Source organism: Chionomys nivalis, chromosome 2 (genome assembly GCF_950005125.1).
Source record: "Chionomys nivalis chromosome 2, mChiNiv1.1, whole genome shotgun sequence".
In the NCBI taxonomy this organism is placed as follows: Eukaryota; Metazoa; Chordata; class Mammalia; order Rodentia; family Cricetidae; genus Chionomys; species Chionomys nivalis.
The window spans coordinates 74,442,988-74,511,801 of NC_080087.1; the positions used below are offsets into that span (position 1 = coordinate 74,442,988).

Genomic DNA, 68,814 nt, shown 5'->3' on the forward strand with positions numbered 1-68,814 from the left:
AGCCTTTCTATGCCTTAATTTTAGAGCAGGGTCTCTTTCTGAACTTGGAGCTTATCAATTTGGTTAGACTGGTGGAGCAGCAAGCCCTAGATCCTCCTGACCCCACACTCAGCACTGTGGTTCCAGATGTGTAATCACACTGCCACACCTGGCTTTTACATGGGGGCTAGGCATTGAAGTCAGGTCCTCATGCTTGATAAATTAAATCTAGTAGTGAGGCAGTGACAAAGATGTCAGTAAATGGCCCAACAATAACCAAACCAAATCAACTGGTGCTTGTAGCATACCTTGTTAGAGTATGAAGCAGCCATCAGCACTGCTACGCAGAGTTCTGCCTTAGCCTTACTTAAGTAGAGCAGAGCTTAGTTAGAGGGAACACTTGGAATCTTGCCAAGTCTTTTTTCAGACCATGTACTCACCCACTGTAAGTGCATGGCCTTCTAGATTCCCAGGATTATGTAGAGCTGCCTCAGGAGTGAACGTGACTAAGTCCATGTTTATACTAGTTCCCACCCTCATGTGGTGTGATTCTGTGGTTCCTGGCTAAAATGTGTGATGTTTTCACCATTATTACTATTTATTTTATGTAAGTATTTTGCTTTCATATATGTATGTCTGGGCATGCCTGGTGCCCATGAAGGTCACAAGAGGGCATCAGATCTCCTGAAACTAGAGTTGTGGATGGTTGTGATCTATCATGTGGGTGCTGAGAATCAAACCCAGTTCCTCTGGAACAGTGGTTCTTAACCTTTGGGGGTGAAATATCAGATATTTACATTGCAATTATTGTGTTTGTTTTGTTTGTTTTGGACAGGTTCTCTCTACATAGCCTGGGTTGTTCAGGAACTCACTAGACCAGGCTGGTCTAGAACTCACAGAGATCTGCCTTACATCACATTTTTTTTTTTTTTGGTTTTTCAAGACAGGGTTTCTCAGTAGCTATGGAGTCAGTCCTGGAACTTGCTCTGTAGGCCAGGCTGGTCTCAAACCTGCAGAGATCCTCCTGCCTCTGCCTCCGGAGTACTGAAACTAAAGGTGTGTACCACCATTGCACATTACAGTTTATAACAGTAGCCAATTTACAGTTATGAAGTGGCAACAAAATAATTTTATGGTTGGAGGGGTCATTACAACATGAGGAATTCTATTAAAGGATCACAGCATTTGGAAGGTTGAGAACCAGTGATCTGGAAGAACAGCCAATGCTCTAAACTGCTGAGCCATCTCCAGCCCTGGTTGTTGCCCATTTGTTTGTCTGTTTTTGAGAGAGGGTCTCACTGTCACCCTGGCTGGCTTGGAACTTGCTAGGTAGAGCAGGCCTCAAATTCATAGAGCTCTGCCTGCCTCCACCTTGTGAGTGCTAAGATTAAAGGCGTGCATCAGAACACAGCACTCCACTCATTGCCTCTTTACTACTGTCCCAATGTCCATTCACATCTGGGAGACCCTTGGTAGCTTCCAGGTTTGACCTTTGTAATTAGAAGTGCCATGAGCATGTGCATGCATGTTTGTGTGTGCTGATGACTTTGAGCTACATAGACTAGTTCCTGGGGGAGCAGTTGCTGGGTGGTATGATATGATTATGTTCAACTCTGTGAGAAACCCAAGGGTGAAAGCTTCTCAGTTCTTACCTTGTGGGGCACCATCACCCCAGCTTTCTCACTGGCTTTACCAAGTCAGTTCTTTGCTGCAGGCTTCAGCAGCTGCTCTCTCAAAACCAATTTTCACCCTGAGGAGTTTCCAAATTAGGCAAAAGAAGATCAAGACTTTTGCCATGGACTTTCAGGAGCCGTTACACGTCAGATGGGAGGCTGTGGTTCTTTAAGAACAAATTCTACTCTTTTCCTTCCAGCACCAGGAACCCACACCAGATACACAACCACCTCTTCAAGAACATTGCTGAGCCAGGGAGTGGGATGGGCTAGGGTAAGTTAGAGTATCTCAAGAACTCTGCTCCATCCAGTGGGTCACATTTTCCTTCAGAGGCCTACTAGGGGCTGCAAAACTTTCACCGTTACTGAAAGTTTTGATAAAGTTATTTTTTGTTAGTATTTCTGTGATGGGATTGATGGGATGGATGGGAAGTATTTGAATTACTAATTTAATATTTTCCTTCTTTCCCCTTTCTTTTCTGTACCTGTCCTCTTCTTACCTTACCTTCCCCTCCCCATTCTTTCCTCTCTCTATCCTTCTTTTCATTTCCCCCTGTTCTCTTTTCTTCTCCACTCACTTGTGTTTCCTAGGCCAGTCTTGAACTCCTGGATTCAAGGGCTCTTCCCATTCAGTCTCTGGAGTGCTAGGAATATAGGTGGGCACCATGGCACATTCCCTAACTTTTTTTTTTTCTGGTTTTTTCGAGACAGGGTTTCTCTGTAGCTTTGGAGCCTGTCCTGGAACTAGCTCTTGTAGACCAGGCTGGTCTCAAACTCCCAGAGATCCGCCTGCCTCTGCTTCCCGAGTGCTGGGATTAAAGGTGTGTGCCACCACCGCCCGGCAATTCCCTAACTTTTTATTTGCTAGGATCATTTATGTGTTTTCTTCTTTTTGAGTGAGTTTTAGTAGTTTGTCTATTTTGAAGAATTTGCTCATTGAACTTTTTGTGTTTGAGCTGAATGACTTGGGTCATGGGTGTGTCTTGTAGCTGATCTACCGTGTGGACACACTGTCTAAACACAGTTTTTCATAATATTTATGATCCTTTTTATTTTATCACTACCAGTGGTTAGTGATACCTCCTCTCTTATTCCTTTTATAGAGAGTAGGACGAGAGGATGGCTAAGACTGTGTCTCAGCCTCAAACTGTCTATGTAGCCAAGAATGTCTTGCCTCTATCTCACAAGTGCTGGGATTACAGGCATGCCCAGTTTATGTGATGCTGGGGATGGAACCTCTAGAACTTTGTGCTAGACAAGCATTCTGCTAAGTGAGCCACATTCCCAGCCTAACTTCAACATTTAATCTATATTAAATCTATACTGAAACTCATTCTTTGTACCAGACTTTGCCAGTCTACGTTGTTTTACATAGATATCATGTCTCTATTTGGCCAGTGGTATTTCATGTGTCTCTTGGCCACATAGAACAAATGAACAAGCAGTCCCAAGCTTAAACCCAGGCATGAATTTTTCAATGTTCTGACTTGTGCCTACACATCTAGCTTTGCATTTTCTTGTTTCTAATACTTGGGGTTTCCTTACTTGCCTTTTCTGCCTGGACACACATGAAAGTCTATCTGCTCTCTCCTGTGCTTATAACAGGAGGGAAAGGACTCTACAGTCCACCATGTGCTGTTCTGTCCAGTTGACAGATAAGGAAATGGGGCTCATAGGACCTGCCCAAGGTCAGGTGGGCACGAATGGCCAAGAACAAACCCCTTTGAGCTGCTCCATTTCCAAGTCTACACTCTGCCTACCATATCTACCATCTCTTAATTCTGACTCCTCCTTGTTTATTTTTCAGAAGCTAGCTGCCAGCAAGTGCTCTCTCCTTTCTGACTCTGGACACGCCCTTGCTTGTCTGGAGACTGGCTCTGGCCAGGACCTGGCTGTGGAAAACTATGGAGCAATATAACCTTGGGGAAGAGGGAGCCCTTCCATCAGAAGGGCACCTCTCTTCCTTCTCCGAGAGTCAAGGGCTCAACTGCAGTGACACACTCAATCGGGACCTGGGCCCCAGCACACGGGACCTGCTCTATGCTGGCCTAAGTGCTTTGGATCTTGATCCCAGTCTCTCCACATCAGATATGCCCAGCGAGGTGTTGGAGGACAATCTGGACACCTTATCTCTGTATTCAGGGAAGGACAGCGACTCTGTGAAACTGTTGGAAGAATATGCAGACTCTGAATCCCAGACCTCCTTACAAGGTGAGGCTCTTCATGGACAGAGCACCCATAGTTTCTGCAGCCATCCAGGGATCGAATCTGCAGGCATTAGCTAGGAAAATTCTCCTCCTTAACTGGGAATGGTGGTACATGCTCATAATCTCAACATGTAGAAGACAAATGTAGGAGAAACACTACAAATTTAAGGCCAGCCAGAGCTACATAGTAAGACACAGTCTCCAAAAACAGACATACTAAACAAAAGGGAAGGAAGGAAAGAAAGAAAAACAAAACAAAATCCCTGCTTCTTTGGGAGCCTTTTTGCCTACTTTGGAATTGTTCCCAACTTCTGAAGGAAAGGGAACCCTAACCCTAGGGACCAAGATTGAGAAGTGGGTGTGTAGGCAAACCATCAGCTTTGTAGGAGACCTTCCTATCATTGCTGTACCCTTCATTCTTGCAGAATGAGCTAGGATCCTATCCATTAAGTTCTGTGCTTGTCTAACTTTTCCATGCCTCATCTACTCATCTGTAAAGTAAGGGGGGACCCCAATCCTCTCATGCCCCCTGCCCCAAAACAACTGTGGTGAGAAGTGAAAAAGACTGCAAAAGTCTTCCATAGACCATAATGTACCAGACAGGTATTAGGAGCTTGATTTCTTTTTTTTGAGACAGGATTTCTCTGTGTATCTCTAGCTGTCCTGGAACTCACTCTGTAGATCAGGCTGGCCTCCAACTCATAGAGATCCACCTGCCTCCATCTCCCTGAGTGCTGGGATTAAAGGCATGCACCTTTACCACCCGACTTTGCTTTGTCTTTTTAAAAGAGGTCTTGCCATCTTTTCAGAACACCAAGGCTCCAGCAGACCTCTTGCCTCAGTCTGTCCAGGAGCCAAGACTATATACTTTATAGGATGTGCCACCATTCCCAGCTAACTGTTCAACCAATACTGAATGTGTCAGTAATACTTCATCTCAAAAGTATTCAGTTCCAAGCTTTTGGATTCAGTTCCAAACTTTTCTCTTAGCCGGGCGATGGTGGCGCACGCCTTTAATCCCAGCACTCGGGAGGCAGAGGCAGGTGGATCTCTGTGAGTTCGAGCCCAACCTGGTCTACAAGAGCTAGTTCCAGAACAGGCTCCAAAGCTACAGAGAAACCCTGTCTCGAAAAACCAAAAAACAAAAACAAAAACAAAAACAAAAACAAACTTTTCTCTTCAACCATGGAAGAACAAGGGGAGAATTAGTGAAATAATTGAAATCTTGGGTAAGTCTCAGTTTGGTTTGCTGTTGTCCTCCTGTAGAAGTGAATTCTTTGTTTGGTTTGGTTTGGACCCTCTTTATTGGTTCCTGGCAAGTTGCTTCAATGGGTTAACAGGGCTAGAGTTCCTGGGAGTTTATAGTCACACCTTTCACAGGGAAATCCACATGCAAATGCCAGTCTACACAGCTAGTAATCTGGTGGAACTGTGTCTGAGGAAGTGCTAAAAAATTTGCTACCATGAAAGATTCTGAAAGTCCCACTCCACAAAAAAAAATGACCAAGCAGTGTCAGGCCCAAGTCTGTGTTGGAATGATGGCATAGCAGGACTTAGAATCATGAGTGTTCACATGGGGAGATTTCTGCGGCGCTAACCAGGCCCAGGGTTGTGGTGTAGCACTCATCTTTGGACACACAATACTGAAAAACACTAGTGGTGGGGATGTGAACCCTAATTGTCATCAGTTATTCTTAGAGTTCTGCTTAATTTAGCCTTCCTTAATATTCAACTGTTATTCTGCCCCCCTCATATATTAAATGTCAATTCCATGCTTTTGAGATTAAATTTAGGTCCACATAAGTGAATATGTTTGTGCCATTTTCCTCATTTTTTTTTGAGATGGGTATCTCACTATGCTGTTGATCAACTAACTTCCTGGGCTCCAGCAGTTTTCTTGCCTTGGCCTCCTGAGTACTTGGGACTGCAGGCATATACTGCATGCCCAAATTTCATGTTTTTTTGAGACAGATTCTCACTGTGTTGTCCAGGATGTCCTCAGACTCTGAGTAATCCTCCTGTCTCAGCATTTCTCAAGTGCTGATGACTACTGGCATGAGCCACAACTCCTGTTTATATTAATTTTTTAAATTAGAGAAGTAAAATGTTCTAGGGTGGTCGCACTCCTTTAATCCCAGCACTTGGGAGGTAGAGGCAGGTGGATCTCTGAGTTTGAGGTCAGCCTGACCTATAGATGAGTTCCAGGACAACCAGGGCTACACAGAGAAACCCTGTCTCAAAAACTAACCAACCAGCCAAATGAATAAATAATAAATAAATATGTCTATTATAGAAAATATAGTTATAAGCAAGAGAAAAACACCTTTCAGTCATATACTGCACATGTAAATATTTAGTTTGCATTGGTTTTTTTGTTTTGTTGTGTGTGTGTGTGTGCAGGGGTGGGGTACTATCCACTGTGTCTTCCACACTGGCTTGAATTCAGCAGTTCTCCTGCTTTAGCTGGAACTACAGGTATGCACCAATAGGTCTAGCTCATAAGTCTTCAAATGCATGGGTGAAATTGCCCAGGTATATGTTGTTTCATAGAGTTAATTCATGTGAAAGGCCCCGTATCCAGTAATATACACATCCACTTAAATAATGTGATGGTGTTTGATGGTTTAAAAGCTTGGTGTATTTGAAGCCAGGTAGTGGTGGTGCACACCTTTAATCCCAACACTCAGGAGACAGAGACAAGTGGATCTCTGTGAGTTCAAGGCTAGCCTGGTCTACAGAGTTCCAGGACAATCAGGGCTATACAGAGAGAGAGAGACCCTGTCTCAACCACCCTCCAAAAAATTTGATGTATTTGGATTCCTATGTAAGATTGAATTGATCGTTATTGTCATAGGTGTTCTAGTGTGTTGTCAGATCACAGTCATGTTGGACTATTAAAGTGTTTCTGTGAACAGCTTTAAAAATATTTTATTTATGTGTATGTGTTAATGTATTCCACATGTATGTAGGTACCTGTGGAAGACAGAGCTGTAGTTAGAAGCAGTAGTGAATTGCCTGCCTTGGGTGCTGGAATCTGGAATCCGTCTGGTCCTTTGCAAGAGCAGCCAAAACTCTTTCTCTCCAGCGCTTGTGAACAACTTTACATACTGAATCTTCTTTTGAGTTAGTTCGCTGAACATTCTGCTCACAACTTTCAGCTTCATGACATTGCTTTCTAGAAAGCTCAAGTGACTGTTTAGGCCATGACTTTACCTGGTTTGGTGTCCTTAGCAGCTTTGTTTTGCTGTAGTTTGTCTTCTAGTTTTACAGTTGCTTTAATGTGTACTTAAAGCACCCCAGCAAGGCTAAGAACTGTATCCTGACGGAGCCTGGTTTTCTTATTTATACTTTGAGTTGTTCAGTTTCTCACCACAGTGATTTTTTTTCTTCCTTCAGTCTTGTCCCAAATCTCTCTCTGCCCTCCTGAAACAGGATAAAGGCAAGCTGCTCTTTCTTCATGCGCTGGTCTTTCCAGTACTTGATTATACCTCCCTTTCCCACCTGAATGTCCCCAGTTCCTTCAGCTGCTCCTCATGAGACGAATTCATAAAAATACCAGCTTTCATTTTACCAAGAGATACAGAAAATATGGGTAATTCAGACACATACAAGGAGGGGCTAAAACAAGTCCATCTCTCTGCCAATAAACTCCACTCTGCCTGTTTCTACTTAAATTAACTTTTTTTTTTTTTTTGGTTTTTTGGTTTCTTTGGTTTTTTTGGTTTTTTGAGACAGGGTTTCTCTGTGTTGCTTTGGAGCCTGTCCTGGAACTCACTCAGGCTGGCCTCGAACTCACAGAGATCCACCTGCCTCTGCCTCCAAGTGCTGGGATTAAAGGCATGCACTGCCACCTCCCGGCTTAAATTTACTTTTTTGTTTTCACACCTGGGGTCATTCTGTTTTCAAATAGTTTGCTTTCTTTCTTTCTTTCTTTCTTTCTTTCTTTCTTTCTTTCTTTCTTTCTTTCTAGTAGTATGATTGGACATACTTCCATGTTCTTGGATATTTCTACAACTTTTGCTTGGAATGCTGTTTCATAGATCATAATACAGCGCTGGGGTATAGCTCACTTGTAGAGTACTTGCCAAGCATTAGCATGTCAGACCCTTGGTTCAATCCCCAGTGAGTTCAAGAACACACACACAGAAAGAGAGCAAGAACAAATAATGTATTCACCTCTAAGCTCTCTTTTTAGATATAAGGTTGTTTTAACATTTTACTAGAGCCGGGCGGTGGTGGCGCACGCCTTTAATCCCAGCACTCGGGAGGCAGAGGCAGGTGGATCTCTGTGAGTTCGAGACCAGCCTGGTCTACAAGAGCTAGTTCCAGGACAGGCTCCAAAACCACAGAGAAACCCTGTCCCGAAAAAACAAAAAAAACAAAAAACAAAAAAAAACATTTTACTAGAAAAAGCAGGTAGATTTTTGTAAAAAGAGCAGAGCCAGAGGGGTGAGTGCACAGTTGCACTATTTTCTTATGTTTGGATAATGTAGCTCCAGATAGACCTTGTGTGAATGTCAGTAACAGGGTAGATCAGCTTCCAGCTCTACTTGACTTGTCTTGCTGCTGCCCTAGAAATTCAGCCTTGTGCCATCCCAGTCCTCCACATCTTGCACCAAGACCAGGTGCAGTTCTATAGGTATGGCCTGTTCTGGACCTTGGTTCCCTTTCAGCTACAACTTGTCTTCTGCCCATGCAGAGCTGCTGAGGTAGAGGGGTCTCGGGCAACCTGGACAGGGCTCTGTGCTAAGAGTCTATATTGCTTCTGGACTCCCAAACCCTAGCTCGACATAATCTGTGCTTTCTCCCTTTGTTTAGACCTGGGGCTGGGAGCACTCAAGGTGCCTAAAGAGACTGATGAAGGAGGCAGGGCCACTGGGAGTACAAGGAAAGGCAAGCGGCAGCACAGTTCCCCTCAGAACCCGCTCCTGGACTGCAGCCTGTGTGGAAAGGTTTTCAGCAGCGCCAGTTCCCTGAGCAAACACTACCTGACGCACAGCCAGGAGAGGAAACACGTGTGCAAAGTCTGCAGCAAGGCCTTCAAACGCCAGGACCACCTGTATGTCAAATTATATTATACCAGTCAAATTAATTTATACCAGTGAGGAAAACCCTGCCGCTCTTTGCAGACATGACTCTTGTGGTTTATAAGTGTGATCAATTACCAGGCATGATGGCACACTGGGGAGGTGGAGCAGGAGAAGCAAGAGTCCAAGGGCAACCTCAACTTCATATATACCAAGTTTGCGGTCCGCCTGGACTATATGAGGAAAAAAAAAGAATCAAATGAGTTTGGCTAACTTGGTAAAGAGATGCCCCAAGTCCCTGGCAGGTGTCTGAGGACTCTCGGTCTGCAACCCCTGAGAATTTTCTAAAATTAAAAAAAAAAAGCCTGTATAAAAGCTTAAGAGTGACCATGTGGGGGGGGTATTGGTACACACCTTTAATTCCAGCACTTGTGAGCCAGAGAAAGGCAGACCTCTGTGAGTTTGAGGCCAGCCTGGTCTACAGATTGAGTTCTAGTACAGCTAGAGCTACACAGAGAAACCCTGTCTTGAAAAACCAGAAAAAAAAGAAAGCTTAGAACAATGCCCCCTTGTAGTTAATGTCTTGATAATAACAAGTTTTTGCTATGAGATTCGAGAGTGGGAGGGGATGATGCCTAGCTAAGTTTCTGGGTGGAGGGAGGGGCTTTCTCTTCACCCTCTGGTTCAGCCTCATTTCAGGCAAAGGAGGTAGCTTTCTCCTGGGCCTAGTGCTTAGATCTTCTGAGTCTTCTCCTCACAAGACCATGGATGTTCTTTGTAGAATGTCATTAAAATGTCCCAGCCATATAACACTGGGATTTTCCAAAACTAGACTGTCAGAACCCTGAGGGTAAGGGCTCATTGTTGGCTGTGTCATTGTCCGCAAAGACAGGAGTAGACACGACACACATTAATGTACATTTACACTTGCACAGCTTATTGACCTACTGGCTTTTTGGCTCTAGGAAGGTTTTATTGACTATTGGTAAGCTGATTTCTTGGCTGGAGTTGATGTGGGGGGGCATTTCAGGAAGCTGTCCCCATTGACAGTCTTGTGGTAGTTCCAGACTGGCATCTCCTCAAATGTATTCTGCAGAGCTCTGCTTCTCAGGAATGCTGGTGGAACTATATGAAAGCAAAGGTTAAACATACCTCCAACCCTGTGCGCTTTGTGAACCTCCAAAGTGGTAGATGCTTTAACACATCCCAGCTGTGCCTGGGTCCCCAGAGTTTACCTTTAGAGAACTGCTGTCCCTTGTGATCCCACTTTGGGGAAACCTGATCTGGCTCTTGTGGCTCTTATTTTTCCCCCAGTGTTTCTTAGTGATGAGGGCAGAGAAGTGAATCCCTCCCAGTTGGTTAGACAGAGTAAGGGGCCCAAACAGTTCTGTATCAGTGTTTGGGGCCTGCCTGGTGACCTGCCTTCCATGTCTCACTGCAGGACCGGGCATATGCTCACCCACCAGAAGACCAAGCCCTTTGTGTGCATCGAGCAGGGATGCAGCAAAAGCTACTGTGACTACCGCTCCCTGCGCCGCCACTATGAGGTCCAGCATGGAGTTTGCATCCTGAAGGAGGCCCCACCAGAAGAAGAGGGTTATGGGGACCCTACCCACAATCATGATGTGGCCAACCAGCCTCCACCCAGTGGTCTAAGGTCCCTGGGGCCCCCAGAAGCTAGGTCCCCTGGCTCTGTCTTGCCCAACAGAGACCTCCTTCGCTGTATTGTAAGCAGCATCGTCCACCAGAAGATTCCCTCTCCTGGCCCAGCAGTGGGGCCTTCTGACACTGAAGCAAGGAGCTCAGCCTGTGCCTGCCCCACTTCACTGGGGTCATCATCTTGTACACCAGCCAGTGCCCCAGTGGCCTCAGGAACCCTGGGCTCTGAAGTTCCCGAGGAAACTCATCCTCCACGGAAGGAACCTGCCACTGAAGTTTTCACAGCTGTCCAGTCAAGGGTGTCTGAGAATGATGCCCTTGACCCATCAGAGTCAGAGTTGGAGTCAGAGTCTCCACGGCTTCAACGACCATCCTCCCTGGAGGGCTGGCCAGAGAGCAGCTCCCTGCCTGCCTGCCTGCCTCTCTTCCGAGGCCACTCAGTTCCCTCAGGATCCCAGCCATCCAGCCACAATTTCCAATGGCTCAGGAACCTGCCTGGCTGTCCCAAGAACAAAGGCAGCAATGTGTTTATGGTTCACAAGCCTCCTCCAGTGCCATCCCGGGAGGGCTCTGAGGGTGGCCCTGGGCCCAGCAGCATCCCCACTACAGTGGAGCCTTCACCCAGTCTGGGCACCAGCCAGGAGGAGCTGCTACCATTACCTCCTGCACTCCTGAAGGCACCTGGTGAGACTTCTAGTGATGTTCGACAGGCAGCTGGGGAAGATGATGGCTGGGCTCCCAAGAAGAGCAAATCTGACTGTGAATCATTCCCATGGCAGAGCCCCACAGAGCTTGGGCTCCAAGACACACAGAACCCAGGTGGACTCCCTTCAGATGCCACACCCCTCTTCCGGCAGCTGTTCATGAAGTCACAGGAGTCTCTGGTTAGCCATGAGCAGATGCAGGTGCTCCAGATGATTGCCAAGTCCCAGCGGATCTTCTCCCACACCCAGATGGCCACAGCCTCAGCCCAGAGACCGGGGCCGGAGAACAAGCAGTCAGCACTGAAGCCATTGCAGGGGCCATGGCCACCACAGGCCCTGCCACCAGTACCCACTGTGGACTCTTTCCAGATAGGCCCTGGGCACTCAGAACCAGAGGGATCCCCAGTCCGCAGGAGGAAGACCATGCCTGCAGTGTCCAGAGAAACATCTCCTGGTGGTCCTAGGCGAGACACAAAAGGAGGACCCAAAGTGGCCTCTGCACCACCATCCCTCACAGGGCCAGTTCTGCACCCCTCCCGGAATCCAGACAGCTCGTCTCTGGCCAAAGGGACCTTGGATCTGGGGGACATTCTCCCCAGTGCAGGCTCACGGCAGTCCCAGTTAGGTGGAGATGAGCCAACTGGAACTCAGCAGGTTGGGAAACAGGGGCAAGGTGAGAATGCCCTGGCTTCAGGGTCCATGAGAGGTGAGAAGGGTCCAGCCTGCCCCCGAGGTGGAGGCTACAGGCTCTTCTCGGGCCACCCTAGGGCCCAGAGATTCTCCGGTTTCCGGAAGGAGAAAGTAAAGATGGATGTGTGCTGTGCAGCTTCACCCAGCCAGGTGGCCATGGCCTCCTTTGCATCGGCTGGGCCTCTGGCAGATCCCCCCCGAGACATGAAGTCCAAGCTGACAATCTTCAACAGAATCCAGGTATTTGTACCCCTCTGTCATGGTCTGTGTTGTGGCAGGGCTTTGTGTATGTCCTTGCATGGATAGCATTGATTAACTGTCCAGGAACTTACCCACGGCAGTGAGTCCTTAGATGTGATTTTTTTCAGGAAAAGCACTGATCATTGTTGTTCACTGAGCTCTCTTCCCTGCTTTCCTTTGCCTCCTACTTCCTCCTAGATTTGCCTCCTTCAACTCTTGAGAGGAGATCAAGGTACAGGCCTCCTCCATTAATTGTTAACTTCATGTGATGGCTGTGCCTTCCATATGCATACAGAACCTGAGTCCTTTGTGACCAAGTGCTTTGGGTACTTAGCTACTCCTCTTAGTGAGAGCAGCATCTTTCCCACCATCTCACAGCTACTACTTTGTAAACATTTACATCTTTGTTAGTCAAATGTTGTTTGGGATTTTATGCTTTAGCAGATTTTGGTTTAGTTGCAGGTTCTGGCACAACTATTACTGTTGGCTCGAACACTTCATCACTCAGAAGATACTCTGCATGCCTTAGCTAGCACCCCAGTCTTTTGGTCCCTTTACCATTATCCTTCCAGCCCTAGGCACTCACAAATCTGTCTTCATGGCTTAACTGCTCTGGGCATTTTATGTCAGTAGAGTCACACATTGTGTGGTGGTTTGTGTCTACCATTGTCTGCTCACAATGATCAAGGTCCATCCATGTGCCAGCATCTCTCAGTGCTTCATTTTCTTTTGTAGAAATTAAAAGCGCTGGGTGGTGGTGGCACACGCCTTTAATCCCAGCACTCGGGAGGCAGAGGCAGGCAGATCTTTGTGAGTTGAGGCCAACAAACGCTAGTTCCAGGAGAGGTTCCAAAGCTACAGAGAAACCCTGTCTCGAAAAAAAAAAAAAAAAAAAGAAATTAAAAGCAATTTTAAATACATTTATTTAGAGTAAGGACATCAATATGTAGTATTAGCTGGCCTAGGACTTGCTATGTAGACCAGGCTGGCCTTGAACTCATAGAGCTCAGCCTACCTCTGCCTCCTGAGTGCTGGGATTTTAAAGACCTGTGTCACCACACTTGGCACATTGTGTGTGGAGGGATGTGGCTATGATCATGAGCATGCCACAGAGCTCACGTGGAAGTCAGGGGACAGCTTGTGGAAGCTCGTTTTCTCCTTCTACCGTGCGGGTTGCAAAGATTAAACTCAGATCATCAAACTTGGCAGTAAGCCTCTACTCCTTGAGCTATCTTACTACCCTCCTCCATTCCTTTTTCTGGCTGAGCAATAATAGTCCAGTGGATAGACAAGTCAGATTTTTTTTCATTTTTTTATTGATATTTATTGAGCTCTACATTTTTCTCTGCTCCCCTCCCTGCCTCTCCCCTCCCCCTTCAACCCTCCCCCAAGGTCCCCATGCTCCCAGTTTACTCAGGAGATCTTGTCTTTTTCTACTTTCTAGTAGATTAACTCTATGTAAGTCTCTCTTAGTGTCCTCATTGTTGTCTTAAATTCTCTGGGATTGTGGTTTGTAGGCTGGCTTTCCTTGCTTTATGTTTAAAAACCACCTATGAATGAGTACATGTCTTTCTGTGTCTGGGTTACTTCACTCAAAATAATGTTTTCTAGCTCCATCCATTTTCCTACAAAATTCAAGCTGTCGTTATTTTTTTCTGCTGTGTAGTACTCCATTGTGTAAATATACCACATTTTCCTTATCCATTCTTCAGTCAGGGGCATTTAGGTTGTTTCCAGGTTCTGGCTATGACAAACAAAGCTACTATGAACATAGTTAAGCACATGTCCTTGTGGTACGATTGAGTATCCTTTGGATATATACCCAAAAGTGGCATTACTGGGTCTAGAGGAAGGTTGTTTCCTAATTTTCTGAGAAATCACCACACTAACATCCAAAGAGGTTTTACCAGCTTGCATTCCCACCAGCAATGCAGAAGTGTTCCCTTTTCCCCACAACCTCTCCAGCATAAGTTGTCATCAATGTTTTTGATCTTGGCCATTCTTTCAGGTGTAAGATGGACTCTCAGAGTTGTTTTGATATGAATTTCTCAGAAGACTAAGGATGTTGAACATTTCCTTAAGTGTCTTTCAGCCATTTTAGATTCCTCTGTTGAGAGTTCTCTGTTTAGGTCTGTACTCCATTTTTTTTATTGGATTATGTGATCTTTTGGTGTCCAATTTCTTGAGTTCTTTGTATATTTTGGAGATCAGACCTCTGTCTGATGTGGGGTTAGTGAAGATCTTTGCCCATTCTGTAGGCTGTCATTTTGTCTTGTTGACCGGGTCCTTTGCTTTACAGAAGCTTTTCAGTTTCAGGAGGTCCCATTTATTAATTGTTTTTCTCAGTGTCTGCACTGCTGGGGTTTATTTAGGAAGTAGTTCCCTGTGCCAATGCGTTCAAGTGTAATTCCCACTTTCTCTTCTATAAGGTTCAGTGTGGCTATCTTTATGTTGAGGTCTTTGATCCATTTGGGCTTGAGTTTTGTGCATGGTGATAGATATGGGTCTATTTTCATTTTTCTGAATGTTGATATCCAGTTATGCCAGCACCACTTGTTAAATAGGCTTTCTTTTTTTCCATTTAATATTTTTTGCTTCCTTGTCAAAGATCAGGTGTTCAGAGATGTGTGTAGTGGGGAGCTGCGGGCCTGCTTTTCGTCCTGCCCGGCTCCCGCATGGTTAGCTTTATACCCGAAATAACAACACACGCATTGTATTCTTTTAAACACTGCTTGGCCCATTTCTATTCATGTGTGTAGCACCCCAAGGTGTGCTTACCGGGAGATTCTAGCCTACATCCATCCTGGGTCGGAGCTTTATTGCGTCTGCCGGGGAGAGGGGAGCATGGCGTCTGCTCCAGAGAGCAGAGCTGTTGAGTCTGAGCTCACTTCCTCTTCCTCCCAGCATTCTGTTCTATTTACTCCACCCACCTATGTTTTAACCTATGAGGACCAAGCAGTTTCTTTATTACTTAACCAATGAAATCAACAGATTGATATATGACACTCCCACATCAGATGTGCAGATTGATATCCGGGTCTTCTATTTGGTTCTATTGGTCTTCCTGTCTGTTCTTATGCCAATACCAGGCTGTTTTCAGTACTGTAGCTCTGTAGTAGTTTGAAGTCAGGGATTGTGATGCCTCCCGAAGTTCTTTTATTGAACAGGATTGTTTTGACTATCCTAGATTTTTTGCTTTTCCATATGAAGTTGAGTACCATTCTTGACAAGTCAAATTTTATTTGGTCAGTCATCAGTGGACTAGTTTTCCAGCACCTCTGCCGTGCACAAGTGCCCTGGCTTCTCCTTGCTCTAGGGTGTACTGTAGTGTCTACCTGTGCTGCCACTATCAAGCCCTGGCACTTCTAGAGTTAACATCCTCTTGTGTGCTTATAGGCCACTTGTGAACTGTTACCTTTTTTTTTTTTTTTTTTTTTGGTATCTGGAGGGAATTCCAGTGAGTACTGAAATTTGCCCGCGTTTAATTACCAATTGTTTTAAATACCCCTGAATGAACTGTTATCTTACTAACTTGCAAAGATTATGTGTATGTATGTATGTATGTATGTATATATGTATATATATATATATATATATATATTCTGTATGTACATCAGACATGTAACTTGCAAGTGCTTTCTCCCCTTATGTAGGTGTCTTTATATCTTTTGTGTGAATAGTTTTGGAGTCAAAACTTTCAGTTTTAATGAATCCAGTGTGTGTTTGTTGGGTTTTCTGCTTTGCTTTGGTGTCAAACCTAAGGCACCATTGCCCAATCACCATCATGCAGGCTTCCCCAACACAATCTTCCTTGTTCCCTTGTCTGGGCTCTGCTGGCTCAGATATCCTCTCATCTCCAGGGTGGAAACATCTACAGGCTTCCCCATCCAGTGAAGGAAGAGAGCTTGACAGGCGGATGGTAAGTTCAGAAGCCCTCATGACCCACTATGGCACTGCCCCTGGCAAGTCCTCTGGCTTCTTTGTACTGTCTTGGGTGAAGGAACCAGATGCCTCCAGCTCTGCAGAGGACACTTCAGCCCTTGGAAAGTCAAATATGGTCTTACATTTTTATTGTTTAGATGCGTTGTCAGTGGATTGGTGTCACATACAAGAAACAAAACAAAAACTAAAAAGCAAAAACAACAAAAGCAGCAGTCAGTGCTAGAGTCTCATTTTTCCATTCTTCCCCCACCTTTTCTACCCACAGCCATCAGCCAAATGGGGGTCCCACAGACTGGATGGAGTCAAAGAGTACTTTTGTGTGCAAGAATTGCAGCCAGATGTTTTACACTGAAAAAGGGCTGAGCAGCCACATGTGTTTCCACAGTGACCAGTGGCCATCACCTCGGGGGAAGCAGGAGCAGCAGGTGAAGGGGCAAGCTGTGACTTGTGTGGAACAGGGTTTGTCAGACTTTGGTGAATGGAGAAAGGAGCAGTGTCGTCCATCTCAGAGGTGTAAGGCAGCATTCTGGCAGGGTGATGGGGTGACCTGGGTGTCAGGACCATCTGTGCAGGCCCTTGCACCAGCCTCCCGGCCTTTCTGTGCCATCAGGAGCCCTGGCTGCCCTTTCTCTTAAAGCTGCCAACTCTCTATGCTCAAGTATTTGGCACTGTTTTCACAGAGGCCTGATGGGTATAGAGGCCTCCAGGAGCCACAGCCAGAACATGGCCTAGGTAGGTGCTTCTCCAGCTGTTGTTTCCTACCTTCTGTGGAAGTCCTGGGGAAAACCCCAAACCAGAGCACTCAGAAGTTCTTACTCTAGAAGCCTTGGTTTGCACCCACAGTTAACACTGGTTGAGCTCACATCAGGCCTAATGATGTGAGTGCTGGCAACAGCAATGACCGTGACAGACCAGGCCCTGACCCCAGAAAGCAGTGACTCAGAGTTCACAGGACTGCAATATGGGGGAAGAAGGAACTGAGGAAAGCTGAGGGGGCTGGCAGGGAGGAAGGAGCAATAGATGATGTGAGGGGTCACTGTGATGGGTCTCGGAAACTCATCTCTTTACTACTGGACCCTGAACTGAAGTTCCCATGGCAGTGCTAGGCTACTGTTGGCTCATAAGAGCCACTGGCATTTGGGAGAATACATTTTTATTTTGTCACACCATAATAATACTATGTCTCTGGCTCCCACTCTTCTTTTTCTTTTTATACATATTTTTGTTTTCTGCTTTTTGTTTTTTTGACACAGCCTTGAACTCACAGAGATCCACTTGCCTCTGCCTCCTGCTTGCTAAGATTAAAGGCATGCACCAATATACCCTGTATCTGGCCCTCAGTCTTGCAATGCTTGTCACTTGAACACTGCACTATCCTCATGCATCCCTGTGTGAGTATGAGGAGGCTCTGGGCTCAGGATGTCGCCATACTCAGTATATTAGTCAGCTCTGGTTCAGGTGGGGTTGGGCTGTGAACAGAAAGTTCTGCTCAGCCTTCTGTGCTAAGGCCTGGGTATGGCCATGACAGGCATAAGTATCCTGCTTCCCTCTGTCACCATGACTAGCCCCATTTTTCCTACCCCTGAACAAGCTGAAGAATGATTTTGTACAGCAGGTAGCCTCTGGTGACACCTGTGATTCTATCCTCTCTTCTCCAGGGACAAGAGAAAGATGGGGAAGAAAGAGACAGCAAGGAGAGCAGCCAGTACAGAAAGCGGAAGAAGCGGCCCCAGCCTAAGGCCCTGTTTGCCCCTCCTGCACCCTCTGCCCTTGGGGAGCCAGGCCCAGGAGGGTGCCACCAGAGCTGCCTACGCTCTCCTGTGTTCCTGGTGGACCATCTCCTGAAGGGCTTGTTTCAGTGTTCTCCTTACACACCACCGCCCATGCTCAGCCCCATTCGTGAGGGCTCTGGGCTGTACTTCAACACCCTCTGCTCCACATCCCGGGCTGGGCCTCATCTCATCAGCCCTATGCTTGGTGAGTGAGGCCAGACCATAATTCTGACCCAGGCTAGATGCACCTCCTATGACCCATAATCACTTCATCTTGTGCTGTCTGGTCCAGCCAATTTTTCCAGTGTTGTATGTGCTTGCTCTGGGGACTCAGTACAGAAACACAAGACCATACTTGGACCAGAACCTTCTAGTTGTTTTTTTTTTAAACAGCCAGAAAGAACACATAGATGCCATTTAGCTTAATCACCCTTCTGTTCGTTTTTTGTTTGTTTGTTTGTTTGTTTGTTTTTTTTTTTTTTTTTTTTTTTGGTTTTTCGAGACAGGGTTTCTCTATGGCTTTGGAGCCTATCCTGGAACTAGCTCTGTAGACCAGGCTGGTCTCGAACTCACAAGGATCCGCCTGCCTCTGCCTCCCGAGTGCTGGGATTAAAGGCGTGCGCCACCACCGCCCGGCTCTTCTGTTCGTTTTTATAACCACTATATGAAGACAGAGGCACATACTGTGCACTCCTGCCATGCAGATCAGTCATTTCAAGCTTATGATTTGAAGCTGCTCTCAGGGCTCTGAGCCTCCCTGGCACTATCTTTAGAGGGCTTTACCACCCCAGAAGCCTGTACCCCTGGCAGCTATGGCACCCTGCCAGCTCTCATCTCCATAGTCCTATACACCACCTCCCAGCCTCAGGAAGCCACCATCTTCTTCCCATCCTATAGTCTTGCCTATGCCAGGTATTTCATATAAATGACACCATTCACTGGGTAGCCTTTTGTGTTTCATCCGTTTTACTTAGTCTGATGTTTTCAGGGTTCAGCAGGGGGTAGCATATGTTAGACCCTTCCTTTTATTGGTGAGTAATAGTCTACTGGATGGTTAGACCACACTTTTTATCATCAGTTGATGGGTTAAATGATGCTGTAAGAACATTTGTGAACAACTTCCTGTGGAGGGGTCTATGTACCAATTCCTTTTGCATAAATAGCTAGAATGAATGCCGGGTCACATGGAAACTATTTAACTATCTAAACTTCCAAACTATGTGTCAAAGTATTTGTTCCATTTTGGATTCACACCAACAATCCAGAGGAGTCCTGATACCGTTGCCCCTTTCCTGCACTTAGACTGTGCTTCTTTCAAATCATCCTGTCGGATGAAAGGTGCTTCTTGCTATGTTTGGATTTGTATTGTCCTGATGGTTACTGGTGCCAAGCATCTTTCTGGGTACCCCTTGAAAGTTTGTGTTGTGGGTGTTATATGTAACAGGTTGGCCGGCACAGGGTCATAAAGAGACACTCCTGTTTTCTCTGTAGCTCAGGGAAGCCTCAAGTTCACACTCATCCGGCCTCAGTCTCACAATACTCCCCTCCATCTCCCCCCTCCTTACCCCCTCAAGAGTTTTATAATTTTGACCCTTTTTAAAAAATCTTTTTAAATGATTTTTTTTATGTGCACTGGTGTTTTGCCTGCATGTATCTCTGTGTGATCATCCCTTGGAACCAAAGCTACAGACAGGTGTGAGCTGCCATGTGGGTGCTGGAAGAGCAGCCAATGCTCCTGACCTCTGAACCATCACTAGCCCCTAATTTTGATTCCTAAATTTATATCTTTAGTCAATTTCCAATTAGCTTTTGGATATTGTATGAGGTAAGTATCAAAGTTCATTATTTCGTGTGGTCCCACTTGCTCCAGTCATTTGCTGAAAAGATCATTCCCACTGAATGATTTTCTCAGGTGCTTTTATTAAAATCAGGTGACTGAGACTGGGGAGATGTTCAGCTGATAAAGTGCTTGCCACACAAGCATGAAGATCTGAGTTCAGTCCCAAGAACCTATGTAAGAAAAGCCAAGAGTAGTGACATACATTTGTAATCCCAGCATGAGGGAAATAGATGTACCCTGGGGCTTACCTGGCAGCCAGTCCAGCCTACTAGTGAGCTCTAGGCCAGTAAGAGATCTTGTCTCAAAAATCAAGGTGAATGATATCTGGGGAATAACACATGACATTTACGTGTGGCCTCCACACACATGCACACGCTTGCATGCTTATCTGTAGTTGGTTGTCTTTTACTCTTTGTCTCTTTGGGCGCCCGCCGCCCAGCTCCCAAATAAATACACATATGGAGACTCATTCTTACTTATAAATGCCTGGCTTTAAGTTGGCTTATTTCTAGCCAACTTTTTTTTTTTTTTTTTTTTTTTGGTTTTTCGAGACAGGGTTTCTCTGTGGTTTTGGAGCCTGTCCTGGAACTAGCTCTTGTAGACCAGGCTGGTCTCGAACTCACAGAGATCCGCCTGCCTCTGCCTCCCAAGTGCTGGGATTAAAGGCGTGCGCCACCACCGCCCGGCCAACTTTTTTTTTTTTAACTTATCCCACATATCTTTGCCTCTGGGCTTTTATCTTTCTCTAGTCTGTATACCTTTCTTTACTTCTTACTCCATGACTTGCTGTGTAGTTGAGTGGCTGGTCCCTGATGTCCTCTCCTTTTTTTCTTGATCCTTGATCTTTTCTTCCCAGATTTCTCCTCCTATTTATTCTCTTTGCCGGCTAGCCCCACCCATCTTTTCTCCTATCTCACTACTGGCTGTTTAGCTCTTTATTAGACCAATCAGGTTTTTAGATAGGCAAAGTAACATAACTTCATAGAGTTACACAAATGCAACATAAAAGAATGCAACACATCTTTGTATCATTAAACAAATGTTCCACACATAAATAAATGTAACATCTTAAAATAACATTTCACAACACTTAATCTACATAGATTTGCACTTGCATGCACAAATACACACCTCCATTAATCAGCAGTGCCTGGGTTTGCCTGTTGGTCTGCATGCTTGTTCTTATACTAGTACCATAGTGTTTTGACCACTGTAGCTTTGTGGTCAGCTTTCAAATAGGTATATTTGTTTTCTCCTATGTTGTTCTGTCTTCCAGGATTGTTTTAGCTGCTATGGATTCATTGCATTGCTGTGGAATTTTAGGATCGATGGTGATTTTGATAGTTACCCTGTTTAATATGTAGATAAGTTGGGAAGTTTTACCATACTAAATAATTTAGGCCTTTCTATCCATGATGGATCATCTTCCCATTTATTTAGGTCTTGATGCACTTTGTCTCAATCATTTTTGTCAGCATGTGTCTCTCATATCTTTGCTTGTTGCTTTTTTTTTTTTTTTTTGCTTGTTGCCTTTTTCAAATAGGATCTATATACAGCCCACCCAGGCTGGCCTAGCACTCACCATCCTCCTACCTATGTCTTCAAAGTTGTGGAGTTGCAGGTACATGCCACCATATGCTGTGCAATAGATATCTTTTCTTAGTAGAGTCCATTCAGATTTGTGCTCATGTAGTAATGGTGAAGAGCAGAGACACTGTTCTCCATCTGATGTGCTTTTCCTGCCCCAGCTGTTTCCTAAGCAGGTGTGTCAGCAGACCCCATTCGTCACTGTTGTCCTTACTACTTTACACATAGTATTGTAGATATGGCTGCAGGAAGTCAGGGAAAGAGAATAAAGCAAGCACTGCCTGCAGCGTTTGCTTTACCTTTCATTGCCATTCCACATCTTTCCCATAATTCCTGTGAACCCATTACCATCAGGTGCTATTCTTTGTTTGTATGTGTGCGTGCACTTTCATATTATACAGGTGCACATGTGTGTAGAGGCTAGAAGACACCCTGACTGGCATGCCTCTTTCTTTAGAAAAAGGGTCTTTCACTGGTCTGGAGCTCACCCAGCAGAATAGACTGGTGGCCAGTGAGCGCAGGGACTTTGTTTTGCCTCTCCAGCACTGGGGTTGCAAATATGCACCATGACATGTGGGGCTTTTGTTTTGTTTCATTTTCTGTTGTTTTTCTATACGTGTTCTGGGGATTGAGCTGACTACACCACTTTCACAGAAGCACAGTTTTGCTCCTTTGTGCTGTTACTATAACATATATTTCTAGATATTTTAGGCCCATAACATACATTACCTTATGCATCTGATCTTTTAATTAATTAGGAAAAGAAAATAAATTGCAATGATTACAGTGACTTTTATAATTAATTACCCGAACAATCATTTCTGTCAACACTTAAGAGTATAGAGCCACACCATTGCCTGAGCACTCTTTACAATATCTTTTTAAAGGTAATAATAACTTTAATGGCATACAACTCTCATACTCTACAATTTATTCTTGTTTGTTTTAAGGAAAAAGTCTCACTATGCAGAGTTGGCTAGCCTGGAACTCATTGTGTAGAGCAGCCCGGCCTCACACTCGAAGAGATCTGCCTGCCTCTGCCTCCTGAGAGCTGGGATTAAAAGTGTTTACTACCATGCCTAGCTTAATTTTTTAAATTATGTGGTTGTGTGTGTGTGTGTGTGTTTCGGGATATTATATGCATATGTGAGTGCAGGTGCCTGTATAGTTCAGTTAGGAGCATTGGTTCCCCTGGGGCTGAGCTACTTCATGTGAGTGCTGGGAACTGAATTTGGGCCTTCTGCAAGAATAAACTGTACTTTTAACCACCGAGCCACCTCTACAGCCCTACAACTCATCATTTTAAACTGCATAATGGCTCAGTGGTTCTTAGTAATAATACAGGACCATGCATCATCGTCCCATACTTGCTTTTCAGGTATTTTTCTCACCCAAGAAAGAAACTCCATTCTCTGCCACCATTCCTTTCTCATCTTCTAGCCCAGGTTTGGGCTAAGCTCATCCACTTTCTGTCTCTGTAGGGCTGGCTGCTCGAAAGGTTTCAAACACATGAAGTCACACAGTATGTGGTTCCTTATGCTTGGTTTCCCTCACTCCGTTGTGTTCAGATTCCATCTGTGCTGTGGGATGTCTCAGTTTTTCTCCTAAGGGTGAAGAATATCCCCTGTGTAGTATTTCCCATAAGCCAAGGTTGATAGCAACCGATTTTTCTCAATTTTCCTTAAATCTGGGAATCTTTTTCATTTTACTTTTTAAGGTTAACTTTTTGGCATAAGACTTGTTGACATTTATTTTCAGCACAGTGTTATGTCCCTACCTTCTGACCACTAATTTCACAAAAGTCAACTATGAGTCTTATTGGAATTCCCTTGCATAGGATGAGGTGGTTTCGTTTTTATTTTGTTTTGTTTTCCCATTTTGCTTTTGAGATTTGAATATTTGACTTTGCACCTTTGCCTTTGTGTTTGTCCTATTTAGAATCGCGGATTTTTGGTTGTGCATATGTTTCTCACTAAATCTAGGAGGCCACCTACCATTTTCTCTTTAAATATCTGTCCATTCCCTTCTCTACTGTCTGGTACATCCATCACATGTGGTTTTAGTATTCAGTTGTGTCCACTGTTCTCCATTATTTTCCCTCTGCAGGTTCTTTATTCATTCACCTCCAGGTTTGCTGATCATTGCTTTCTACCAACTCAGTCAAACCTGTTGACTTTAACATTGGTCATTGTACTTTTTAAATCTAGAATTTCTACCTCTCAAAAGTCATTTCTTGGTGAGAATTCATCATTCTAGTTTACTTTTGATAATTGTACAGTTTTTAAAATTCATTTTCTTAAATTACATCTATTTGTGGTGGGGCACATGTGGATGTCAGAGAATAACTTGTAAGAGTTGGTGCTCCCCTTCCACAACATAAGTCCTAGGGATCAAACTCAGGTCATCAGTCTGGGCAGCGAACATCATCACCCACTGAACTACCTAACAGGCCCTTCTGCAATTTCATTAAGCCTTTGAGATACGTGTTGTGGGGTGACCTCATCTTCATGTGGAGTATTTGGGAGAGAGCTTCAGTTACCCAAGCCAGGAGCTTATGGGGAAGAAAATCAAGCTTGCTTGGGAGTCACGGGCTCTCAATCTTATTAAGAGGAAGTCAAGTTTTTTTTTAATTTTTAAAAAAGATTTATTTATTTTATGTGCTTTGGTGCTTTGCCTGCTATGTGTATCCATGTGAGAGCATCAGAAACCTTGGAACTGGAGCCACAGATGGTTATGAGTTGCCATGTGGGTGCTGGGAATTGAACCCAAGTTCTCTGGAAGAGTAGCTAATGTTCTTAACCATCGAGCCATCTCTCCAGCCACTCCTTTTAATTTTAAGGCTTACATTTATTGGTTGATTCTATGTGTTTGTGCATATGTTCATGAGTGCCACATGTAGAGGTCAAAAGGCAATTTGTGAGAGTCAGTTCTCTTCTTCCATTATATGGGTCCTCAGAGTTGAAGCAAAGTTGTCAGGGTCTAGAGCAAGTGTCTTTATCCCCTGAGCAATCCCACTCCTGTTAACTTACTGGTTTAATACCTGTGTGTGGTTTTTATAATTTTTTACATTTATTTGTGTTGGTCTGTGTCTGTGGGTCTGTCTGTCGATAGATATGTGAAGTGAGAAGACAGCCTACAACAATCAGCTCTGTTCCCACCATGTGGGCCCCACAGATTGTTCTAAGCTGTTCACACCCAGTGGCATCTTCTCAGCTGAGCCATCTCACCAGCCTCATTAGGGTTTTTTTTGTTTGTTTCATTGCTTTTCCCAAGACAGTGTCTATGAATCATGGCTATCCTGTAACTCACTATATAGACCAGACTGGCCTTCAGCTCACAGAGATTAGCCTGTCTTTGCCCCCTATGCACCACCGTGCTAGGCAAATAACTTTTGTTTTGTTTTAAATTATTGAGTTTCTTCCTCTGGTTTTTTCAGAAATCTTTCTCCTCTTTTGTGTCTTACAACTTATTTTTCACCTATGTCCACAAAGGCAGGTAGAAAGTCCTGAGAGTCCTGTCTTGTTGAGGCTCTTCTCTGTGTGTTTTCTAGACCAAGTGGACGGCTCCCTTAGCATCTGTGTGGTGAAGGATGACACTAAAATCAGCATCGAACCGTGAGTTGGGACATTTAGTGCCAAAGTCCTTCTAGTGAGGGTATTTTTACCAGCATGGGCTCCAAAGCCTCTTTTTTCCAGGCTTGTCTTCCCAGGGAGGGCAGGCCAGATGCAGATATTCACTAGAGAATCTGTGGGCTTCTCCAGGACTGAGTCAAAGTGCCCACTGTGTTACTTCTGTCTAAACTTAGACAGGTGGGCTTGGGGTGGGGGCAGAACTTCTTCTGTGGACCTGGGTTTCTGAACAGAAGTGGTGACAACGTAGTGCAGGAGGATAGAACATTTGTGGGATGTGGCTGGAAACAGGTGGTCAGTATCATGTAGCTCCTTGTCCTGGACCCCAGGAGAGGCACCCAAGAAATCAGAAATCAGAAATGAAGAAGAGTATTCTGAAATGCCTGTGTCTGTTGGGTGATAAAGGTAATGAGCAGCCACCATGTCTGAGAGATGGCAGTAAGCTGTCATGGAGCAGGCAGTGACTGTGAGCGGGTTACATGGTACATCTCTTCTGTTTCCTGGCTTAGTCATTTGAATCCCCATATGTGTATGTGGCCTCATTTCAGACACATCAACGTTGGAAACAGATTTCAGGCGGAGATCCCAGAACTGCAGGAGAGGCTGCTGGCCAGAGTGGATGAGAATATAGCTTCTCTGGTCTGGAAGCCATGGGGAGATGTGATGACCAACCCAGAGACCCAGGACAGAGGTGTCTGAGGCTTTGAGTCAGATCCCAAGGCTTCTCCTTCCCCATCCAACTCCAGGAATTGTGCCCTTGGCCTAGCAGCTTTCTCCAGGTTGCATGGCCCTGCCCCACCTCTGACTTACCAGTGCAGGTGGCAGGCCTGAGTTCTATGGTTCCTCCTTGTTCCCTTTACTAACCTGCCCTCAATGGGGATGTAAGGAAAGGGAAGTTGACTAGGAGCTCCTGTGCTATGGGGAAGGCTACCTCCCTGGCATGTCCTGACTCCATTTCTTCTTCCTAATGCTCTTGGACTTTCCTGGAAATACAGTGATGGAGCTCTGCAATGTGGCATGCTCCAGTGTGATGCCAGGAGGGGGCACCAACCTAGAGCTTGCCCTCCACTGCCTTCATGAAGCCCAGGGCAGTGTTCAGGTGAGACCCTTTGCATTCTGCACTCCTGGGGCTGGGCATTCTGGGCCTTGGATTGCCTGGATGAGGGAATGGTGAAGGTCAGTGTCTGCAGTCATTTGAGGCTGGTATTGAGAGTGGGGGAGTGGAAGCTTTTCAATTATAGGATTTGTCTGTCAATTATTGAGTCTCCAAGATAGCGGTTCTCAAGCTATGGTTCAAGACCCCTTTGTGTGTGGGCAAGAGGTCAAAGAACCCTTTCCTAGCAGTCACTTAAGACCATTGGAAAACACAATATTTACATTACAATTCATAACAGTAACAAAATAAAGTAGTAAGAAAACTAATTTTATGGTTGGGGGGGTCACCACAAGAGGAACTGTATTAAAGGGTTGAAACATTAGGAAGGTTGAGAGCCACTGCTCCAAGAGAAGGGATTCTGGGGCAATGCAGGAGGATCAATGTTCAAGACCTGAGACTCAGTCCTGGGCCATGCTTTTTGCCAAGTTGAGGGGCAGTACCTGGCACATGTATATTGAGTACCCACTGGATGTCAATCAAGTCAAGGCTCTGTTTTTGATTTAATACTTCATTGTCCTCCTCTGGGGACTATGAGTGGAAATTCTGTCTTGTTTTTATTTTGTATTGTTTTTATGGTTTTTCAAGGCAGGGTTTCTCTATGTAGCCTTGGCTATCCTGGAACTTGCTCTGTAAACCAGTTTGGCCTCGAACTCAGAACTCTACCTACCTCTGCTTCCTGAGTGCTGGGATTAAATGTGTGTACCACACAGTGGAAATCCTCATTTTCATTTTGTACCAGACCCTAGAAAGTCCATGTCTGGTAGTTCGTATTCTCACAGGGCTTATAAGAGAGACAAATTTTGTTTATAAATGTATTGGCTGAGGGGTGTTGTCACTCACACCTATACTTCCAGCAGTTGGAAGGCTAAGGCAGGAGGATAATAAGTTTGAGACCAGCCTGGCCTACAGTATGGTTTCTGTCTCAAACAGTCAAAGGCTAATATAGCTCATCTGTGAGGCCCAGACTCCATCTCCAGCACAGCTGAAAGGTAAAAGTACTCGATAAGGAGTGTAGAAGAGAATAAAATGTCGTGTTCTGTGGGACAGCACTCTTCTAGGCTCTGGTGGGGGGAGTGTGCCTCACAAACCCACATACTGTTCCCTTCATGGAAAAGTCATATTTTGAAGGCAAAGATGTTATTCATAGGGATGCTTAGTGAGGCTATCATGGGCTGACACACTGCCCACCAGCCCAAGAACCAAGCACTTGTAGGTAGCCTTGAACCAGATGACTTTAGAGACATTTGTTCTTCAATGAAAGAAGAATGGAGAGAGCCCCCATTTCCCATACCTTATGAGCGACCCACGTTTGCTGTCCTTCCAGGTTGCCCTGGAGACTCTGTTACTCAGAGGACCCCAGAAGCCCCGCACTCACCCACTAGCTGACTATCGCTACACAGGTAACTGGAGAAAGAGTTGTTTGATTCCTGCCAGGCCTAATGGTAAAGTCCACCTCTGCCTCTGTCCCTCAGCCTTCTGTTTAGGGCCTCTGCCTGACTTCCTAAAGGGGCCTGTTCTTTCCAGAGGGACTCTGCAGGCACTGCCTTGAATTCACGAGACCCCCATCAGCCGCGTTCCATCATTCCCTCAGAGTTCTTTCCAGCAAGATTAGTGTTCCTGACAGGGGCAGGAAATATAGACTCAGGTTGAGGAGCTGAGCACAGAAAAGCCTGGCAGCTTGACCCACCCATCCTTGGCCACCAAAGCCCCAGCCAGTTGCACACATCTATAACATGTGGATAGTGAGACCCCAGCTTTGTGGGATATGGGAAGATTGTCTGAGGTTAATACATTATTGATGTTCATAATGGCAGTGCTAAAAAGTATGGTCCATATGTCAGTCAGGCTATGGTCCCTTGAGGAAAAACATCTCCTTCCCTGACTGTGTTCCCGGCAGGTTCAGACATCTGGACCCCCATGGAGAAGAGGCTCTTCAAGAAGGCATTCTGTGCCCACAAGAAGGACTTTTACCTGATACACAAAACAGTAAGATGATAGAGGGTGGGCAGCAAGCCCTGCCTCACACACCTGTCTCTCACCTGCCAACAGCAAAACCGCAGTGCTGATCACTCCAACTCAGCAGTTACTGCCTTCATCTGTCCTGGTTTACTCATGTGTGCATGTGCTGAAACACACAAATGTACAACCTAATGCTCTTCTGGTTTTGGTGTTTTGGTGGTAGCGGTGGTTTTTTGGTTTTTGGTTTTGTTTGTTTGGTTAGTTGGGGTTTTTTTTTGTCATTGTTGGTTTTTGTTTATTTTCTTGGTTTTGGGGGACAGGGTCTTTCTGTGTAGCTTTGGAGCCTGTCCTGGAACTTGCTCTATAGAACAAACTGCCCTTGAACTCACAGAGATCCACCTGCCTCTGCCTCCCAAGGGCTCTCTCTTCTGTTCTTACATAAAACAACTATACCTAAACAAGGTGCAAGGTGTATGTTTTACACATGTATGTTCCCATGGACTCTCAAGACAGTGAACTTCTCTGTGATGTCCAGTACCTCCTCCATTCCTGGCAGCCTATTATATATGCCACTGTGCCTCTCTCCATGTCCCTTGTCAGCCTGGTCTGTAAGAAAGTTTGAACTTGGAGCTTTGTATCACTAGGGCAATCAGACAGCATGTACTCTGCGCTTCATCTAGCTGCTTATACCCAGCATTCTTACTTGGAAGTTCCTATGTGCTGCACTTATTAATAATTCATCCTTTCTGCTGCTAAATAATATTCTACTGCATGGGTGTACCACAGTTGTATTTAATCATTTATCAGTTGATGGACATTTGAGTGGTTTCCGGTTTGGGCAATTATAAAATAAAGCAGTTGCGAGCGTTATGTACAAAGTCAGCTCTTAGAGTCGTTCCCTGAACTGTTTCTTTCACTGCTTTTTGTTTGTTTGTTTTTGTTTTGTTTTGTTTGCTGGAAGGTGAATTTGCTTCTGTTATTCTATTGTGTTCAGGAGCAGAAGTCAACTTTCTTTCTTTTTTCTTCTGTTTAAACTTGGTACTGTTTCCTACGCAGAAGACATGCTGCCTTGACTGCTAGTTTTTGACAACACGCAAGCAGTTTCAGATTCTTGTGGAGAAAGTGTGCTCTGGCGCTCACTGACAGTTAATTTCTTGGGAAAGTTTCCTTCTAGGCAGCTCGACTTTCCCTTCCTTCTACCTCTCTTCATCCTCCCATCTTCTTTCATAGCAAACAATCTCTCTACCACTAGGTCCCACTTCTAGCTCTCTGTTTTGTTGGGTGTTTTTGCAGAGGTTCTTTCTTTCTTGAGATAAGGCATCATCACTGTTTAGCACAGGCTGCCTTCAGACTCTTTAGTCCTCCTGCTGGGATTACAGACTCATATCACTCACAGTCCTGGCTCCAGAAGTCATGCTTGTTTGTTGAGACAGGGTCGCTCTACATAGTCCTGGCTGCCCTGAAACTCACTATCAGAGATCATGCTGCCTCTGCCTCCAGAGGATTAAAGACATGCACCACCACATTCAGCCCAGGAGTCATATTTTACAAGAGCAAGTGGCTGGGTCTGAGTACTCTCAACTCCATTGCACTCAGAGTTGTCCTTCTCATGTGGCCACTTCCCTGGAGGACTTTTTTTTTTTTTTTTTGGTTTTTCGAGACAGGGTTTCTCTGTGGTTTTGGAGCCTGTCCTGGAACTAGCTCTTGTAGACCAGGCTGGTCTCGAACTCACAGAGATCCGCCTGCCTCTGAGTGCTGGGATTAAAGGCGTGCGCCACCACCGCCCGGCCCTGGAGGACTTTTGAGGCTTTGTTTAGTTTGATGGCTGTGTACTCACCACAGAGGAAGGGCATTCTGTGTCACTCCCAATCTCACTAAGTGTGGCTGTTGCCTGCTGTAACATCACAGTGAGCCTCCTCACCTGTGGGTCTTTATGTGCCTTCCTACAGGGAAGAAGCATGCTTCACTTAGTGCTGGTGACTAATATGTGACTTCAATTTGGACCCTTCACCACCTGGAAGGACCAAGATCCTATCTTTGCCCAGCCATGAGCAGAGGTGTTGGGGAAGGGATTTCCAAGGTGGAGTTCACATGTGAGGTACTGCCCACAGTCTGCTTCTGTGTCTTCCTTCCCACTAGATCCAGACTAAGAGTGTAGCACAGTGCGTTGAATACTACTACATCTGGAAAAAGATGGTCAAGTTTGACTGTGGCCGAGCTCCTGGGCTGGAGAAGAGGGGCAGGAGAGAGCTGGATGAGGTAGAAAGGACTGAAGACAAGGTAGAGGATGCATGAAGGAGCAGCCTGGGTGCATCTTTGGTCCAGCCAGAGGCTGGGGGAGGCTCCTAAGGGAAGGTCTCCCGGCAGAGGACGTTTCCACACAAGTGTCTTAAGTCATCTTTACCCCTTCTGCAGATCACTTGCAGCCCTCGGGAGAGACCCACCCACCGTCCAACTCCTGAGTTAAAGATAAAGACCAAGAGTTACAGGAGGGAGTCTATTCTTCACTCCAGCCCAAGTGCAGCCCCCAAGCGTACCCCTGAGCCTCCGGGGAGTGTGGAGAGCCAGGGCGTGTTCCCTTGCAGAGAGTGCGAGAGGTACTAGCCTTCCCTCTGGACCTCCACCCTCTTGTTTGACTTACTTCTCAAGCTCCTCCAGCTCTGACCCACATCCTTGTGACTCCTCAGAGTGTTCGACAAGATCAAGAGTCGGAATGCCCACATGAAGCGCCACCGCCTCCAGGAGCACGTGGAACCCGTCAGGGTGAAGTGGCCTGTGAAGCCCTACCCTCTGAAGGAGGAAGAGGAGGAGGAAGAGGAAGAACTGGGAGCTGACATGGGCCCCCTGCAGTGGTGACTCCTTGCTGGAAGCTGGTTTGCAAGAGGGGATCCAGCTCTTTGCCAGTGCCCTGGGCCTCTCAGAAGTGTTTGGGGCACCATTCCCCTCTCTCCTCTCAATGTCCAGCTTTGCTTGGCTGGCATTTGGACATGAACAGGAGAAGCTGTCACAAGTAGCTCTGAAGTCATGTGGGTGACCAGAGGCTCCATTCTTTCCTGGTTAATAGTTGCATATTTGTAGTCCCATTCACTTGGAGCAGGGGACCCTGGGAGGCAGGTTTGGTCTAGGTGGCTTTTAGATCTGAACTGTAGGCATGGGACTAACATTGGTTAGAGAGAATCAGTGAGGACACCTGAGATCCAGTGAGCTGGGCCCTCCTCCAGGTGGGGCCTCCCTGCATTCCCATCATCCCTAGTCTTGCAATGACTGTATATTGTTAGGTGTGTTTTTTATGTGTCTGCTTGTATCTTATTAAATTGGGTTCTTAAACAGCTGTTTTCCAACTTCCCAGCCTGTGTGCTCTGCAGACACTTCAGGGCCACACAGCTGGGGCCAAGAGGTGAGCAGGGAGAAGGTTAAGCAGCGCACACCAGCAGTTCCCAGTCTGTAGGTGGGAACATACACACAGAAGCAAAAACCCCTTCCTCAGAGAGCTTCGTTTTAGGAGAAGACTTGGTAGCAGTTGTGAATGAGCACACAGGTGATGGCCATGATAATAGACAGAAGCCAGAAAAGCATGTGTGGATATAGCTGCTCAACCTGAAATCAAGGATAAGGACCCGGGCAGCAAGCAGAATGAGATCTTGGCTGCAGCTCACGTAAGGACAGGAACCCCAACCTCAACTTGCAAGAGAATAGGGAAGAGCCCTGCCTCACCTCCTGTGTCCCAGGGCCCCATCCCAGAACTACAGAGGTCTCACCAAGGGACCACATCTCAGCTAAAGATTAAAGGCAGGGAGGGAATTAATTTTGGAGCTGTTGAGATGCCCTGTTTGAGGGAAATGGTGCAGGGCAGCCCAGGAACCAGAATTGGCCCTCTTTCTTCTTAGTAATCTACAAATTGATTTCCTACTTGAACATGCTTTCCCAATACATGTAAGCTGGTAAATGAGGAAATGTACTTTGTTTTCTGGGTGTTCCCAGTGACCTAAGCATGGCTATCCGGTGTGCATTCCACTGCTCTGCCCTGAGTAGAGTGGAAATGCAAGTCTGACCATATGGGTGAGGATATATAGTCATCTCTTGCTGCTCCAAAAATATGACATCTTGTAGCAAATGGAAGTGGAACCAAAACTGATTGTGGCCATCCAAACTCACCAGCTCTGTGCTCAGAATACAGTGGTGAGCTTAGGGACATTCAAACAAGTGTTCAGTGAGAAACAGTCAGGGGGAGCTGTCTTTTGCCTTTTTCTCTCTCCAACACCCAACTCACATAACACTTTCCTCAAATGTTCTCTGCTAGCTAACCAGTAAAGTGCAGTGCGGATACAGATCCCTGCACCACACCACTGTTGGGACTGGAATCATTGTGGGCCAGGCCCTGGAGGCTAGTCTTCTAGATGAGATTTTGAGAATAATTGTAGATTTACAGAAACCTAACATAGTACCAAAAACTTGAACATACCCAGTTTCCCCCATCAATATATTACTATACTTTTTCACTAATTTTAAAAAATTTATTTTTTGTGTGTGTATGTGTCTGTCTCTCTCTGTGTGTAGGCCAGTGGTTGATATCAGAAATTTTTCTCAAATGTTCATCTTTTTTTCTTTTTTTTTTAAAAATATTTATTTATTTATTATGTATACAATATTCTGTCTGTGTGTATGCCTTCAGGCCAGAAAAGGGCACCAGACCTCATTACAGATGGTTGTGAGCCACCACGTGGTTGCTGGGAATTGAACTCAGGATCTTTGGAAGAGCAGGCAATGCTCTTAAACTCTGAGCCATCTCTCCAGCCCTCTTTTTTTGTTGTTTGTTTTTTGTTTTTTGTTTTTTTTTGAGACAGGTCTTTCACTGACCCTGGAACCCAGGAACATGCGATATACGCTAACATGCCCAGCTTTTTACGCCGGTCGAGGTATCCAAACCCAAGTGCCTCCTGCATGTCAGTTGAGCCACTGAGTCATCTCCCCAGCTCCTCCTGTGCCCCTTTGACATGCCCATGCCATTCTATGTGTGGTACTGAAAGATCCCCCAACCTCGTGTGAGTGTGTATGTGTGTGTTGTGTGTGTAGGTTAGAGAACAACTTGGCAGGAGTCAGGTCTCGCCTTCCACCATGTTGGGCCCAGGAACCGAACTGTGGTCGTTAAACTTGTTAGATAGTGCTTTTACCAGCTGAGCCATCTCATCAGCCCTCCAGCTAGAAATGGAGACTTTCTGGACTCCCAAACCAATTCTGGAGATGATCACCAGAGGGCGTAAGAAGTTTTCTTTTTTTCTTTTTTTTTTTTTTAAGTACCAAGCCTTTCCCATGTGACTGAAATGAGGTAAAGCAGGAGGCGGAGCTAAACTGATAGATCTGTCAAACCCGGAGCGTGAACCTTGAGGCATCACGTGAGCGTTGCGTCACTAGTCAGCTGATTAGTTCGTCCCAATTCCGCAGAGGCGTGGCAGAACGAGTCGATAGCGCCTGCTGATTGGTTGGAGGGAGTCAAAGGTCGCTCGGGAGGGGTGTACTTAGCAGTACGGGATCATGATTGGCTTGTGTGGTGTCACGTGGCAGTACGCGGCGGGGCTCTTAGGAAGCTAGTGGCGTCAGTCCGCGGGCGTGTGCTCGTGTTGCGGGTCAAGGGGTGGAGTGCTGTGGCAGGAGGGGGCGTGGCTAGAGGGGCGCCCTCCTCAGCGCGTGCCCGCTGGTTGGTCCGCACGGGTCACGTGGCGCAACAGGGCCGGGCGACGTCAACGCAGCGGGCGGAGCCCTTCCGAGTGTGCGGTGTCCGGGGCCTGTAAGTAGTCTCTCGGCTGTGTCGGGCCTGAGCCGAGCAGCTTCGTGGCATCATGGATAACTCCGGGAAGCAGGCTGAGGCAATGGCGCTGCTGGCTGAGGCGGAGCGCAAGGTGAAGAACTCGCAGTCCTTCTTCTCCGGCCTCTTCGGGTAAGCGGCGGGCGGAGGAGGGGGAAGAGTGGGCTCTCGCATGCCCTCTGCACTGTGGAAGCCTCTCTGCGGCCTTGCAGACCCTGGCCGGGGTCCTGTGGGCGACGACACCCGCTGAAGGTGGCCATGCCTTTCCCAGGCCGCCAGGGTGAGGTTACTAGCCCCGGGGGACCCGGGCTGGGGCGACCCTGGGCATGATGAGCCGGAGTGTGAGGTACGAGTGGGGCTTTGGGTAAGAGTGACTGATGGCAAAGAATCCTGGCCTGAGACACGGAGACCCTCATCCCTCCCACCCCTGGGCGGGGCATGAACCGACACTGACTCTGTTTTGGCCGCGGAAATGTCTGGTGATGGCAGGCACCCAAGAGAACCAGAGGAGGGTAGAGGCCTACTGGGTGGTTCTCAAGTTTGGGGTCTGAACACATCCAGGAGGTGGCAGGCACCTCATACAAAGTTTATGAAAGTTGGTCCTTTTCAGCCATTTTAACTTAGGAACAACAGAGCCCAAGCTTGACATGTAATTCAGAGGCTTCTTATCACAGTGGAAATACATTTTCCTGAAAGGGCTTATTAGTTAAAAACTAACTGCAGGAGGTTTTTTTGTTTTTGTTATTGTTGTTGTTAGTGTGGACTATGTATAATACGCTCAGAACTGAGTCTGATGTGGGCTCAGAGCTCTTAAAAGCTCATTAGCCAGGAGGAAGCAGAGTATACGAGGCTGATGGGAAGACTGGAGAGCCTGAGAGGATCTGGAGAAAGGCTATGAAGGGAAGAGCGCCCCAAGTCTTGGGATATAGGATGGGTAAGGGGAGAGGACAGTACAAGGAGCAAGCACAGTTACTGAAGAAACATCAGAGAGGCATTGAGAAAGAGGCCAGGCAGGTGGTGGTGAGGAAAAGCTGTGCTATGGGGTGGGGCACAGAATCAGAAGCCTCCAAAGTAAGGACTGGAGAAGAAGGAAGAGCTTGCCAGAAAGCTGGGGAAAGGCTGGAAGAAAGGCCTGGGTTCTGGCAGAGATTGTCAGGAGCTGAATGGAGAACAGAAAGAAATGAAGGGGAGAGAGAAGATGGCACCACCCTTGTTATTTGAGGTCAGATAATGTTTAGCAAAGGAACTTACCTGTAGTTTGTACCTGCTGAAGTCATCCAGATTCTGATGTGCTGTGTCAGTTAGACAAGGAATGTTTCCCCTGAGAGGGAGGGTGTGTGTGTGTGTATTTCTTCAATCTTCACAAGGAAGTAAGTTCAGGCATGGTTTTGGAGTGGTGCCTTAGGCTCAGTTTTCAGTAGTAGGTTTCCTGACGACTCAGTCTGGTCTCTTTGGCGCTGAGAGATAAGTATATAGTTGAGTTACACCCAGAGGAGCAGCTGTTAGTCCTACCTGTTTACCACTGACAGAGCAGAACTGTAAAGGCCAGCTTGTATCATTCACACAGATCCAGAGTTGAAAGGAAACTTTGAGGGAGGCTCATGGTAAGGAATGAGGCAGGGAACTGAAGCCTAGGAGGGCAGTCTAAGCAGCAGGGATGGTGGGAACAAAGGTCTGGTGTGGGAGGAGTTTTTCCTGCCCAGGAAGGGACAGGGACAGAGATGGCTTCCTAGAGGAAGCTTGCATTCACTGGCTGAGTAGGAGATCTAGGAGTTCTCTCTTTTGGTGAGCAGCAGAAGGAACAAGCTTGAGAAAAGGCCCAGAGCCTGCCTGCTGAAAAGTTAGTACAGGCCGAGTTCCAAGTCAGGCTGAGACCTTAAAAGGGAAGAAGTGGGAGGGGAGGCTGGTGATAGATGAGGCCTGTGAGCAGGATTTTAGAGGGGGCCTGTCCCAGTGGGTTCCTCTTTACCCTTTAAAAGGAAAGAGCTGCAGGTGGTATGGGAAGACGGGTTCGGGGACAGTGGTATGGGAAGCTGTTACAGTGTTGGTGGGTAAGGTCTGCAGTTAACCGTGTTTAGTGCCCACAGAGTCACTGTGGAGTGGGTAAAGGATGGAGAGAGCAGCCTAAACTTGATTTGTCTAGCAGCTCGGGAAGTAGAGGGGGTACCAGACAGTCATACCTGGTCCATGAAGTTCTCCAGCCCACTCCATTAGCCTGGTGCTATGCCTCTGAAGCTCAGACACTCCCAGACACTCACACCTGCTTGTGGACACTGCAGGTAGGGAGGGCGTTGACAGGCTAGTTTGGCGGGCTGCCTCCCTTAGACTGCTGCCTGTCCCCACAGCAGTTTTCTACAAACATTTGAAAGAACAGGTGGGTTTCTTCTGGTCCTCCAGGAAGAGTAGAGGAGACATTGTAGGGAAGTGAAGGCCCGCTGTAACTGGATGTGGGGGGACTTGGATATACCCCAAGATCTCCTGGAGAGAAACCACCACTAGATGTGCACTGCTCTGGCCCCTCCTCTTGGAGCTGGGGCTGCCAGGAAACATTTGACAAGTGGCCTTCACTCAGCCACTCCCTAAGGCTTCTTCTGCTCTTGGGAATGTCAGTGATGACAGCTTCTCTAGTTAAGAGGTCTCTGCTCAAGCTACACGGTTCATGTAGGCTGTCCTCAACTGGAGTGTGGTATCTTGTTGCTCACCCATTCACTCTTCTGGATTTCTGGGGTGATAGACACTAGGGGTTTTGAAACACCAGTCAGTTTACCATCAAAGCCTTTTTAGCACCTTCCCTGGGTGATAGGCATTCCTGCCTGAAAGTCTGGGCACTCTTTATCTCTTTCCTGCTCCTCTGCTGTGCACCATGGGTACTGAACAGGTCCTGAAGGGCAGTTCTGTTCTTAGGGTTCTTCCTGATCCCTACCTTCTCCTGCAGCCTTCCCTTCAAAAACAAACCCGGGTGGGAAGCAGAGGCTGGCAGATCTCTGTAAGTTTGAGGCCGTTTCCTGTGGGATGCCACTGTTGTTGGGGGGTTTCTTCCTCTAGGAAACAAGGTCAAAGTGATCCCCTCTTCCCACTGTTTTTCTATGGAGTAGGCAGGTTGATTTGGAGTGTGATGAGCTGTTGTCTTTGAGTGTGCGTAGGAAATGCTCACCGGTGTGATTCTTAGTATCACTGCTGCAAATTGAGCTGGAGGCGCTGGAAAACCGGAGGAGGTGGCAGAGTGTTCTGTATACAAACAGCCAGTTTCTCAACTTGACTTGTTGAAGAGCTGGTTCCGGTGACAAAACTGCCTGAGGGCACCAGGAGTCTCAAGGCCAGCTTTGGAAGTAAGCTGGACTCCTTGGGGAGGGAGGACCTCCATTGGGCCCACAGGCATTCTGTAGAGCCTAGGACAGGCTCTGCTTTGTATCTGCTCCCCTGCCATCTGCAGAAGCCCCAGTATCCTTCCAAGAAGGAACCACAGTGCTCACCAGCTGCCAGGATACACAGCTGAAAACTTGGCATCTCCTGCCTGGTCTGTAGGGCAGGTAGGGTTTCTGGGGGAACCCCAGAGCTCCTGACTTGACAGTAGGGTCCCTGCTGACTTGTTGCACAGGTTTTTTGGTTTCTCCTGTGCAGAAGTTGCTGAGAGGCCAGGGATTTTATTAAGTAAAGCAAATGTTGGCATTCTGAGACGTGATGAATGAGATCCTGTCAGGGGCACAGAAAGGAAACCTTCCAGGCTGTGTGAGTGACATCTGTGACCATTCCCTGGGCTGGCAGTTTTGTGGGACAGCGGACTCGCTGTTAAGTACAATGTTGTCCCAGTGTGTCCTCCCTTAACCACCCTCCACCCCCACCCCATCCCCGCAGACACCAGCACCTGCTCAGATCCCTCCCATGAGAGGGTGTAGCATTTACATAAACCTACACACAGCCCCACTCCTGTACCCTTTGAGTCACCTGCAGGTTACTTCTTTGCAGTGTCAGTGTGGTAGAATTGCCTGATCTATGACAGGGGGGAAGCTAGGACATATATGTGATCCTGATGGGTTTACTCCATGGGTACAGACTCAGAGACATCGGCCACTGCCTTGTCAGCACTGGGAGATTGGGGCGGGAAGGGAAGACCTGGGACTCTGGAAACAGAGGAGGAGTGCACAGCTCACCGGAAGGGGGAGGCCTCAGAGCCCACGCTGAGCTGTTGAAGTGGGGAAACATTCCTGAGTCTGAGCTCTGTGGAGTCTGATGACAGTGACACCCTCACCAGCAAGGTGCAGAGCCCTATCCCTGTGACAGGGAAGGCAAGGGTGCATCGCCACAAACCACTGTAAAGTGCCCATTGGGAGGGGGATTGTTTCCTCTGTTTTGTGGCCACCTGAGTACCTGCTGGACACTGTGCCCAGGCAAGGTACTGAGTGTGTGTTGTCTCTCATATTTCTCCTGGGTTATGGGGTCAGGTTCAGTTTCCACTGTGCAGCTGAGGAGAGGCAGGCTCTAGGGTACTAATCCAAGGTCACAAATCAGCAAAGTGCCTGAAACATTTCCTACCCATCACTGCCTTACACTTGTGAGAGGGTTCCAAGAGGACTTGAGGACATAGTGGTAAGCTGGTGATCTTTTCCCTTTGGGTCCTTCTGCATGTAGTGACCCCATGAGAGCTGGCTAAATGATGCATCCCCTACCTAGAGGAGGCTTAGCAGCTCCATCGGGGAGCAGGGTCCTCCTTCAGCAGCTTAGCAGTGCATACTGTTCTCTGGTAGACACTCAAGGTCATCATGCACCTGGCTCCCTGCCTCATTTTGCAGAGGACTCTGGGGTGCTAAGCAAGGGACAAGCAATGTCAGCTTAGGCGTGCTCCCACAGGTCTCCCAACATCATCACCAATTGAGAGCCATGCTGGAAGCCATGAGTGATTGTGATAGGCCCTTTGTCCATCAGCTTAGTCAAAACCGAGAACCCTAGTTGGATAATCTGACCAGTGAGCCTTAAGTCCTGAGAGAGAATGGGGGACCAGTGGCTGTGGCTGCCAGAGGGGCAGGAGGGAGTCTCAGACATGAGCTGGGAAACTGCAGGAGCAGTGAAATGGCATGCTTCTGGGAGCCAGAAAATATCCAGAGGATGGAGACAGGCGGAGGCAGGCTAGCCTGTCCTGCAGAAGCCCCTGGTCACTGCCAACAGCGCCTGCACTTTCCTGGCACCATTCAACACTCCATATGGCAGCTGCGCCTGGGAGGCCTTAGGCTGCTTCCTCCGCGCCTCTCGGGGGAGCAAAGCTGAGCAGTAATTATAGACAGCCTGCACCAGGCCAGCCCCAACCAGTTCCCTCTATTCCCAAGAGGCACGGAGCTGTGGGCTGAAGAGTGCAGCCGAGGCAGCTCGGAGGAGGTCAGTGGGGGAGGCCTGTCAGCTGTCACATGCAGCCCTACCCAGGCCCTTCAGGAGGCAGTAAGCTTGTGGTGCATCATGCAGGAGGCATCCTGTCAGGGTCAGAGGTGACTGAAACAGCTTCCCCCAGCTGGGATGGGAAGCCTCAGTGAGCCAGCAGAGGAGCAGCATGGATGTTGGCTCTGAGGGCATCTTCCATCTGGTCATTCTCTCTCGTGTCAGAGCAAGGCCTCCACTCTTCCATGCATGTCCTGTCTGCTCCATCCTTGTTGTACCATGCCCTACCCTATCCAGCTGACCCACTTCCCTTCCTCAGTTCCTCAAGCATGTTTCTGACTCAGCCTTTGCACATGTGTTAGAAGTCTCACCTCTGGTGCTCTTCCCTCCTCTGGGATAGCTTCTTGGCCACTGAGGGCTGAGCCCTGACCTCACACCATCAGGTACAGCCCTCATGCCAAGCGTCTGTGAGCAAGCATGCTGATAATGTGGAGAGCAGACTCTGTGAACAGCTGTCATCAAATCCTCAGATACTTGTTTCGCAGCTAAGGAAATTGTACATGACTTCTTCAGGATTTGCTGGGTAAACTGCACAAGTGAATTTGCCCCTTAGGGACTTTGCTCCCATCTGTAAAAGGAGCTGGGACTCTGGAGATCTTCTGTTGACACTTCACAGAGGCAGGGCAAGGACCCAGGGTATCAAGACAGGAGGCAGCCTGGGGCCAGAGCAGGCGGTAATCCCTCTGGCTTTCACTGCAGTAGACAGGTCAGCCCAGCTTAGCGTGGGATCAGAGAGCTGCAGCCAGCAGCTGGCAGACTTTGTGCTGAGTCTGCCTGTTGTGCTGAGCTGAATCAAACCTAGCCAGCAATGACTGTTCTCATTGCCACTCTGCCTCAGGCTTCTTGATAACACCAGACTCGTCTGCTCTGCCAGGAGCATCTGGGGCTACTTGGGGCTTAGTTCCACCTATCAAGAAGGGATGAACTGAGGGATCACTGGAATGGAAAGATCTGTTTTTAATGTCTGTGAGCATGGCTTGTTCAGACAATATTCCAAAGAATGGAGAGATGCAGTTAAGAGCACTTGTTGCTCTTGCAGAGGACCCTAGTTCGATTTCTGGCACCTCCTGGCACCCACATGGTAATTCACAACTGTCTGTAACTACAGTTCCAGTGTACCTGATGCCCTCTGCTGATCTCCTTGGGCATCAGGTGCTCAAGTGGTGCATGTACATACAGGCAAAACACTTATACACATAAAATAAATGTAAAAATAGACATTGCAGGGACAAATCTCAGTTGGTAGTGAGTTTGCCTAACATACTCAAAGTCCCAAATTCATTCCCAAGCATAAAGGCTAGCCTTAGCTTGTAGCAAGGGTCAAGGCTAGCCTGGATATTGAGGTGCATGAGACCCTGTCAGAGACAGAATATTCCTGGGGCTGGGGCTGTCAGTGGCAGAAAAGATTCCATCGTATCCAGAGAGCATTCCAGAGACAATTCTCATGGGGGTGCTTTCCATCCATGTCCAAGGGGCCCTCCTGATTTAATCTATGCCAACAGCAACATGAACATTTCTGACCTCACTATGATAGGGAGTGCCTAAAGGAAAAACGGGTCCCAGTAATGTGGGGGAGGGACATGGCGCCAGGGCAGCAGAGGGTGACTCTGTCTGACGAAGCACTTCACTTGATGCTGTTTGGACTTAGGAGTCTTCCTTCAGGCCATTTGCTGGCTTGGCACAGTGGTCAGACTTGACTGGTCACCAAATCACCTGGTCTCCAAACTGTAGTAATTAAAAGGCCCAATCCATGCCCACCCACCTATTGAGCAAGTGTGCAGGCATGTGGTTGTCGGTGCTGCCTCACAATGATCAGGTCTGTGGTCTGGCTCGGGTCACACATGAACAGAATGACCCCCAGGACCCTGTAACTGTGATAGATAAGGCCAAACCCGCAAACATTATCCATGCTGGGTCCATTGCCATGGCGGTGTAGGACAGGTGGTGAGGACGGGGTTTGTGCCTTTTCATGGGAAAATGTCCCTTTTTGTTTTTTAAACACTGCCAGTGTGGGAAGGATTTGAAATCCATTTGAGGACAATGGGGTGTTTAATTTTGTTGACTGCTCGTGTGGGGGATGAGAGTTTTGAACAGTTGCTAGGTCACAGACCCTACAGGAAGACAGAATTTGGAAGGGAGTTTGAGCTAATAAGAAAGCCCCCCTGTCCCCTGGCCAAGGAGGAGGTTCATATGAACCTCTTAGAAGTTGAGAAGCCGGGGTAAAGCCCAAAGAGGTACCCTTTATTTTAAAATAAATACAAGCTATTTTAAAATACAAGCAGGAGATGTAGCTCAGTGGTAGAGTACTTGCTTGTTAAGCCAAAGCCCAATGTGATGGTGCAAGCCTAGGAGATGAGACAGTGGGATTAGGAGTCCATGGTCACCTTCTTCAGTGTGCTGTAAATTTGAGACCAGCCTGAACTGTATAAGACCCTGGCTCAGCAAACAGACTAAAATGTCCCCTCCACTTGTATGTCTCTCAGGCTCCTACCCCGGTGGGTTTCCATTTTCAGAATGCTGTGCCAAATGCCTTTGCAACTCTTCTGGTTGTGTCTTCGGATTCATTGCTGGACTGCAGGTCAAATATAAATTCTGATATTAAAACATAGGGTAGAGGTAGAGCTGAGTTGGTGAAGCACTTGCCTAGCATGCACAAGGCCCTGAGTTCCATCCCCAGCACCACATAGTGCACACCTGTAATCCCAGTATGCAGAAGGTGGCAGGCAGCAGGAAGATTAAGAGTTTGAGGTCAGCCTGAGCTATACAAGAGCCACGTAAAAATAAAATAATGAAATACATAAATTTTCTGAAAGAGATAAAATGTGCAGATGGTACAAAACAAACTAACAGAGCAAACATGTACAGTGAATGTTGCCCCCTCCAGCCCTGATGCTGCAGGCTCTACCTCAGGAAACAATGCTATACTAGGTTTGGGTATATTATTCCAGAAACAGTGCTTATATAAATGTGTGTTTCTTTTCTTTTCACGCTCTTATTTTTTTATGTAAACAGGAGCATTTTATATTTATGTCTTGTGATAACATTTCTCCGTATGGCTGGCATGTTCTGAAGTGTGACAACACACTCTGTAGTGAGGACTTCCTGGAACCATGGCCATATCCCACAGGTTCAGGATGGGGCCTTGGGGATCCCCCAGAATGCTTTGCAGCCTCCTGTGAATTCACTGGGTCCATGTGGTCACCTACCATATAGGCAGGAAGTAGAAGAGGGAAGTCAGGCTGTGGAGGAAGGGAGGTCAGGAACCACCAGCACTACCATGGGCACCCACACACTCCCTCCAGGAACAGTATTACCAGCCTTCCACCTGCAGACTGCCTGTTATGCAGGGGTCAAGGCACAGTTTAGCTGTTGGCAGGGCAGAGTGTGGGTTTGCTTTCTGACTGGATGACTCTTTACTTCTTAAAGATGACAGGAGACTGGATGATCTCTTTACTTCTTACCTTCCCTTCTCCCCAGAGGTTCATCCAAAATAGAGGAAGCATGCGAGATCTATGCCAGAGCGGCGAACATGTTCAAGATGGCCAAGAACTGGAGCGGTGCGTGCACTCAGCCCACAGGCCCGGCCCTGAGTATGGCCTTGAAGTCCCCTCTCCAACATCAGGGGTACACAACATGAGACCAGTGGGATGCCTTGCCCCTAAGCTGGGGGTAAATGTGGGGGGGTCTTTTTGAGGAAAGGAGGCAGGGAGGGCATCCACTGGGCCTCCAGATGAGATCTGTTGGGGCAGCCCATCACTTGATTTCATAGTATGGCTTCCTCTGTCTACAAGGTTGTTCCAAGGAGCCGAAGCAAGCTCAGTTTGGGAGCTCAGGGAGGAGCTTTCTGGACATGGTGGGGATGACAGTGGGTTCAAGACAGACTCATTTATTACCACAGCCTGAGTGCGGTTACCAAAGTTCAGTTCTCTAGGGACTGTTACTTAATCACAGGTTGCTCTCCTGCCCCCTCCCCATGTTCAACAGAAGTCTTAGGCCATCTGTCCCCTGCTCAAACTATTTAGAGTTCTTAAAAACAATTCGGGAGCCTAGCATGGTATCCCAGCACTCCAGAGGTGGGGCAGGAGGGTCAGGGGTTCGAGGCCCTCGGGAGTTTGAGATCATTCTGCAATAAAAGCAAGCCTGTCTCAAAACCAAAACACTACTGTGACTATGATGAATAGTGCTACTGTTACTAAGGGTAGGACAGTGTTTGGGCAGTGTTAGCCCAGCTTTTGTGAGGCTGTGGTTTCAGTCCCGGGGCCCACAAGGTGATCGTAATGATCAGATAATGGTAGAGCAAAGCCTTTGCAGGCTTTGTGTGTCCTGTTGTGCTCAGGAGAGAGAGAGGACAAGCCAGGCCTTCCACAGCTTGGAGGCTCCACTCAACTGGGACTGGAGGAGCATTCCAGCTAGCACTTTAGCTGAGGTGGTGTTGGAGTACTATCCACTACAAGGAAGACCCTGCTGCCTCTCCTTAGCCAGGCTAGGAGAGATAGGTGAACAAAACAGTGTGGGGCCTGTGGGTGTTGACCAAGCACAGAATGACCTGGGCCTCAGGCATGAGCACTGTTCACATGGACTCTAGCTCTTGATGTCCATATCCTGTTTCCATTCTAGGCAAGGACTTGTAGCAGGGGTAAACCTGAGAGCTTTGGGGAGTTGTGGAGGAAAGAAATGGGCTAGGGAAGGGAGCAAGTGGGAAGTGTCACATGAGTTAATCTCACCTGTACCTTCCCAGAGCACCCTTCCCACCCTGCCCCATCCCCACCTTCTGTTCAGTTTCTGGGCTTCCCGTTCAAAGGGAGAGTTCTAAGCCCAAGAGCTTAGAGTCGTGTCTCATGTATTTCAGCCCTCAGCTCTCCCTGCCTTTCCTTCCTCTCTGTGGAAGTGGTGGTTCTGGAAGTTCTGGCAGAAACTGGGTGAAGGACATGGGATTGACACTGAGTTTACCCTGCCTGTTTCTGTGCACCTGGGCTCAGCTCCCCCTGAGGCAGCTTCCTGATGTCATCATTCTACCAAGTGCACCACCAGGAAGCTCTGCGAGGGGTTCAGACTGCCGGTGGGCTGGAGTGGGCTGGACTCTGGCTGTATTCTTGTGAGCCTGATGTACCTCTGGAGGCAGTGACTGCAACTGCATTAAAATTGGGACAATCTGTTCTATTGTAGCTGCTGGGAATGCTTTCTGCCAGGCTGCCCAGCTGCACCTACAGCTCCAGAGCAAACATGATGCAGCCACCTGCTTCGTGGATGCAGGCAATGCTTTCAAAAAAGCTGACCCTCAAGGTAAGAACCACTGTGAGCCACAAATGGCAGAACAGCTGAGCACTGTTCCCTTATCCTTAGGTGTCTACACAGATCTGGGTTTTTCCATTGGCTGACACATGATAGACCAGGAGCAAAGCAAGCCCTAGCTTCAGAATTGGCTGGTCCTTGGCTGGCACTGGCATCCTGTCCTATACCCTACCTCCCCCACCCTGGTGTGCAGCTCTCACCCCCTCCTGGGCTTCAAGCATTTGGGAGTGGGAGTTCCATTTCAGACCCACTGCTTGCCAGGGAGCCAGGCAAAGCTGTTCAGTTGTCAGAATTAGCATGGAGGGAGCAGGGCGGTCCAAGATGAACCAGGTAGAGCAGAAATTAGCCTGATCTGCCTTCCCCGCACCCCAGAGAGGAAACTTTGGATGAGTTGCCAGAGCCCATCTCTTTAAAGCAGAGCCTATGGGGACAGGAGCCTGGTTTGGCCAAAGCACATCTCATGGACCTCAGACTTGGATTTCCTGGGCTGGGAAGTTTGCTTTTGTTATTTTTGTTCACTTATTTTTGTGGTGCTAGGGATGGAGCCTGAACCTCTTGTGTGCTGAGAATGAGTTGTACATGTCCCCAGTCTTTAGTATGGTTCTTTTTTAAACCTTAGAGCTACATAGATTACTAACTAAATTTCAGCAAGCAAAGATATTTGTTTTTTTAATTGACCATCTAAGCCAGTCATGGCAGTATATGCCTGTCATTCCAGCATTTGGGAGATAGAGACAGGAAGCTCAGACATTCAAGCCATTCTCAGCTTTTGGCTACATATTGAGTTGGAGGCCAGCCTGGACTACATGTGACTGAACCTCATAGATAAATTTTTTTAAATATCTAGGATTTTTCTCTCAGGAGAATGGGAAAGAAGTGAATATTCTTTCCCAGAGGAGATGCTCAGTATTTGGATAAAGGCACACCTCTGGGGAGAAGGAAAACATCCCCTGCCCTCCCCGGAATCAGTGGACAGCTGCCATCGTTGTGACAGGACCATTCCCAGTTAGAGAGATGACTGTTGACTCTTCCCCTGGACTGACTGGTCACTCCTGTTTTTTTAGCTGTGATGTTGTGGGGCTCAGGCCCAACAAGCAGAGAGGGATGGATGGCCTCTTGGCTAGGGAGGACTTAGTTACACCCAGTGAGTGACTCAGGGCAGTCCTCTCCTCCACAGAACCCTCCCCACAGTTTCCTTTCTGCTCCCCTGGGAAACAGATTGACCTAAAGATGCTGCCTGGCATCTGTGCCCTTCAGCTGCTGCTCCATCCGGAGTGGCTGGGGGCACTCATTCTTAGGTGGTAGTGGCTGCCAACCTGCAGGATCCCACAGCATCATGAGCTCTTTGAACAGAACTGTACCTCCCAGCTTGTAGTCATGTCCTTTTTCTCTGGGGACCAAGGTATGGGTCCCAGCTTCAACAAGTGCAAGCTAATATGAAAGTGTATTGAGGATGCTGTAGCCAAGGGTGTGCAGGCGGGGAGGGCAAACTTGCCTTACGTGGTAGGAAAAGCACAGTTGTGAGAGGAGAACTTGTGATGTTAGGGCTAAGGACTCATGCTGGGCAGGGAAGGATAGCAGCTATGTGGCATCCAGCCCTACTGCCTTGGTGCCCTCCCTAGTCACAGTTCCACAGATGAGGGGAGTGCATTTGCATAAGTGACAGCGGTTCTGCCTGGGGCCAGTCAGGGCTCACAGAGAAGAGTGACCAAGCACAGGAGGTCATGCCCAGGTAGCCTGAGCAGATCACTCCCCCACCCCAGGGAACCCAGGGCCTTGTGCTGCACCACTAAGCTGCAGCCTGCCCCCACCACTCTGCTATTCTTGTTTTCTCCTCCGTCACAGCGCAGACTACTGTGAGATGAGCACCACAGCTCCAGGCATCCCGAAGTGGGCAGCCTTCTGCTCCAGAGTCTCCCTGCATGCCTGGGTGCCCTGGGAAGCAGCTGGATGGTCAGTGGAGGCTTAAACACCCAGTTTCTTCAGGAGGGACCTTCCTTAGCTGTTTGATCACCTGCCCTGTAGACTGGTGTATCAGCTCTTTAGGAATCTCACCTAAGACTTTCCATTAGCAGCAGCTGCCTGCGTGAGGCCTGGGAGTTTCACCCTTTTATAGCAGGAGCTTGCTGTAAATGTACATGGGCAGAGAAGTAGTCTAGCCCCACATGTCCTCTCTACCCCCACACCCACTGTTGTTTCCTGGGAGCCTACTGTGTACAAGACATCTGATGTCTTTCCACCCATCCCACCTCCTCATTGGAGCCTGCAGTCTGTCCCGACTGTATTGTGGACAGTGCTTGCTTAGATCTGCCTATGATCAGGGCCTTCAGGGTAATGCAGAGGTGATCTGGGCTCTGTAACAGCCCACCTGCTCTAGACAGGCTGAGCACCCAGTAGGGCAGGAACAGACCAGAGGCCCTAACTTACCTTCAAGGATTCATTGAGGCCTGTGGAATCAGATAAGCCTGTGGTGAGAGCAGCTCAGGGTGTCAGCTGGCAGCCTATCACTTTCCAAGCTGTTCAGAGCAAGGAGCCAGCATGAGAGGACTAGACTCTGTGAATCCATGTTCCTCCCCTGCTGCTGTGGGAGGGGGCTGTCTCACCAATAGAGTCTATGCCAGTGGGCCTTAACTACTAAAGTGCCCTCAGGAAGCAACCTTAGCATCCTTATCCCAAGAGAGTGTAGTCCACTGTCAGCCCAATGGGCAGTCCTGGAGCCTTCCCAGCATATACCCTATGGTTCACCTCTACCCTCGACTCTGTGACCACCCCAGCTCTCTGCCTGAGGTACATTAAAGTACTTAAAAGATACTTAGAGCTTATTTCCATCTGCTGGAAAATGCCTCCCACTCACGCCTCTCTCCTTCAAATAACTTGTCCAAAAAAAAAAGGCCTTTCCCCAATTTAAAGTCATGGAAGAGATGGTACAACATAGTGCCATCCTGGTGTTGGGTACAGCTTGCTATTTGAGCAGCCAGCAGGACTGACACCTTTTGGGGGCACTGGGGGTGCAGAGCCCCCACAGAGAGGTCCCAGTGCTTGGTGGTATCCAGCCTTCTCTGCTGGAGAGTCCAGTCAGGCCAGTAACAAGGGTGGGACCCTACTCAAGGTGGAGCCTCCGGGACAGGTGGTGGGCACGGCAGCCTCTGCCCAGCTCAGCCTGGCTGTCAGTTTGCCCTTGAACAGCTGTGCTAGTCTGAGTCAAACTCCAGGAGTCTGGCGATGCCATTGTACCCTGATCCTAACAGAAAGAAAGAAGTGTGGCTGCCTAAGGGAGAGGGCCTCCCTGGGAAGATGTGCCCATCATGTCTCTGTATGCAGACACCCAGTGACCAGGTTGCCTGGGGCCTAGGGTTCCTATTCTCTCCTTTCCAGTTGCTCTGAGAGAACCCAAGAGCCTTGAAGTCAAGGCAGCTGTGTGCCTGTCATCTCTCTTGGGGAGAACTTTCTAACTCCTGTTGTAATGACCTCTCCATCCTCTGTTTCCTCCCTAGAGGCCATTAACTGTCTGATGAGAGCAATTGAGATCTATACAGACATGGTAAGGGTTGCTTGCTGGTTCTCTTACTCAGTGTCCCATCCTGTTTGTGCTGTGCTGTAGAAGGCAGGGAAATTGTCGCTGAACTGGGCTACAGAATGGGGTGTCTGCTGTAGCACACACAGCACCCTCATATGCTGCCTCTGCCCCCTTGACCATCCCTTGTCCATGCAGGTGCTCCCCCTTGCCTAGCCCTTCCCTGAGGTCCCTAGGAACCTGAGGAATGCTCACCCTCTTCCCTGTTTTAGGGATAGTGTCCTGAAAGACAGCTGCTAGTTAGTAGCCCACACTAGGCCTCTGCTCCTGTCAGTTAGTTACTATCCACCCTTTACATGTCACCTCCATCTTGTGGTCAGACCCTTTACTGAGGTGGGAACCCAAGGATGCTGGACGGGATGGGTGAGAGCCTGGGCATAGAAAATGTCTCTGGTCATAGGCATTCCTTTCCTGTGTCCCCCAGGGCAGATTCACAATTGCAGCCAAGCACCACATCTCCATTGCTGAGATCTATGAGACAGAACTGGTGGATGTGGAGAAGGTAAGCTGGTATCAGGCTGGATGTACTGGGTCCTTGGTGTTCCCGTTCCCACCCACCATGATGCTCAAAGTAGGAGGAGGGGTCCCTGCTGGATGCTTGCAGAAGGCAGGTGCTGCTCCACGCTGTCCTCCACTCCAGTTGTCCCATTCTCCTGTCTCCCCAGGCCATCGCCCACTATGAGCAGTCTGCAGACTACTACAAAGGCGAAGAGTCCAACAGGTAGCCCTCTCTAGCCTTCCCCTCCTTGTGGGGCCTGCCACTGTCCCTTCATGCTCCTCCTCCCCACAGCTCAGCCAACAAGTGTCTGCTGAAGGTGGCTGGCTATGCTGCACAGCTGGAGCAGTACCAGAAAGCTATCGACATCTATGAGCAGGTGGGCTTCGCCTGGCTATCAGCTTCTGCCACCACCCCCTCTGCCCGCCCCACTCAGTCTCCACTCTCCCAGGCCGCCCTCACCAAATGCTCTTCACCAGCAGCCTGTGCATGTCACCACCTTGTCCTAGATGGGTCCTGCCACTGCTCACAGGAGCTACCTCCAGAGCTGGGTGTCCTCTCCAGAAAACTTGGGGCAGAGGGAGAAGAACTAGCAGAGCAGGGAAGCAGGAGGTGTCTGGTGCCCCTGGGACACTGCTTGTGCGGAAGGCCGGGGTGTGGCCTGAAGAAAGGCAGGCAGCTGGCCCTGGGAGAAGGGTGTGCACAGCTGCCACCCCTCTGCCCACCAAGTGCCAGTTTCCTGTATGGCTAGCAGTGGTGCCTCCTCCCCCACTAACTTGGGCTGCCTGCAAGGCCCACAGACACCTGACTTCTTCTATTCCACCCACACCCTCATTGTGCCCTGGTCAACTAGGTGACCCTGCTGAGCTGTCCCTGATCGCCGTCATCCTGAGGTCCCTGGACCTCCCCCTAGGATACAGGTTTAGCTCCTAGCAGACTTTAGAGCTGCAGTGACCTTCACCCTTGAGTTGCCTGCCTGAGCTTATGGTGATATGTGGCTATAGGTAGGGACCAGTGCCATGGACAGTCCCCTCCTCAAGTACAGCGCCAAAGACTACTTCTTCAAGGCTGCCCTCTGCCACTTCTGCATCGATATGCTCAACGCCAAGGTGAGCCCACACCAGCCAAGCCACCCCTGGAGGCTGCCATTGTTTGTTACCAGGCCAGATCACTTCTTGGTATTAGAGGACAGTTTCTCCACTTGGCCCTTGTGCCTTGGTTAGAATGGAAGATGATTTGGTATTGGTGTTTTTCACCCTGGTGTCCCTGCCTAGAACTGGATGCTTTTGTGAGTTCCCAGCTGCTGGCTGGCTCCTTGCTGGCCTCTCCCCTCCATGGGTTACTGTTAAATCCTGACTGTCCTATCCAGTTGTATTGCAGAAGCTGCTGAGGCCAAGGCACAGTTCGTGCTAGACCCTGGGATCCCTGGTGGCATGTCTTTAACTTTGGCTCTATGCCTACTCTTGCTTCCTGGCAAGAGAGGTCAGGGATAGGGAGGTGGAAGGATCTGGAAACTGGATGTTGGATTTCAATCCTCTGGTGCTTCCTGATCCGCCCACTGGGGCTGCATGGTGTCTGACTGCCCCATGGTCCTCCCCACTTGTCTGAGGACAGCTGGCAGCTTTGCATTTGGGAAGGTGGAACAGTTTGCTGCTTTTACTTTTTGTGGTGGGGATGGAACTTGAGGCCTCATGCTTACTATGCAAGCGATCTTCTAGGGATGTGAGCCACATCCCTAGCCCTCACTGATGAAGAATTATGGTTGGGTTTTGTCAGGACAGGTCCATACCCGCCCTCCCACACCCCTAGCATTCCCAGTGTGTGTTTTCCCACTGTCAGTTAACCCACCCAAGGTTCTCAGAAGGATTCTGTGTGTGAAGGCCCAGCTGTGGGCCTGGCATGTGGGGTGGGCTCTTTTGTCTCCTTTCCCACCCCCTGCCTGGGAAGCCTGCTCCCTGCCTGTAGCCTCTCTTGTGAGTTGGATTGAGTTGAGTTAGGGATGGTGCCATCAGTCATGAGTCAGGTGACCCTGGCAAGACCTAGAGCACCAAATCAAAACTGCCAATGAATGTTTCCAGTGCCCTTAGCTTTTCTCACCCTCTCCATTGCTCAGCTTGCTGTTCAGAAGTATGAGGAGCTGTTCCCAGCCTTCTCTGATTCCCGGGAATGCAAGCTGATGAAAGTGAGTGCTGATCCGGCGCCCCGGTGTGGGGAGGAAATGTGCCTGGGTGCCTGCGTCTCAGCTGGGGAAACCACCAAAACTGTCCAGAGACATTTTCAAAGGGCTGGGTTTGGTTTGGTTTTCTCCTGCCATTCTGCTCTGTTTTCTACATGAGACAAGTAAATACAGTGACAGTAGAGGGAGCCTGGGGTGTCCCCCGTCCATCCCCTCCCCCCGCACAACATCTGCTGGGTCCAGCTGACCCTGACCCTGTTTGCAGAAGCTGCTGGAAGCCCATGAGGAACAGAATGTGGACAGTTACACAGAATCGGTGAGTGGCTGGCGCAGAGGTTCTGCTGGTGGATCTTCGATGTGTTCTCATAAATCCTGCCCTCCTTGAACTCCAGACCCTAGGTCCTGGCTGTTGTTTCCCTCCCTGTGGTTCACCCTGGAGCACTCTGTGTTTGCCCCACTTTATAGATAGTGGCACAAAGGTTGAGGAGAGTCCGGTACTTGCCCCGATCCTTTGGGATTACAGTCCATCTCCGCCCCCCAAAATCAAGGTTTTCATAATTTCTCAGAGCCCCTGGGGGCAGCAAGGCTATCTAAACCCTTTCTCTGCTTCTTAGCACCCAGCTGCCTTGGAGGATCGGTTCCCACTCCCATTCTGCTCTGAACATTCTGGAAAGCCATTTGTTTCCAACTATGTCCTATCCTGGCTCTCTAGCCAGTACTTGTCACTGACATCTCTCACTGGGTGCCCCCAGTCATTTAGATCCCCGAGGGAAGAGGTTAGACTGGCCATTTCCCACCTGGTATAAGGATGGAAGAGGCAGTGTTTTCATGGCTTCAGGCCTCAGTTCTACCCACAAAGCCAAGATGCTGGGAGGGACTTTTAAGCTACAAAATCTTTACTGCCAGTTCATGCTCCATGCTTTGCAGACCAAGAAGACAGGGTACCCTCTTGGAGACCTTGGAACTGGGGCCAGGGAGGAATAGAGAGTGTCATGGATTACCCTCCCTGTGTTACAGGTGAAGGAATATGACTCCATCTCAAGGCTGGACCAGTGGCTCACCACCATGCTGCTGCGCATCAAGAAGACCATCCAGGGTGACGAAGAGGACCTGCGCTAGGCCTCCAGCCACTGCCTTCCACCCATCTGTCAGTAGAGAGGTGGGGCCCAACACCTCCCACCAGGAGTTTGAAGGCTGAGTGGGTGCAACGCGGGCCACATCCTCCAGGGAACCAGGCAGGCTCTGCTGGCTGGATGATCACTCTGTGCCCGTTGCATCCCTCACCCTGCCATTTATTTAAGCCCCCAAAGGTGTCCTCCTGCCCTGGAAACCACCTGGACAGAATCTCCAATACAGACCTCTCTGTGTGTGGCAGGAACCTGGGGTCAAGCATCCGGTCCCATCTTCTTACCAGCTGTGTGCTAAGGCTTTTTCTATCTTTCCTACCCTGTCCCCCAACAGAGATAAGAACACAGGTAGCCCTGAGACTTGCTCTTCCTGGCTGGTGGTGACTTCTACCCCTGGAGCCTTCCCCTGCCCCCTACAATAACAGCCTCTCAGGTTAGATCCAGCCCTGGAACTCAACAGGGTTGCCTGGGCCCTGCCCTATGCCTGCTTTGTTCCCTGCATCCAGGTCTGTCTATAGACCTGAAGCTGCAGCTGGCCCAAAAAGGACAATAAAACCTGCCACTTTTGCATGAGTCTCTTCTGGTGTCCCTTTTGCCCGTGGTGTCATTCCCCTCGGGCCCTGGCTGTCCTGTGGGGAGTTAGCGGTTTCTCCAGCTGAACTTCAGACTCCATTAAAGAGCAGACTGGCATGCAGTCTGTAAGCTGTGGGTGGGCCCTCATTGCTCTCCCCACCCCGCTCCTTCCACGCTGCCAGGAGACATGGCAGGAGCCTCATACCCACTCCACCCCCACATTGGGTCTGCCATGGCTGGGTCCTTCCCTTTGGGATTGCCCTGGCCAAAGCAGGACCAGTAGAAAATGTTGGGCTTCCAGACACCCTGCTCTGCTCCTTTGTCCTCCAGTGCCCCACAGCTTCAGTCAGTTGATGACTTTGAGGAGTCCTCAGCTCTAGAGAAACCTGAGGCTGGAGACTGACCGTTCATTGTCCACCATGAGCGTTGCTAAGGAGACCTGTGAGAATCTGCTGTCCATTCCCAAGTCTGAGTCTCAGCCCTGCTCTGCTTCCAAACCGCCGACCAAGCCAGGGTCACATCCTGCTGCTCTGCTTAGACCAAAGTCGCCACCCTCCTGGTGTTTTAGAAGCTTCGTAAGTGGCTCAGATAATAAGTGAACATGGATTATAAATTGCCACTTGAGTCAGAAACAGCCTGATGAAAACAAACTGCACAGCTTGGAGAGATGGCTCAGTGGGTAAAGCACCTAACGCAACAAGCATGAGGACCCAAGTTCAGATCCCCAGCACCCACGTTAAAAAGCACTGGCATAGCTGAGTATGGTGGTGCACATCCTTAGTCCGAGCACCCAGGAGGCAGAGGCAGGTGGACCTGTGTGAGTTCAAGGACAGCCTGGTCTATAGAATTGAGTTTCAGGACAGCCAGGGCTACACAGCAAAACCCTGTCTAAAAAACAAAACAGCAAAAACACTGACATGACCGCATGTATCTTTAACCCAGGAAGTTGGGGCACTGACAGGATTGCTGGGGTTTGGTAGCCAGAAGCATAGCATCAAGTTCAGCAAGACACCCTGTCTCAAAGGACTGTGAGTAATAGATCAAGATAACTGATATCCCATCTTCCCGTGTATGTGAACTGCACATGATGAATTCATTACATACTCAGACACAAAACTTGAGAGGCCATGCTGGCCTTCACATCCCATTCACTCTGGATGATTCAGAGAACAGCTCCTGGGTGCACAGTACTAGGCCCGCCTGCCAGGAGCTCTTCACTAAACCAGGCATCTGGGGTGCTCCAGCTCCTCCATGTCCACACTACCTCTGAAGACTGTCCATATAAGGTCTCAGTACTAACAACATTGGCCAAGGGCCTACCACAGAGTTGGAGGTATCTAAATGCATGTATGCACAGGTGCCATGGCCCTCTTGTGGGGGTTAAACATTGTCGGTCAACCCTCTTTCCTTTTTGTTGAGGCAGGGTCTTTTTGTTTTGTATTGTTTTGAAACAAGGTCTCACTATGTAACTTTGGCTGTATACCAAGCTGGCCTCAACTCACAAAGATCTGCCTGCCTCCACGCCCTACGTACTGGAATTAAAGATGTGGGCAAGTCAGGGTCTTTATGCTGCTGTGCTGAGTACTCCAAGCTAACTGGCCAATGAGCTTCCAGCTCTACCACCCCAAAGGAGTCCTGGGGTTACAGATGTGCACCCCCTTGTCTGGCTCTTTTTCAGTCTGGATCCCACACATTCAGCTTGGGTTGTTGTGAGGCTTGCATCGCAAACACTTTTACCATCTGAGCCATCTTCCTGGCCCATAGTTGGTGGGGTTTTTTAAAACATGTTTACTGAGCCTGCTTTGTATCAGGCCATGTATTCCAGGTGCTGAGGTTTGATTGTGACAATGAAGTGGCAAATCCAGGCCCTCTGAAGGGCTTGAAATTGGGAGCATCTGGCTTGCAACCCTTCTCCATCATCGAACACATCCCTGCTCTCCCTGAGCTTCAGGCTCATCCTCTGTAAAGCCTTTGCATAGTTCTAGTGAGGAATTTGTGACGGCCAGGTGTAGTCTGAATGGTTCTGCAGACTGTCACTATGAATGTTCAATAAAGCAGGTGATTTCATCTGCCATCGGGATGGATAGGTTAACTGACTTTTACCTGGGATCAGAGTACACTTTACGCCCGGTGGTAGTGGCGCACGCCTTTAATCCCAGCACTTAGAGGCAGAGGCAGGTGGATCTCTGTGACTTTGAGGCCAGCCTGGTCTACAAGAGCTAGTTCCAGGACAGGCTCCAAAGCTACACAGAGAAACCCTGTCTTGAAACAAACAAGAAAACAAAACAAAAGGTACACTTTACTGTTTTAAAGGTGATATTGCTTAAGTATGAAGTTATAATTTATTTGGGTTTAATCCTAGCTGCTGCTTACTATCTGTGTGCTCTTAAGAATTTACTTACCTCACTGAGCATTGGTGGTGCACATTTTTAATCCCAGCACTCAAGAGGCAGAGGCAGGCAGATCTCTGTGAGTTCGAGGCCAGCCTGGTCTACAAAAGCTAGTTCCAGGACTAGGACTGTTGCACAGAGAAACCCTGTCTCAAGGGAAAAAACAACAACAAAAAGAGTACCTTAGGGCCAGCTAGATGGCTCAGCAGGTAAAGGCACTTGCCACAAGCTTGATTACCTGAGTTTAATCCTTGGGACTCACATAATGGAGAGAATTGACTCCCACAGTTGTTCTCTGATCACATGACACGGTACACAAGTGGTAAAGATGAGTAAATAATAATAAGACCTACTTTAGAAAGACGTGTTTATGCTCTCAGCACTTCGCAGACAGAAGTAAGAAGATTGTCACAAGTTTGAGCCCAACCTGATCTGTAAATTACAGGTTCAGTCAGGGCTGTGAAGCAAGATCCTGTCTCTAAAAAGAAAAAAAGACAAGGTATGTCCTTCAGCCTCAGCTTGATTATGAGTTTTAATTAAATTGACAGATGGAATGTGCTTATACAAAAGGGTTATAATTAGGTTTTATTGTTCTTTGTTCTGGTACTTTTTGTTGGAGAATGAGTATATTTTTAGGTGTGTGTGTGTGAGAGAGAGGCGGGGGGGATAGGGATGTCTCATGTAGGCAGGCTGGCCTGGAAACTACCTATATACTCAAAGCGGGCCTCAAACTCTATGTAGCAGAGGATGATCTTGAACTCCTGATCCATCTGCCTCCACTTTCCAAGTGCTGGAATCACAGGCGTACACACAGACACACACACACCGTGATGATCATGGTGATTCTTATTCTATTTTCCACACCGCTTACAAAAAAGGCCAGGAGCCGTTCCCTTCTCCCATGTCAAGTCCTAGAAGACCCTTTCCTTAGCTCTGAAATGGGGAGAAAACAGAGCACGCAGGCGCAGTAAGACAACGTTGTCTGGGCCGCCCAGGAAGGAAGCCGAGCACCCGTTTAGGAGAAGGCAACGATGGCCGCTTTTTGACGTCATCAGTGTGCGCGAGTGGCGGTTCCCGGGCAGGTTGTGGAGCAACAAGCCAGCTGGGACGGAGCACGGAAGGTCGGGATGGGGGAGGCGGCCGTGGCGGCGGGACCCTGTCCACTCCGCGAGGACAGTTTCACACGGTTCTCGTCGCAGAGTAACGTGTACGGGCTGGCAGGAGGAGCAGACGGGCGAGGGGAGTTGCTAGCCGCCACACTTAAAGGCAAAGTGCTCGGCTTCCGCTACCAAGACCTCCGACAGAAAATCAGGCCTGTGGCCAAAGAACTGCAATTCAACTACATCCCCGGTGCGTGGCGCTGTGGTGTAGGGGGCGGGACTGGAGTCTGGTGTTGCTGGGGAGTCTAAGACTGACTGTCTTTGGTCACTGTGATGCGAGGTCAGGGTTAAAACTGGTAACCAAAAGCCGGGCGGTGGTGGCACATGCCTTTAATCCCAGCACTCAGGAGCCAGAGGCAGTCAGATCTCTGAGTTCGAGGCCAGCCTGGTCTACAGAGCAAATTTCAGGACAGCCAGGGCTACACAGAGTCACCCTGTCTCAAGAAAAAAGAAAGAAAGAAATTAAACTAAACCCTGGTAATCATTAGGGGTCGTCAGGGTCTGAAGTAATTAAGTTCTAGGATTTCGCAAACATAGAGGTTAACAGCCTGGTACTTGGTGATCAAGACTCCCGCAGACCCAAAGGTTTTACTACAATGTAGGAATCAGTGTGATTCCGAAGTGATCGGTGAACTTTGAACTCCTCTCGTAGTGGATGCTGAGATCGTCTCCATCGACACTTTCAACAAGTCACCCCCAAAGCGAGGGCTGGTTGTGGGCATCACATTTATAAAGGTACCTCAGCGCCCTCCACCTGTCCACACCCTCTTCCTTAGTCTCCCCCAAGTGCCCTGAATCTGCTCCAGATGCCTCTCGCCTCCTCTGCCTCCCCTGAGGGCAGTTTCCACCCCTAGGACTCAGGAGACAAGGGCAGTCCTTTTCTTAACATTTACTGTGACTATGAACCTGGCTCGGAATACAACCTGGACTCCATTGCAGGTGAGTGGAGCCTTGGGGAGAGGGTGGACTGGGCTGGCCGGTGCGGCTGGGTTCAGCTTGTGTCTTTTCTGCAGAGAGCTGCCTGAATTTGGAACTCCAGTTCACCCCTTTCCAGCTGTGCCACGCAGAGTGAGTGACCCCTGCTTTCCCGCCTTCCTCTGAAGCTTTTGCCCTATCTGGAAGACAAATGAGTTTTAACAGACTAAGGGTTGGGTGGAAACAGGTATTGTTAGGGGCCCAAGAAGTGATGGGAAGTATAATCAAGAAATGGGGTTTCATAGTTCAGTAGCAGATTGGATCCCATATACCTGCCATCACCAGTCTGGTTCTGATTGTGCTTTTTGGAGTGAATGCAGCCAAGATGACTAGGGAGCCACCACATTGTCACCTGTCAGGTGGCTCATTCCAGAGAGTTAATTGAGCACCTAGAACTCAACTCCAAAGGTTCTGAATCTCTACTTCCCAGACCTGGGATCATTCTCAAGAGTCAGAAGCACTGAGGTCTCCAGACTTAAAAGGTGCAGTTGAAGGTTGGGGATACAGCTCAGGCAGCTGAACACTTGCCTAGCACACACAAAACTATGGGTTCCATCCCCAGCACCATATAAGCCAGTCATGATCAGTGCATGCCTTTAGTTTCAGCATTCAGGGGATGGGGACATAAGGATCAGGATTTTATTCAAGGTCATCTTGGGCTGCATAATGAGTTTAAAGCTAGCCTGAGTTATACAGACCCTGTCTCAAAAAAAGATTCTACCAAACCCAGAAGCTCCTGAGAATCTGTAGACGGACTTGTAAGGAGGTAGACTACAGAACATCTAGAATCTTTAGGTTCCCATTTAGAATCCCAGAGCATGTGGGTTCTACTCCAGGACTTCAGAAATCCACTAGGATTGGCAACATTTTTTTGCAAGTTTTTTTCTGTCAAAGTTAGTAAATGCTAAGTTTGGAGGGTCAGACAATTAGTATCACAGCTGCACAGTTCTGCCACTGGAGCAAACAAACAGCAGGACACTGTGGATGAATGGCTGGGGTTGTGCCAATACAACTTTATTTACAAAAAGCACTCAATGGGTGGGTTGGATTTGGTCTATAGGTCCTAGTGGCCAGATCTCTGGTCTAGCAAGTGAGAATTATAAAAATGAAGCTTTTGGGGGAATATGGGGGTACATGCATGTGCTTGTGCAAGTATGTACTGGTGTGCATGCATGTATGTGAATACCTTATTATGAATCAAAGCCTCAATGTGTAGCCCAGGCCAGCCTTGGACTTGAAATTCTCCTACCTCAGCCTTCCCAGTGCTGGGATTTCAGACAAGCATTACCCTGTCAGATTTGGAATCTACAAGATTCAAGATGCTGGGATTTGCATGATTCGAGATAGTCAGGGTAGAGATTTCTAATAGTTCTGATCTACCAGAGGAGACAAGAAATAGGGCTTCAGAATCATGGGGTTCCAGAGGGAAGAGGTTCTGGTGGTGTGGTTCTCTGTTGCTATTTGTTTGCTGGGTTTTTGTTTTGTTTTGTTTTTGACAATGTCTTTGTGCCCTGGCTGTCTTAGAACTCACTGTGTAGATCAGGATGGCTTGAACTCACAGAGATTCACCTGCCTTTGCCTTCTGAGCCCTGATATAGATTCCTTTATATTTACTTGTTTGCAAGAGGGTCCCACAGCATGTGGGTGGAGGTCCGAGAACAGCCCTCGGGAGTCAGGGCTCTCCTTCCTCTTTGTGGTCCTGGGGTTCGAATCCAGGCCATCCCGAATGGTGGCAGTTGCCTTTACCCAATGAGCCATCTCATCGACCCTTGCCACCAGTGAGGTTTTGCAGACTCATTCTCGAAGACCCTCTCCTATTTCTGTAGTGAAACTTCTAGCAGTTAGGGGCTGTCAGCAGACTCCCAGCACCTGCACTGACTGCTCTGAGATCACAAGGGTCCGCATACATAGTCTGCAAAGCGCTAGGTCATGCGGCTCTCAACTGAGTCTCTGAATGGTAGGGTTCTTGCCAGCAAAGGTTTTTGGTTTTTTGGTTTTTTATTCAGTCTGGGTGTGGGAAGTACAGGTAGGAAGATCAGTTGTTCAAGGTCAGCTATAACTACACTGTGAGTTCAATACCAGCCTGGGGCACATGAAGCGAAACCCTATCTCAAAATAAATTGACAGTGGCATTTCTAAATCCTTGGAGGAATTCAACCCCACACAGGTCCCAGCACATTCTAAATTTCTCTGCTTTCAGAGTCCAGGTTGGGAGCCAACTGGAGACTGTCTTTCTCCTGAGTGGGAATGACCCAGCCATCCATCTCTACAAGGAGGTGAGGCGGGCAGGCTGGGCACAGGCCGGTAGGGAATCACCACTGCGGTGGTGGCCTGTGTGCTGGAGCCTGATGACTCACTCAGAGCCCGCCTCTTGTTCCCCCAGAATGAGGAGCTACACCAGTTTGAGGAGCAGCCCGTGGAAAACCTCTTCCCAGAGCTCACGAACCTGACCAGTAGGTAGGAGGGGACCCTACCCATTCACCCACTGTGCACCCAAACAAGGGACCAGGACACTGACTGCAGAGAAGCCAGATAGAGCAGGCTACCATCTAGTTCAATACACAGTAGAGGTGATCTTGGAGAAACTAGGAAGCATCTTGGGGTGTCACTCAGTTGGTAGAATATTTACCTAGTGTGCTCAAAAGTCCTAGGTTCCATTGCATAACCGGGAGCACCATAAAATCCAGGCACAATAGTGCACACGTGTAACCTCAGCACTCAGGTGATAGGGAAAGGAGGGTCAGGAGTTCAAATTCATCCTTGAGGGGCTGGAGAGATGGCTCAGTGGTTAAGAGCACTGCCTGCTCTTCCAAAGGTCCTGAGTTCAATTCCCAGCAACCACATGGTGGCTTACAACCATCTGTAATGGGGTCTGGCGCCCTCTTCTGGCCTTCAGGCATACACACAGACAGAATATTGTATACATAATAAATAAATAAATAAATAAATAAATGGCAAATCATGTTTAAACATTTAAGGAAAAAAAAAAATTCATCCTTGACTGTATCATGACTTTGAAGCTTGCTTGGTCTATGTGAGACCCTGTCTTTTTTAAAAAAAAAACAAAAAAAAAAACAAATGCAGCTAGGTAGCATGTTCTCTGGTTGCAGCATGACCTCAAGAAAATTGGTTAGAATGGGGCTCAGTGAGCATTTATGGTAGTGCCTGGCCCCCTAGTGCTCCTGGGAAGCAGAGATTGGGCTGGGGCTCTGGGCTGTCTACCTGTCTGTCCCCCCATCCATCGTCCTCTTGCCAGTGTCCTATGGCTCGATGTCCACAACCTGCCTGGCTCGTCTCGGCGGCTCACAGCTCTGGGCTGCCAGAGTGGCTATGTGCGTGTGGCTCACGTCGACCAGAAGAATCAAGGTGAGGGTCAGGCCTGGGGCGGGGACAAACCTAGGAATGGGGACAGGTCCCTGAGTCCCTCCCTGCTCTCCACGCAGAGATTTTGCAGACATGGACAATCCTGCAGGATGGGCCCATCTCCCGTGTGATCGTGTTCCGCCTCTCCAGCCCCGATGGTGAGCTCTTTGCTCTCAGTCTGAAATCTGGAGAGTGGACTCTGCAGGCTCAGCTGTCCCCACCCTAAGAACCCACACTCGTGCTCCCCCGTTCCCCTCCAACCCATAGGCTGTGTCACAGATTGGACTCCGGTCATTTCTTTTAGCATCCAACCTCATTCTTCCCATTATGTTCTCGCCTTGAACTTTGTCCCTACGGTCATCATTCCCTTAGTGGTCTAACCTTCATTTCTCATGTTATCTTACACTGAGTCACCCCACCCCAGCCTTCTCACTCCCTCTGGACTAAAAACTCTTCTGTCAATCATGGTCTTACCCCATCCCCAGGGGCTAGTTTCTTCCTATTCCTTGATCTTGGTCTGTCCTATACTGACAGTCACCTTGACCTGCCCTGTGCCTTCTAAACAGGGTTCCCCCATCCTCACACTGTGGTCTAACCTTAGACTTCAACTCTAATCTAACCTTTTTCTCTCCTATTGTGTTCTAACATTAACCTTTTTTGTATTTTTTAAATAGTCATCTAACACCTGTATAATATCTGGCCACAGTCATTTTGTAGGCCAATCTCTAATCTTTGTCCTGAGGTCTAGCCTTCGTTCTTCACTGCAGGGGGGAAAGGGATAAGGAAGAGCCTGTCCCCATAGGCTCTCCAACTCCTGTCTCTTCCCTAGCAACCAAGGACAGCCCACAGCAGGAAGGATACAGTCTGCTTGTTGCCAGCATGTTGGAGCCAGCTGTGGTATACTGGTAAGGGCACCTGAGGCTTCTGGTGTAGTTCAACCTCATATCTATGTGGTGTGGTCTAACCTTGTCAATCCTTTGGGGTGGTTGGGATCAGAAGTGCTGTGATCAGGGAAGAGGTGAGAGTGCTCACATCTGGATCTTGTAGAGAATTTGTTAAGGGTGGTTATGTCTTCCTACCCTTAGAGAAACCCATACCCCTGGCATGGGTGAACCAGGGGTGCCAGCAGACGCTCAGTTGTGAAGGGATAGACATGTAGTCCTTGGCAATTTCCGTGGTGTCACTGCTCCCACCATCAAAATTGTGACATTGTAATGCTAAAATAGACAGTCAGCTTTGTGTGTGCTGGGGATGGGGGGAGACAGTATCTCATGAAGTCAAGGCTGCCCTCCAACTACACTGCTAAGAATGACTTTGAACTCTCGGTTTCCCTGCCTCTACCTCTGCTGGGATTGCAGGCGAGCACCACCACACTGGATTAAACCCAGGGCTTCATTTATGCTATAGTCTACCAACTAAACTACGTCCCCAGCCCCCACACCCCCACTCTCCCACTTCACCTTCCCCTCACTCAAGTACAAGCATGTACACACACTGCCATCATCAGCTCCTGTGAGCTAGTTCCACCCAGCTCTGACACACTCTGGGTTGAGAGTGAAAATATCAATGCAAATACAGAGTTCTCCGTACTCTGTAAGGCACCGAGCACCTAGGTGAGGGACCAGGGCACCTGTGTCTTCAGGAGCCACGATTGGGGGAGGGGGGGTTGTGCGCTCCTGGGAGCACAGTGGGGTATCCAGGATGGGGTCCACAGGATGAACATGAGGCCATCCACTGGAGTGACAGGTTGGCCCTGTGTGGGGACTTCAAAGTTACTTACATTAAAACCAAGATGCATGTCTCCAAAAAAGTGGGTCTGGCCTCAGGGGAAGCCAGTTGGGCATCACCTACAGTCTGGAACCAAAGGCGACAGGGCCCTGCCATATGACCTTCCCCTTACCCCCATATTGGGGACCCTCAGGGACCTTCTGAACCAGGGCCTGGAAGACCAACTTCTCCTGCCCAGCAGTGACCAGTTTGACAGTGTCCTCTGTGGCCTGGTTACTGACGTGGACCTAGATGGACAACCAGAAGTCCTGGTGGCCACCTATGGACAGGTGGGTCTTGAGAGGATCCTGTCACTCATCTGTTCCTGCAGTGACCATCCTCAGCCTGAATGACCTTGACCCTTCTGCCCACAGGAGCTGCTCTGCTACAAGTACCATGGGCTGCCTGAGGCCAGCAGAGGCTTCCGCCTGCTCTGGCGAAGGACCTTTGCCAGCCCCCTGCTGGCCATGGCCCATGTGGACCTGACTGGGGATGGACTGCGGGAGCTGGCCGTGGTATCCCTGAAAGGGGTGCACATCCTCCAGGTACTAACCGTTATTCATTTATTTGTAGGGAAAAAGCTCTACCACTGAGCCACACCCCAGCCCCTCACTGGGGGATTCTAGGCAGGGGCTCTACCACTGAGCCACACCTCAGCCCTCACTGGGGTTCTCAGCAGATACTCTTGTTGAGCCAGACCCCTAGCTCTTGGTTTTTTGAGACAGGCTCTCACTCTCACCCAGGAAGGCCTTGAATTTACAATCCTCCTGCCTCAGCCCATGGAGTATCTGAGCCTACAGACCTGCACCATCTGACCATGCTACATGCTCGATTCTTTTTTTTTTTTTTTTTTTTTTTGGTTTTTCGAGACAGGGTTTCTCTGTGGTTTTGGAACCTGTCCTGGAACTAGCTCTTGTAGACCAGGCTGGTCTCGAACTCCCAGAGATCCGCCTGCCTCTGCCTCCCAAGTGCTGGGATTAAAGGCGTGCGCCACCACCGCCCGGCTACATGCTCGATTCTTTACTCTCACCTGAGTACCATAGTCTCTAGGCATTTCTTCCAAATTCTGTTGGTCAGTCATGCCTTACAGTATCTACCCCATCCCAAGGACTAGCCTCAAATCTGCCCATCATTGGGCTGGTCCTGATCTCCTTCAGTTTACTAGGTGTGTTTGGATACAGACTACCCTTTCCCCCCAATAGCCTGCTTTCCCTTCCCATTTTCCCTAGGTAATGTGGTCTAGCCCCCAGACCACTGTTAAGTTTCTGATTTCTATATTGTGTGTGTGTGTTTGTGTGTGTGTGTGTGTAAGGCCAGGGAGGATTTCAGGGGTGTGTGTGTGTATGTAAGGCCATGGAGGCTTTCAGGTGTGTGTATGTACATGTGTGTGCGTGCATGCGCGCACGTGTGTGTATGTAAGGCCAGGGAGGATTTCAGGTGTGTGTACGTGTGTGTGTGTGTATGAGAGAGAGAAGGAGAGAAAGAGAGAGAGAGAGAGAGAGAGAGAGAGAGAGAGAGAGAGCGAAAGAGAGAGAAGGATTTCCTCTCTCTTATTCTCCTAAAATGGAATCTCTTGCTGGACCCTGAGCTAAGCCGGTAGGTAGCTCACAAACCCCAGGGGAGCTTCTCTGAGGTCTAACCTCAACTTCTGCTTTCCACTTCTATGTGGTCCTTGCTCTGTTGACCTCTCATTTGCTGCCAGCATCTCACCTTTGTCCTTCCCACTGTGGTGTAACCTCAGCTTCTCTAGACCCTCAGATAGCCTCTAATGTCCTTTGTCATTTTGTGCCATCTGTCTCTTCCACCAATTCCTTCTGCATCCCCTCTCTTTCGGTTTATTTGTTTATGTCTGTGGTACTTGGTGTCAAACCCACTGTGCTGTGTCCTCCCAGCTTGTGGATCTGGGAGATTGAACCATGCTATGTAGCCAAGGTTAGTCCGAAACTCACAGCTACTCTCACACTAGGCCCAGCGCTTCTACTGATTTCCAATCTCAGCTCCTTCCACTTAGGTCTAAGCTTTGCCCCTTCCACAGGAAATTAATCCAAGCCCCTCCGCCATGTCTGGCCTCCACTCCCATCTGGGAGACCCTTTCTCAGTCAACACCCTGTGGTCTCCTCTCTGCCCTCCTGCTGTGGCTGAGCCTCTGGCCTCTCAGTGTGGTCTGATGTGTGCCCGTCTTCTGTCTCCACTTACCCTCCTTCTTTTGTTCCCACAGTACAGCCTGATCCAGGCCTCTGAGCTGGTCTTGACCCGGCTTCGTCATCAAGTGGAGCAGAGGAAACATCAGCAGGGCCTTGGAGACAAAGTGGCTCCCAGGCCTAAGGAGCCCCTAGCCTCCTGAGCACTCGCCCTTCTTGGGCCTGGGCATCTGATGTCTGTCACTGATGCAGGGGAAGCATCTCAGAAAAGGACTGCTTCCCTGAGACTCCCCCGGGGCATGCTGGGAGTCCCTGAGCCTCTTTGCTGTGTGTGTAACCCTACTGATCACCCTCTCTGAGCTATTTGTAGAGGGACGCTCTCAGCAACCCCTGCAGTCCCATCAGGTTTTGGTTCCCTAGTGACTGTTCATATATGCAGAGCAACAAAGCTGCCCTAGCTTCCTCGTTTCCTTTGTCCAGCAAGCATCTATTGAGCACTTATTGTATGCCAAGTTCTGCTGAATTCACTCCCAAAGAACTGAGGAGGGGAACTCTACAGAGAGAGTCCAAGACTAGACCCAGAGAAAAGGAGGGGGTGGGATGGTTTGCAGTTTTGAGAGCTATGGAGCCTTTGCACTGGTGAACTGAACTCGGGAAGTATAACACCAGACAAATGCCATTGAGGCCACGCTGAGCAGAGGCTTCTGGGTTCATTGTCTCCACTAGGAAGAATCAGGAACCCCAGATGTAACATCGATGGTGAAGGGGACTTGAGAACTCAGACCAGGAAGGGTCCGTATCTCCAGTACGCAGTAAGGGGTCTGCAGACTCCCTCAGTGATCATGTTACTGCTCTAATTTGGACGGGGTCTCAAAACAGAAGTGATTAGACTCGGCAAGAGCTAAGGCTAGCTTCTCGCAGAATAGAATTGAGCATAGACTGTGGTGGGGAGTGCCAAAGTTAGACCAGTATAGACAGAGATACCACACTGCGGTGGGTATTGGGTACAACTCAGCTAAACAACCCAGGGGAGACAAGGGCAGTTATCACCCGAAGGTTCCATCAGAGTCTCCACCCCAGGGCTCAGAGGACGGTAGCTCAGCAGGATTGTTGCCTCCCCAACCCCAGACCAGGAATAGAATTGGAGTCAGTGGGGTTGGTGAGTTTCAGAGCAAATGAGGCTGAAGGCGGGGCTTGAGTGTGACGCCTGCTTCCTCAGAAGCACATGTGTTTATGGTGTTGGGTAGGTGCCAATCATTCCTTCAGGAAGTCCACCTGTAAATCTGATTACACACACACACACACACACACACACTGCAAAGTTGCAGCCTCCAGGTCTTATACCAGATACCGACTTCCCAGGATCCAAGCTCTAGAAGCCAGGCCCAGGCGTGGGAAGCTGCAGGGAGCTGGAACTTCCCCCTCCTGGCAGCAGGCCCAAGAGTGTCCCGCCAGAGCTGGCAGTGGGCACAGGCTCCTCCTGGCAGGGGCAGCCTTCTTTCCCTGTTGCACTGTTTTGTGCCCAGCGTCCAGCACCTGCCACTTGTCCTGTGGAGGGAGGGAGCCCAGAGAGGGGTTGTGAGAGCATATGATGCGTGCGTTCTGAGGAGGCGTGTGCATGTATGCACTTGCGGGTGTGTGTTTGTACGAGTCAACTTTTGTTCAACAACCTGTGGGCTTGGTAATTTGTCTTCTGAATCCTAGGACACTTGACTCAGGACTTTGCACTTTGACAGAGAAGTTGAGACAGGGTCTCATGTAGCTCAGGCTGCCCTCTAGGGAAGGGTGACATTCAACCCCTGATCCTCCCACCACTGCCTCTTGGTGGCTGAAATTGCAGGCATGCACCACTATGCCTAGTTTTTACAGTTCTGAGGGCAGAACCCAGGGCTTGGTGTGTGTTAGGCAAGCATTCTACCAACTGATCCACATCTTCAACCCCCACCTACAAATTGTTTTCTTTTAGCTAGGTCTTGCTATGAGGATGGCTTGAAACACAATCATGCTCCTGCCTCAGCCTCCTGAGTGCTGGGATCAGAGATATGTTTCATCACACTGGGTAGCCTTGATCCTTCCTTGTCCTCAGCCCAGAGGCAGTGCTTTAAGGGTACAGAGTCTGGACCCACACTCTTAATACCTGCTGCCTCAGTTTCCCCACCTTTGAAATGTTGAAATGGAGCTAGTGTTTACCTCTGAGGGTTGTGAGAGTGTTTGGCGGTGTAGAGGCCTTGGGAGTGCTTCTCATGGTACCTGGGCACTCTGTGGCAGTTCTCTGCCTTCAGTGAAGTACCCTGAGCAGACTGAGCCTGTGAACTTGGAAGAGCTGCCGCCCAGCATTCCTGCCCCCCTTCCCTCAGGTCTGCCAGCCTGTGGCTATTTGTAGCGATGACTGCATCCCTGGGCCCTTGTATGGACGAGATGCTGCCCGTGTGTGATGGCGGGGGCAGGGTTGACACAGGTGCACGCACTTGAGCCCTCCGTCGCTGTCCTTGGCTTCTAGTGCTGAACCCTGATACTGGGGCAACCTGCAGCCCCACTGTCAGGCCTCTCCCCCGCCCCCTGGCTCCCTTGGCCACGCCCCTTCCCGGGCTCTTCGCTCTTGCTCTCTTGCAAGGCCTCCTCCCAGCTTTGTGGCTCCGCCCCCAACTCCTATGGCCACGCCTCCTTTCAGTGGCTCCTCCCTCAGCAGTTTCCCTAACTGGAGCTCCGGGCCCCCCCTCCCATAAGCCCTGCCCTCCACTGGCTCCTCCCTCTTTTTCTCCGGCCTCTCTTTCTTCTGGTGGTCCTTTCCCCAATTCCCCTGTGCCCACCCTCTTTCCTCCTTCAGCTCCTCCCTCCTCCAGTCTGTCTCGGTCCTCAAACCCATAGCTACCCTGTCCCCACCTCATCCTTCCTTAATCTCCTCCCTTCCACATCCTGGTGGTCCTTTCCCCTGTTCACTTGTCCCATCCCCTCCCTTCAGCGGCTTCTTCCTCCTTCAATCTAGTCCCTCTTCTCCACTGATTCCCCCCGCCCCATTTCCTCTGTCCCCGCCCCCCACCTCTTCTCCCTCCGCCCCCTAACTCCTCTGTCCCCGCCCCCTCCTCTACCTCTCCTGTCTAGTCCCCCTTCCCGGGGCTCCTCCCTCCGTCCCCTAGCTCCTCTGTCCCCGCCCCCTCCCCTGGGCTCCGCCCTCCTCCCGGCCCCTCCCCGGTTCCCCTCTTCGCATCCCCTCTCCTCCCTCCTCCCTGCTCTCCCTCAGTCCTCGGCTCCTCTTCCTCTTTCTCCCTCTCTTTCTCGGGTGGAGGTGCCCACCGCGGCGGCCCAGCGGGGACCGGCCCGGCCGCACGGCAGGTAAGAGCCCAACGCGGCCGCCCGGAGCCCCAGGGCTGCGGGAACCCAGGCTGCACCGCGTCTTTAAGTGCAGGGGCTTCCTGAGCCCTGGCTCCTAGCTGCCCAGCTTTCACCGTGCGCCATGTGTATGGTGTGTGTGTATGTATGTCTGTCCGTTTCTGGGCACCTGGGTCTCTGTCTCTCCCCATTTCTCCCTCTGCCTGCAGCCAATTCACACCCACACACCTCTGTCTCCGCCCCTGATGCACAGGGACCTGGAGGAGGCTGATCCCCCGCAGTGTGGACTCCCCCGAAGACCTGGAGTGCCCCCAAATCCTCCTCACCCCTTCTTAGCTCAGGTCTCCCCATCCTCCCAATCCTGACATTCTGAGGCTGGTCCTGCCTACAGCCTAACCAGTCCTTCTAAAGTCTGACTCCCATACCTCTCACTGTTTGTCCATTCATTCTTTGGACAACTCTGAGACACTTTTGTACTGCTGGGCACTGCTCTAAGGTCAAGCTAGACAGGTCCTTCCTACAGTCTCACTTCCATCCCTCCAGCTTCACAGTTGCGAGGCTGGGTGGGAAAGCAGACCTCCTGGGGGCTCAGAGGGACTCAGCCTGACGCTTCCCTTCTTTCATGAAGGTCTCTGGGGAAGGTGGGCGAGGTGCTGGCCAACACCTGGGCCAGAGCTGGGGTGAGCTTTTGCACGCCCACAAGGTCCCCGCCCTATGTGGCAGGCGTGTGGGAACTCCAGATGGCTTAAAAGATCACTGGGTTAGGAGCCCCACTCCTTAACATATTTCTGTTCCACCTCTGACTTGGCCAAGTCCTTTCTCCTCCTCTACCAGCCTCAGTTTACCTGTCTGCAATTTGCAACCCTGTGTATGCTGTGTGGTTAATGGAGGGACAGACGGTGTGTGTGTGTGTGTGTGTGTGTGTGTGTGTGTATGTGTTCTGAATTCTGTGCTCCTATTCTGCACTGCACCCCCCACCCCTGCAGTTAGGATACACCCCAGGTCCTCACTCTGCTGTGGTTGCATTGAGGGGGAATTCTTCCCAGAATCCCCCAGAGGCAAGACAAGCAGGACAGGAGACTCACCACTAACCCAGCTGGCCACCAGCCCACCAGGTTGGGGATACCACTGCCTCCGAGCCCTGAGATGTTACCAC

General features: G+C 48.9%; 4 protein-coding genes across 7 annotated transcripts in view; all 4 read left to right on the top strand.

Annotated features, from left to right (window-relative positions):
- The first annotated feature begins 3,556 nt into the window (after positions 1-3,556).
- Positions 3,557-31,253, top strand: Znf541 (zinc finger protein 541). Of its 2 annotated transcripts, XM_057762953.1 has the most exons (16): positions 3,557-3,863; positions 8,678-8,918; positions 10,328-12,179; positions 16,040-16,098; positions 16,387-16,570; positions 17,096-17,166; positions 17,527-17,584; positions 17,741-18,098; positions 24,871-24,934; positions 25,498-25,640; positions 25,945-26,048; positions 27,430-27,505; positions 28,003-28,091; positions 30,204-30,344; positions 30,480-30,661; positions 30,752-31,253. In XM_057762953.1, the coding sequence occupies exons 1-16, from the start codon at positions 3,557-3,559 to the stop codon at positions 30,918-30,920; spliced, it is 4,098 nt and encodes a 1,365-aa protein (XP_057618936.1). In that variant the 3' UTR covers positions 30,921-31,253. The 2 variants fall into 2 exon arrangements, with proteins under 2 accessions (XP_057618936.1, XP_057618937.1); XM_057762954.1 differs by lacking the exons at positions 17,096-17,166; positions 17,527-17,584 and having other exon boundaries at positions 16,387-16,546; positions 17,780-18,098.
- A 2,544-nt stretch (positions 31,254-33,797) lies between these two features.
- On the top strand, positions 33,798-52,537 carry Napa (NSF attachment protein alpha). 2 transcript variants are annotated; one of them, XM_057762046.1, is made up of 12 exons: positions 33,798-33,999; positions 42,772-42,851; positions 44,461-44,577; positions 48,081-48,127; positions 48,585-48,662; positions 48,826-48,881; positions 48,951-49,035; positions 49,661-49,765; positions 50,770-50,838; positions 51,098-51,148; positions 51,850-51,991; positions 52,294-52,537. In XM_057762046.1, exons 1-11 carry the CDS (start codon positions 33,902-33,904, stop codon positions 51,949-51,951), a joined length of 888 nt encoding a protein of 295 aa, XP_057618029.1. In that variant the 5' UTR covers positions 33,798-33,901; the 3' UTR covers positions 51,952-51,991; positions 52,294-52,537. The 2 variants fall into 2 exon arrangements, with proteins under 2 accessions (XP_057618029.1, XP_057618027.1); XM_057762044.1 differs by having other exon boundaries at positions 51,850-52,537.
- A 3,132-nt stretch (positions 52,538-55,669) lies between these two features.
- On the top strand, positions 55,670-64,796 carry Kptn (kaptin, actin binding protein). The gene is made up of 12 exons (XM_057762239.1): positions 55,670-56,272; positions 56,735-56,817; positions 56,937-57,021; positions 57,096-57,150; positions 59,258-59,333; positions 59,441-59,514; positions 60,314-60,423; positions 60,501-60,578; positions 61,250-61,325; positions 62,342-62,477; positions 62,562-62,732; positions 64,406-64,796. The coding sequence occupies exons 1-12, from the start codon at positions 56,050-56,052 to the stop codon at positions 64,529-64,531; spliced, it is 1,293 nt and encodes a 430-aa protein (XP_057618222.1). The 5' UTR covers positions 55,670-56,049; the 3' UTR covers positions 64,532-64,796.
- A 2,703-nt stretch (positions 64,797-67,499) lies between these two features.
- Positions 67,500-68,814, top strand: part of Slc8a2 (solute carrier family 8 member A2) — a 30,330-nt gene continuing 29,015 nt past the window's right edge. The window contains exon 1 of one of the 2 annotated variants that reach the window (XM_057756412.1): positions 67,500-67,661. The gene's annotated coding sequence lies outside the window, so the exon portion shown is untranslated. The remainder of the gene's footprint in view (positions 67,662-68,814) is intronic. The other variant, XM_057756405.1, reaches the window with a different exon arrangement.

Excerpts from the sequence above, each read along its gene's own strand:
- Kptn (XM_057762239.1), top strand. The coding sequence starts at position 56,050 with ATGGGGGAGGCGGCCGTGGCGGCGGGACCCTGTCCACTCCGCGAGGAC. Across the intron at positions 57,022-57,095 it reads CAACCTGGACTCCATTGCAG|AGAGCTGCCTGAATTTGGAA; the intron begins GTGAGTGGAGCC and ends TCTTTTCTGCAG. Across the intron at positions 57,151-59,257 it reads TTCCAGCTGTGCCACGCAGA|AGTCCAGGTTGGGAGCCAAC; the intron begins GTGAGTGACCCC and ends CTCTGCTTTCAG.
- Znf541 (XM_057762953.1), top strand. The coding sequence starts at position 3,557 with ATGGAGCAATATAACCTTGGGGAAGAGGGAGCCCTTCCATCAGAAGGG. Across the intron at positions 3,864-8,677 it reads ATCCCAGACCTCCTTACAAG|ACCTGGGGCTGGGAGCACTC; the intron begins GTGAGGCTCTTC and ends CCCTTTGTTTAG. Across the intron at positions 30,662-30,751 it reads CCTTGCAGAGAGTGCGAGAG|AGTGTTCGACAAGATCAAGA; the intron begins GTACTAGCCTTC and ends GTGACTCCTCAG.
- Napa (XM_057762044.1), top strand. The coding sequence starts at position 33,902 with ATGGATAACTCCGGGAAGCAGGCTGAGGCAATGGCGCTGCTGGCTGAG. Across the intron at positions 44,578-48,080 it reads CAAAAAAGCTGACCCTCAAG|AGGCCATTAACTGTCTGATG; the intron begins GTAAGAACCACT and ends TTTCCTCCCTAG. Across the intron at positions 51,149-51,849 it reads TGGACAGTTACACAGAATCG|GTGAAGGAATATGACTCCAT; the intron begins GTGAGTGGCTGG and ends CCTGTGTTACAG.